We start from the raw sequence: 72,089 nt of genomic DNA, 5'->3' as shown, positions 1-72,089 counted from the left end.
AACACTTTCTGCCCAGGAACAAGAAAAAGTAAAAATTTTATTACATAGTGTTATTCAAATACTTGAGAATCAATGGCTTAAATTATGTAAAAAGTGTTAGTAGGTTAACTCCTTAATTTAGTTGGAGTACCTTCGCTACTAGTCCTACAAGTCGCTTTATGTTCTCTTCCGCTTCCAGACAATGCAATATTTGGGTAAACACATTTTCAAAATAAAAACGTTTAGAAACCAGAATATTAAGGCTTTCCTTTAAATAATTTATTATCATTGCATATTAAATACGAAGCTCATCACTGAAATCACAGTTGTATTGCTGTTTATCAATGGAATATTTTATGTTTGGTAAATGTATTTTTTCTGTAACTTGTAAATATTAACTTTGCTAAAATATAGACTTTGATAAACCAGTTCAATGTTCTCCTGAAAACGAGCTTATGTCATATGTGAACTATCATCTTAACTATTAACAAATATGAAATAAGCAAACTGTATCGTCAATGAAATCGTAACGATATAAAATACAGGACGAAAGTGAGAAATTTCGTCAGAATAGGCTTTAAGTTTATTACGCTTAGATAAACGTCATTAAGTCAAAGCTTAAATAACTTGGATCGATATCAATGATGCCTTACATTTTTCCTTCTGCTTTGAGAAAAGACAGACAGAAGACAGCTAACGTTCCATTTCGTTTGTGTACTTTATTGTAATTTCATTATACAGTTAATTCGCAACATGATGTAAATTTCGATAAATTTTGGAGTTAAACGCTTAAGCTGATGAAAAGTGTAAGCATTTCAGGTTTCAGAATTACCAAGAAATATTATACCAGGTTGTAGCTGTAAAATAACATTAACATTTTGTCGGCAACATGAGGGGAGGGGTTCTATCAATACCAGATACTACTGACAAAGTTGATACCAGATACTACTGACAAAGTTGATACCAGATACTACTGACAAAATTGATATCAGATACTACTGACAAAGTAGATACAAGATACAACTGACAAAGTTGATCAGGCGTCTTATCTGAAATACACTTTTTATTTTAAGTAAAACTATTTTTATACACGTTAGATATCTCGTTTAATTGGTACTAACTCTAAAATTTACCCTTTCTTGGAATAAACAATAATAACATTATAAATACAAGGAACGCTGACTTTATTATTTTACGTTGTATTTCACAGCTGCAAATCGAAAGGTTGGAACTCTATATCATCTATTGTGTTTTGAGCCTTTCTGTATTTTAAAATTGTCTGTCTGTAACGTGAAACTCTGGATAACATAAACTGACATTCCACGAGGCTGTAAAACCATTAATATTTATTTAAGTATGTGATCAACAATCTACGGTATTTAGCTTTAAGATCAGATAAGGACAAAACGAACTTTCACTTGTTCTTGATTGGATAAAACTAGAATTAATACTAACTACACAGACTGTAATCGATTCGATGCACAATCTCAACGTTAAACAAGAGGGAATCCTTTATACTCGCAGTATATCTAATTTTTTAAAGCAGGATAGAGCAAATCAACGTGTTAGCTCTTTATTTTCTCTTTTATTAGCTGTGCTTTTGTGTACCAGTAATACCAAGTGTGAGGCGCGCGAATACCTGATTCAGTTTTATTGCTCATCAGAATACTTGTCAGTCTACCCTCAAATTGATTTTTGTTAAAGATATGATTACAGTAAATTAATCTATAAAACACACGGTGTTGTCCAATTTATGAATCTAATGCGTTTGACCTTCTTAGCCTAAAACTGTAAATATATTTCATATCAGTTAAGAGATGACGGAGCTAAAAGCCATACTATGAGCCGTTATGCTGAGCAGAATGAAAACAAAATAAGAAAAAAACGATATTTCGAAGTAAATTAAATATTAAATGTGATATAATGCTTGTTATGTTTTTTCAATAAATAAAATAGTTCATTATATGGTTTTACATCAGTGTTGTACTAGTTATGAATATCAGAAAGGTTGTACACGAAAGCTAGCTGTTGCAACACAATTATCATAAATAACTGCATTTTAATTTTTTATTAGTAAGTTCTATACCAAAGCAACGTATAATTTTCAGCGCTAATTATATCACGAATTTTAGTATTTTTTGTGCTTTACATCGGATAATAGTGTTTTTAAGAAAACATTATATAACTTCAGGGTTGAAAATCTCTTCGTGTGATCAGCGAAAAATGAAGAAAGCAGCGTTAGCTTGCTTCCGGTAAAATGAATTGTACCTACATCTGTTCGAAATTAATTCGCTCATCGTGAGCCCTCAATAGGACATAAAGGAAATTGCAGATAAGAATGAAGACTCAGTATTATTTGTAAGTTTGTAAAATCTTTTGTACATATATAATTATGTGTAATAACCGTTACTGTAAATTGTATTATTCTTCGTATATTAAAAAAAAGGAATTGTGTGTATCAGACTTGTTGACAAGTATCACAAATTTGACACATATAGACATTTATTTCACCTCCAGATCTAAATTACAATTTAAATCAGTTTTAGCCTATTTGAAACTGTAATACGTAAAATGAGTCTTCACTTTAATTTAAATATAAAGTTTCAGTTCTCTTGACAAAACAAGAATAATAATAAAGAATCAAATTTCAAGAGAGGAATTTTTTTTAAATGTAAAAAAGTCAAAAATCAGATGTTGGTGCATGTAAAGAACTAAAGGAAAGTGTGACGAAAGAAAAACACATATTAAGTAGGAAAAGAAAAATAATATGAAAATAAAAAACAATCCTGGTACTTTTACTTTGACGTAAACGTTTTTTGATATTATTCAAAATTGATTCAAATTTCATCGATGAAAGATGAAAACAGAGGGGAAAAGGTAACGGATGCTTTTTAAATATGCAAATAAACATTTCAATAACTCAAATTTCATGCATGGGTTTGCACTTTAATGTGCATATTTGTGTCATTAAAGTCACTCTCTTCCATCCATTTCAATTCCACGACTGTAACTTTTACAAAACTCTTAAATTTCTTACATTTTGAGATGCTACTAAAGTGTGCGGACTACACAGATATTTTCAGAATGACTGTTTTAACTTTCGTTTAAGGCTCGACATGGCCAGGTGCTTAAGGCGATCGACTCGTAACCCGAGGGTCGCGGGCTCGAATCTGCATCACACCAAACATGCTCGCCCTTTCAGCCGTGGGGGCTTATAATGTGACGGTCAATCCCACTTTTCGTTGGTAAAAGAGTAGCCCAAGAGTTGGCGGTGGGTGGTGATGACTAGCTGCCTTCCCTTTAGTCTTACACTGCTAAATTAGGGACGGCTAGCACAGATAGCCCTCGAGTAGCTTTGTGCGAAATGTCCAAGAAAAAAAAACAAAATCATGGATAGAAATAAGTCATTTACCAAAAAAATTATGTTTTAGTAAATCATTAAACACTGATGATGGTATATCTATTGTAGAAGGCATGCTGTAGTAACAACGGTTTTTAAATACAGTTATAAAACAGGCATGTGAATTTAAAACTTCATAAAAGTAGTTTCCTGCTACACAGATTTCAAAATAAAAAATCGTGGCAGGTATTTAGTTTTTAAATGACAGATTTTACACTTTCCTAACGATAATAACCAAGCCTTAATTCAGCAAGAAGGGCTGAAAAGAAACAAATGTTTCTAAGCGTTTCTGGTTGTTTCGCAAGCCCCTTCGACCCTTGGGAGTTATGACACTAAAATTCTGCCAAGTTAGTAAGTTAGCTTTCCTTAACTGGGACGTTCCGGCATAAGATTATCCCTCTTTGCCTCGCTTTCGCATATATTATATTTTTTAGAAAAGATCGAAGGTTAATAGTAATTTTAGAGATTGTTGGTATTTGTTGACTGAGAAAGTGCTCAACCCATGTAAGACGGCTGTCTAAGGTTATATCTAGTAAGCTGGCTGAGAAGCATTTTTTATTTCGGTATTGTTTAATTTAATTTTAACTTGTTGACATTTTTGAAATGTTTGTTGAGGTTGTGTCGAAATATAATTCTTGTCTTTTTCAGTGTGTTGAAAGTTACTTTCCAGTTATTACACCAGTGCTTAGGGATTTTTGAATTCTATTGACAGCTGTTAGGGGGTTTCGCGAGATGCTCCAAATGACAATATCGTCAGCATGTTGTAAGAAATATGTGTATGATAGGTTTGGAAAGGGAATGTTGCTAACAAAGAGTATGTAAAGGAAGGTGCCTTGAGGAACTGCTGATGTGATGTTAAATGGTTGAGAGATGGTGTTATTGACTTTGACGGCAGTTGTTCGATCACTAAGGAAGTTGTATGTCCATCTGAGGATTATATCATTTATTTTTATTTTATGTTATCAGTATCTGAGGATACTGTGCCAAACAGAGTTGAAGGCTCTCTTTACGTCTAAGAATAGAGCAGTAGTGGCCTGGTTGTTATTTAGTGCTCTGTGAATGGATTCGATTAGTTTGGTTAGATGGTCTACTGTTTCTCTACCTTTAAGAGAAGAATTTTTGGTGTGTTGTTTTTTACACAATATAAAAGAAGTCTCTTTGATATTGTAAGTTCAAGTAGTTTACACTGGCAGCTTACAGATTTAGAAAATAACTTTCATATTTTTTGTATCACGTAAAGATGTTTTACAAATTGAGAAAAAATATTTCTTGCTGAGATCAAATTCATAACATATTTGCCACAAATACTGTAGAATATATTTGGGTCATTTACAAACGTCCTTGTTGCTAAAGTGACGAAAAATAATATTGAAAAGAAAAATAATAATATCAAAATACACACACAAACAAATTATCTTTACAAATGACACGTCATGTGGACTGTTAACTATTTATATACTAGTGACGTGGTCCTTGTTGGTGCTAGAAGGATCGCTAATAGTCTCACGTCGTGATTGGTCTAGAGAAATATATAGCCGGTGAATATAAGCATTTTAAGCATAACGAAATGTGATTCGATTTTAACGAAAATGATTTACTTATGTAGTACATATAACGATTTTTGAAAAATTTGTTTTTGATGGAGTAAAACTGATATCACTTTCAAATTCAGCGTATAGTAATTATCGTAGAACATGTAAATATTTCAAGACAACAAAACCGTCGCAGGTCTGTGTAATCAAAAGTTTGACTCAAATATTTATTTCAAATCATCACAAAAACTAACACTTCATAGTCTTTGTTACATTTGTATTGATATGCTAAAAATGAAGACAGCTAGTTAACAGCAGCTACTGCCAATTATTAGATTTCTCTTCCTGGAGGAACAGTAGGAATTGACGGTTTATTTTATAAGGATCCAAAGCACCAATTCGAAGTGCGTTTATACAACAACAACCAGCGTACTGTGAATTCTTGGATTTAATGTTCACGCTAGCTAACTGCAATAGATCACACCGTTTTTCATTAAGTAAGACAAGAGAAACAGAACAAAAACAACTTATAACAAAATGGTACATCCGATGTGAAGATAATAGAACACTAAGCGTGCGCATTAATTAGGAACTACAACTCGTGCTTTTTCTAACAGATTAATTGGAAAATGCAATATGAAAAGTCCCCAGTTTTGGTGTAACATATCGTCACTCGAGTGACTGTTGTTCATCATTATTCCTGTTTGCTGTCTGTAAATGGATTTACGCGACTGTATTTCAGCAAGCTTTTAATTGTGAACGATTACGACAGTAAATTTTCCTACTCAGATAAAAGCGGTGCCTTTTCTTACTGTTACTTATACTTAATTGATATTGTGAGTTCATATTCAGTTTTTATTACCGCTACGTGGAGTACTATTTCATATAGCTTTTGTTATTTTTAAATAGCTGGTAAGTTAAGGTAGTGGTTGTAAATGTTGTTCATAATTGGCGACTTACGCTAAGTGTGTAGCTGTTTTCTATTTTGCATGCTTTATTTATATCGCCTTATTGTAGCTAATATTTGTGCAAAGTAAGCTGTTAAAGAATATACATATGTGCCATGCATACCTCACAAGGTAAGCATATTATTGTCTCGTCACATTACAATAATCTGTCCTGTATTATCTCAGAAGAAACATCATTCCGTTCTGATGAGAGTGCTTTGTTGCTCCTCGTCTTTTGATACATTACATTGTGGAGGCTGGTTATTAAATCTACGATGATTTTGTTTGTTTGTTTTAAATTTCGAGCAAAGCTATCTGCGCTAGCCGTCCCTAATTTAGCAGTGTAAGACTAGAGGGAAGGCAGCTAGTCATCACCACCCACCGCCAACTCTTGGGCTACTCCTTTAACAACGAATAGTTGGATTACGAATCGAACACCTTAACTCGCTTGGCCATGCCGGGCTTAAATCTACGATGATACAATTTTTACTTTCATAATGTGCCTTTGAGAATAACTTTACATTTTATTTGATGTAGTTGCATACTAGTTCATGTGTTTCTTCTTTGTTATAAAATTATTATTTATTATAAATAAGTTATATGTGGTGAACGTGTGAGGGGAAAAGAAAGCCAGTGCAGCAGGAAACTGTACAAAACTTGTAGCATTCAAATGAACGTACATGCACGTATGTAACTTAAAATTTATTCTTTATAGATGTACATTGAAAAAAGATTAATTTAAGAAACAAGATGTGTATTCAAAAAGTAAACAGAAAAGGCTATTTTCCACATTATTTTCTGAGACTTCCAATCCATAATTTGACTACATTAGAAATGATAAGCAGTATGGCAATGATCTCAAAATAGGATCTGCAGTTTGAGAAAATAATGTAGCTTGGTTTGTTTACTTTTTATCGAGTATCTATTTGTAAGTTTAAAAATGTAATATTTGATTCAACTTGTTTTTGTATTTTTGACGATCTCTATTTTTTCTTTAGAAAGTAACAATTTTCACTAATCTTTCTCGTAGCAAAGTGCAAACAGTCAAAATCCAATGCATATATATATATATTATTTTATTGGCTTGAATATGTCCTTATATTATAGATATGCAAAGTTTATTATAGTTTGATTATACAAACGATAACTTTATATTGTAAATAAATGCAGTTTAATGATAGTTTAAAAAATCACATTTAAATTTCCTGTCCTGTCTATTATATCTAACATTTTTAAAATAACTGAAATATATTCTTATCGATTTATGTGCTGTTAAACCGAGGAAAAAAATTAAATAGGTTTCAGGCCAATGTAGCTTTTTCATTTTTAATGGTCTAGTGACTGTCGCTTATTTAATTTTCAGAAATGAAAAATTAAAAAAAAATACAAAGCTGTTTTTCCATGAAATCTTATTGAAAAATTAATAGTATATGCTTTATTTGTAGCTTTTTACTTTCATCTTACATACTAAATTACTTGGGCAGATTACCAATAAATATTATTTTTTGATTTACTAAACGGATTTTTATAAATTAATACGTGGTGTATAATATCTATACAGTGAAAATAACAACCAGAACAAAGAGAGAAAAAGAAAGAGTTTGTTATATATATATAATAACGAGATTAATACTCAACAGCCAACTAAAATAAAACAAAATGCGTCAAAAATAGCAACTCCAAACCTCTGACTAATAATATTTTCTGTACACAAAAACGAACTCAAACAAAAATCGAAGGCTCTTTTCAAATCAAAATGATTCCCAGGATACAGGCTGTAAAGTGGGATATAAAATGTGCCCTAGGTTTTGGAGATGACTGTGGAAGTAGAACCCACATTGCTGTGGAGATACATCCTCTATCAGTATTAACCTCTGTTCGCCAGAGTCACATGAAGAAATTTCTAAATAACAGTAATCAAAATTAAATAATAAAATACATAAAAGAAACAGAACTTATGAGAGCGAGATGTAGGTACTCAAGCTTACAACGTCCCACATCTATATCACTCTGCAGACAGATGTGGAAAGGTGACAGCTCTCCAAAGTAAAGAAGTAAATAAAGGAATTTTATATACATGTGTGTGCGTGCGTGTGTGTCCTGAGAGCTTATAACACTTAAATTTGGGTTTCGGTATCAGCAGTGGACAGACACAGATAACTCACTGTGTAGATTTGTAATCAAATATACAATTATCTGTTACATTGTCAAAGACGTATGTGAATATTTCAGCCATAATGTTTCTTCTGACATTAAGTCTGTAACATTAGAAATATTGAGATCATTTTTCTCTTTTGTGAGTTAGTGTAAAGAGCTTTAAATTATGGTTTCCTAGTTTCTGTACACTAAATTACATTAAAATGTACTCCAATTTTAAGTAAACATTTCTTCATATTTCACCAGTTTCTCATTAAATACCGGAGCCAGCAGGTCGATCGAGTTACGACAGTAGAGGGAAGTAGAATGTACTGATGTCATAATATATATGAAGTTTTCCATCTTGTTCAAGAGACACAAGTCTAGTAGTAAAGCATAAAGGTAATCAATTGCTTTAGGCTTGAGCAGTAAGTGAAGTGTACGTTTCGAAACTTCAAACGATTGTATGCAATTTGAGTAACAATATTCATGTTTCAAACTTATTAATATAAAGTATTGTTAAAGACAACAATATTTAAATCACCTTTTACGACCTTTTGGTCTTTAAAGAGGATGCCTTGTGTTAGAGTATAGTGCACTAAATATTCTACAGTTTTGACATTGTGTAATTGACTAATACGTTACACTAGTAATTAATAAAATTTTCTTATACGTTACGCAGCCGGTGAAAAGGTATGGTTATCTATGGCATTTTTGGTTTAAAATAAACAAAGCAGCATTTTGTGAAGAAAAAGAGTTAGATTATCTTGTTTCGAAACTGTTTATCCAACACAGATACAAACACGTGAAGCTTGTTAAATTTCAGTAGTGTATTATCTGCACAAATACAAAGTTTAACATATTTCATCAGTTACTCGCTCTCTGTCCCTTTTGTTTATGTATATGTATATATTGTTCTGTAAGAAATTCTTAGGATATTGTGGAGAGTTAGATCTATATATATTAATAAATCCTAACAAAATCGTAACATATGTTCTGCCATTTGAATGTCAAATAGATATAGGGAAATTCTTAGTTTCGCTGAATAGGCCGATGAGCAAATATTGTTTATATACATATATATACTATACACACTATTTTGTTTCGCTGACACCGCTACATAGCAGACAGAGTTAAGGTGTAACACTTTAGTAAAATTTTAAACTCCCATGTTTAAGATTTGATAGGACTAGCTTTAATTAATGTTGATACAAGTTACCACATACGCCTTTTTAAAATTATTTAAACATAATTTATTTTCTCAAAATTCGGTTCCTTTTATCTTCACACTTTCCAAAATTAGCCACGGTCCAGGCTCTTAAGTAAAGACAAATGGTCAAGATTTTATAATTAAGTTCTACACAAAATTATTATTAACTTTTTAAAGAAATATTATTTATTTTTCCAATTGTTGCAACTAAGTGTAAGACACTGATGACGATTTAATTTAGTTTATTTTACTTTTTTATCGAATCATCTTTCGTTGTTTATGTATCTCAGAACGGTTGACATGGGTATTTACTAATAAATCTGACTACAAAGTTTTAACATTTTTAGGTCATCTTCAGCCGTACTGAGATACATTTTGACTTCAAGTGCATTTCTCATTATTACGTACCACTGTTCATATTTAAAACGTTTGTATGGCCTTTGGTTTTTCCAATGTATGTAGTATTATTTCCGTGGTATGTCCTGTCTGTTAACTCCCCTATTGTATCTGTAGTTACAACATGCAAATCCACAGATGACACGTGATTTATATCAATCATTTAACAAGACGACAAGACTAAAGTGTATGAAGCCTAAGCTTGTGAAATTTGATAGTTGATCGTTAGTTGGTGCGATGCTATATACCAGTGAGACTAATAAGTTACGTCTTTCTTTCTTTACTCTATAGGAGTTTACCAAAAGAAAAATGCATAATAGCCTCTCAACTACATGTCGCACAGAGTTGCTAAAGTGACTTTTGGCTTAATACTAAAGCTCATCAGGTCATTTAGACTATAACAGAGAAATCCTCTGTTAAAATGTAGTTGAGAAGTAAACAGATCTGAAGACTTATGACGACTAAGTTGGCAAATCATGATTTGCTGGTTGCTTTTGTTTGATATTATAGCAATGTAAGATGGAAAATAATAACTTTAGTAGTAATTTCATTCTAATCACATAGATTTCCGATAGAAGGAGGGTATAAATAAATTTTCATTTGGGTATTTTACACGTTGGCGCGTTGTCAACCGAGCCGTTTGCTTAGTAATATGACTACTAAGCTAGCTGGATTACAACAAGCAAAACCACAGTTCAAAGATTTTTTTATATTGAAAAATATAGAAATGCATATGGCCAAGAATTTTTAAAAAGAAATCCTGGCCATATACTGCCGACCAAGATTTTAACTTTGAATAAATTAGAGCATAGTAGTAGCCCCACAACAATTAATAGGATGTGAAAGAAGAGGACTCATATGGCTTATAGGTCGCCATTGTACGTTTGTCTTCAGTTGCTTTATGTGCTGAATGAAAGTTAGCATAGTGTTAGAAGTGAGTTCTAATAGTTTTGTTTTTGCCACCCCTATCCTGATACATTAGTGCACCTCGAAATAGAATCTGTGAACTAATAATATTCAATAACTCATAAAGACTTTGAGAGTAATCAAAATTGAGGCAGATAAAATCTGATAGAAACTGTAGTTTTGTAAATATATTAAACTTGAGGAAAAAGTGCCTAACTTTAAGAATATACACCAAAAGTTATATTCTGTCCCTGTTGAAAAATAAGAAAATAGCAGACCAATGTAGGTGAAAAATACCTCTATACTAGATAAAAATGGTAAACTTCTGAAACACCTGATAACTATAAAGGCGTTTTAAAGTCTGTATTGTCATGTGATATTATATGCCTTTTTCCAAGTTATAAACACAAAGATCAGATACCCGTCTTTAAGGAAAGCTTTGCTATAAATATTTCAAGTATTATCTGATGGTATACTGTAAATCTTTGTCTGTGAACGGCATATTATATGGTGCAAAGAAGGTCACGTAGTTCAAAACAAAACTAGATGGGCGTTAACCACAGTGTCCTAAATCTTACAAAAGCAGCTCTGAGAGAAAATTGGTTTATAAGCGAATGGTCTTATCGATCCCTTCTGTTGGAAAACAAATAGTAATTGCTTGAAACCTCTCATGAAAATTTTGTTTCTTCTAATTCCCATTGAAAAGGATAAGTGTAGGAGAGAGTGAGTAAAAATTAAGAAAATATAACATATCATCTAGTACTGAAAATTGTTCAATCCAACAAATGTAACCTCAAATTGTTCCAATATAGCTCAGAAAAAAAACTTCTGTAAGTCCGCTATTACAGTGCTTTTTTTTTAAATCAGACATAAAACAGAAAAGAATGATTAAGGATCCTTTTATGACAGACAGATTTTCGTGGAAGTAATATAACGAGGAAAACAAACAGTTTCCAAGAGCATTGGCATTTCCGGAAAAATCAGCTACTATTGTACGTCAACTGAGCTGTAGGATTTGAAAGATAACATGATAAATATGTTCCATTCACATTTTCTCCTGCTCCTAGCAGAAAAAAATGATTCTAAAAGTAGTTGTAAAACGCCATCAACTCAAAATTATTTCATTTTCTTCAACTGGTTTTATTTGGATTCACGACTACCATGTTTATCAAGTACTGATCCAGCAAGTTTTAAAGGATTATACTGAAATACTACCATGAAAGTAAGTTCTTCGCGTGAACCATTTGTGATGTAATGGTGTTGAGCTGATCATCGAAGATTGTATCAGATTCGATGTTGTTGTTTTGAAGTTAAACACAAAGCTACAAAATGGGCTATCTGTGCTCTGCTCAGCACGGGTGTCGAAACTCGGTTTCCAGCGTTGTACGTCAGCAGACATATCACTGTGTCACTGAAGGGTGTCATGTTCTACCTGTTGGAGATACTTTACAATCTCAGCTGTGAATGTTTGTGAAAACTTACAAATGTCTTTCTTACGTGTAAGGAGCTGGACCAAGCTTCTCTAGGGGTAAATGCCATTTATTGACTGCATTTTTCTTTAATCATTAATTTAAAGTTAAGGACGACTATATCTGAATTCTAATGGTGTCTTACCAGGCTATTTAGCGCACATGCACAGCCTTAAGGTTCCGTCAAGGTTTAATATTCCAGAAATGCTCGTGTTAAATACATTGTAGTATTCAAAATGTTATATCCAAATATATCAATTTGAATTAAAAAAAACATTGCAATCTTAAAATCCTTTCAGAGGTAAAAAATAATATTGATGAAACGTCATTTATATCGGCTTTATATAACTTTCAAACAAACTATAACTTAGACATAATATTATTCTTTAGGTTAGCAAATGTTTATAAATTGCTAACACATTTTTGTTTTGGAAAAAAATGGAATAATGTAAGAAATGATATGAAACACATTTGTTATTTGGATCATATGTTTTCATCTTACATTAAGATATTTTATGAAAAATGTTTTCAGTAATAAGTTTGATAAAGCAACTTTATTTTTTATACTACGTATCATTTATTTTGTTTACATTTATCAGTTGGAGAAAAATAAATTATTTTAGTTAACTGAAAAGTTTGTTTGTTTGCTTTTGAACTTCGCGCAAAGCTACACGAGGGATATCTGTGCGGGCTAAAAAGCTTTAAAAGAAACATATTTTTAGGTGTGGGGGGGTAAGTTAACTAAATACATAGAAGAATGGCTTGCTATAAAAACAACGGATTTTTATAAATGAAGCTCAGTCAAAATGGATTCATTTTGTAGTGGTATATCTCACGGTTCAATCTTAGGACCATTGCTCTTTTTTGTTTGCAGTAATGGCAGAGATGAAGGGATGGTCAATAAATTACTTAAATTTGTTGGTGATATCAATATCTTGAATGTTGCTGGCTATAAAGAGGATGCTTCTGCTTTTCAAAAGATTTTGGATAGTTTAGTGAGTTTGATAAATAAATGGTACCTGAATTTTAATTATGAGAAATGCAAAATAACGTATGTGGGTCATCATAATTTAAATTATAAGTATAACCTGAACTTATCTTAACAATGTTATGAAAAAAGTGGATCTTGGTGTAATAGTTGATCAATCCTTAAAGTTATCCAAGAATTGTGCTGTTGCTAGTGGTAGGATAAGTAGGAATTTAAGTTATATCTACGGAAATATTCAATACACGTCTAAAGAGGTTATAAGTTCATTGTAAAGGTCATTGGTTAGGCCACATTTAAAGTATTGTGTTCAGTTTTGGGCTCCTTACCTTACGAAAGACATTAAAATATTGGAAAAGGTTCAGAAGAAGGTTACTCAAATGGTACCTAGGATTAAGATTCTTAAAATTATCTTCTCTTGAAGAAGAGAAGTATAGAATAAGGTAACACAAATATAGATTTAGACAAGGCAGAAGCCGTCTTCAGCTAAGATAATTTTGTTTCTCAAATAGTGTGGTTGGCCTATGAATGGGTTGCTTTCGGATGTTGTGGAGGCATTAAATTTGAGTGAATTTAAACGAAAGCTTGATAGATATATGAATGATAAGGGGTGACTTTAAATTTTTCAAATACTTTTAGTGTGGCTTTGATGATGGGACAACCGATATGATCCAACAGGTACCATGTTGTCTCTAAGCATTATGCTGTGTAAAAACATTAAAACAAGCTTGTATGAGCTAGAACTACCTGTGTAGGTTTTTGAATAACATCATGGCATTCAGAAACAGGAAACCTGTCTATAGATATCTCATATGGATATAAATCTTCTTAAAATGTTTACACTACCTGAGCCTTTCACCAAAACAAGTAAAATTCAGTTTATTATGAAGATGAAAATGTAAACTCATGACTTTGAAATAGTTACAGTGAGTTAAGATTAAGAAATAGATATAATTTTAACATTGTTGGAAAGAATGATTGCTTTGTGTTAGGGTGCAAGGCTATACAATGGGTCACTGGTAATTTGTTCAACTCAACTTATAACTTAGTCGCTGGGTGGCGCAGAAAATAGAAATATCGATGGTCAGGGGTATCGATTTTCTCACGTACGTTGTACCTTTTCTATTTGTAGCGCAGTGGTTCCTGAAAAGTCTGTGAAACGATTATTTATAATTTCGTTTATTTTAGAGTGTTGTTGTTTGTTGAAAAATGTGTGTGATTATATTTTTAATTATCTTATATATATACCTTTGTGAATATCCAGGATACATTTTAATTCTTATGTCGTATAAACCAATGTACACTAAACATTTATTATTTTCGTACGATTATGCCAATCAAGCAAAAATAATTAAGGCTAAACTTATAACGTTAGTTGTTTTTCTTAAGTTTAACTTACAATAATTTAGTTGTAAAGTATGATAGTCAAATACCTAATTTCAAACTTGAATTAACTAATGGAAGGAAACAGGTTATATAATATAACAATATAACTGTTATAAAACAGGTTATATAATATAACAACATAAGTGTTACAACGCAACCTCAGCAAAAGTAGCCAGGCATGGCCAGGTGGTCAAGACGTTCGACTCCCTGTTACCCCAAACATATTCGCCGTTTCAGCTGTGGGGGCGTTATTATGTTTCAGTCAATTCCCACTATTTGTTCTTTATAATTTCATTTATTTTAGAGTGGTGTTGTTTGTTGAAAAATGTTTGTAATTAAATTTTTAATTATCTTATATATATATATATATATATATATATATACCTTTATGAATATTCAGAATACATTTTAATTTTTATGTCGAACTACAATAAACATTCATTCACAGTTGGCTGTGGGTGGTGATGACTAGCTGCCTTCTCTCTAGTCTTACACTGCTAAATTAGAGACGGCTAGCGCAGATATCCCTCGTGTAGCTTTGCGCGAATTCAACAAATAAACAAGCATTCAAACTATATATAACACTATGTAACACAAATTTTGTTCCTGGATAGTATGTGCTATTTCTTAATAGCTTATGTTATAAAAGTACTGAAAATGACCATTATTCCCTTCAAACTTTGCTTTTGTGACCTGGATAATGAAAATTAAAAAATCACCTATTTTATATGTAAAAACGGGCAAATTTGCCCATTTTGTATTTATATAAAGTCTGAATAAAACAACATCTGAATCAAGATTTGCATGTATTTACACTAAAGTTATACAAAATGAACAAAAATGTTTAAAAATGCGTAGTTTTTCTAGATTTGCGACTGTAATGAAAATCACTTTCACTTATCAGCCCCCAAATATAGTCTCGCATCATGTTTTTGTTATACACTTCTTGGTCACAAAAGCAAAGTTTGAAGAGACAAATAGGTCTTTTTTATTTATTTTAGGCATAAGCAATTAGGAAAAAAAACACTTTCTGTCCAGGAACAAGAAAAAGTAAAAAATGTGTTTCATAGTGTAATAGTTCCAAACAATCTCATTTCGATGGTAATCCAAATGTGAATTACGAAACTTTATGTGCTACAAATGTTCATTATTCATGAATAAACTTCATCTATGATGTTTCTTTCAAATGAAAGGCCATTATACGTATGCAATTCAAACAACTACAGGAAAGTGTTATGAACTAACAATGAATAATTGAAAGTGTCGTTAGAAATGAGACATCTTTATTTTACTGAATTTTTCTTCGTCATGGTCACTTTTTTAGTGTTTTAGTCATATATTTCATATACAATATGAAGTTCTTAAATACAGCTAAACAAACAGAACTCATTCAAAAGTGTTGTTGCCGAAACACAGTTCTAACAGATTTTGTTAAACATTTCAGTTTACAATCGTATTGATGTTGTTCTGTAGTGCTTTTACTTTCATACAGGATTGTTCTTTCTGGCGGCATAGATAGCTTATTTAAAAAAAAGTTACCGAAAAAACACACCAGAAGAACTGCATATAAAATGAATTCATGGATCTTGAAGGTTTCAAAAAAGGTTTCTTAGAAAATATAATTTTCCACAAACGAAAAGTTCTGTAACAAAATAATTCTAGAAAAAAGAGGGGTTAAAGATCTCAACGTTCACTAATTTAGACAATGATAAAGAAATTGTCAACATAAAGAAGCACAGCGGAATATCTGTGGACTTATTCTGTTAGAAACTGGGTTTCGATACCTGTGGTAAGAAGAGCACAGCTAGCCCTTTGTGTAGCTTTGTGCTTAATAATAACAGTTGCTTTGTAATAACTAACAGAATAGACATCGAAGTTTTGCTAACCAAGTTAGTGTTAAATTAGATGGCCTGCAAGTCAAAATAAACAGTTTTTAGTTAATAACTCATAAGCGGCCAAGCTTAAAAGAAACAAAAACACCTACATCTGAAGATAGCTAGCGATAAAACTATCAGTTGAAATTACTTTCTAACTATTCAAGTATATTTTCTTTAAAAATTATTGACGATTTTAAATATCATATAACCTTCTCTATCGACATTACCTGTGTGATTCTAGGCTATAGCCATAAATGATGTTAGTGTCCTTAAGGATAGGTAACATAGGAGCGATTAAATTATCAGACTATCTAATAAAAGGTGATGAATTTATGGCAGAGAAGCATGATGCACTTCTGCACGAGATCGTGAACTTCTTAATAATAACATGTGCGTATTTTAATACTACAAAAAACAACAATATACAAGACTAGTCATGTTTTATCTTTTCTGTCTTTTTAGCCCGCATATGTCAGGAAGCCGCTGATGGAGAGAATGTGTTAGAACTCTCCATTTTCCAATTTGCTTAGTAACATCAAATACAAGCTTATGCAGTGGAGACCATGGATTTTATAGTCTATCTAATACTAAGATGTTTTTAACTGTTTTAGAATTCCCAATTATAACCGTAATATAAAGCAATTTTCTCATCCTGTTTTACATCTTATTTCTTGTTTTCCAGTTAAGTATCTGTTAAACGGTTTTGAAAATGTGATGTAATTTTCAGATAAGCACAAACTACGGTTTTTATAATCAACGTACACGCAATTTTAGACTACGTCGTATTAATAAGTTTTTCAAGTTTGGTGACCAGGTTTATTACTAACTGTATCTAATAGATATGGGTGATATACAAAGTTGTAGTTTTTGAAGGGATTTTCATGTACTAAAAAGAAACTGAAACATTCTTAAAGTCACAACTCTGAACAATAAAGACCAATACTAATAGTATACAGGGTATTTAGAATTATTGTTTAAACAACCCAATTTGATATCCTATTTCGTGATACATGTAAATTGAAATACTAGTTTTACTTTGGGGAATACGTTTACCTGGTCAATGGACAAAATCTTCAAATTCAAACTTTAGTTAAAAGTCAGCTTTTATACATTTCTACCAATTAACTTGACATGACTAACCCTGACATAATTTTGAACTATAAAGGTTATCTCAAGAGAATGGTATTTATTCTATACTAGAAATAAAGATATACTACAACAACCTAAAACCGCGTTTCTCATACCATTAATTAATTTAATGTTTCGAAATATTTTTGTAGCGCAGTTACACAGTGAGGCTTACTTATGCTTGTAATACAGAAACATAATCAACACTGGAATAATAATAATTTCGTAAGATCAACAATTTTAACCTACTTAAGAGTTAAAATCGTGACGTGAGTGTCCATGAGCAAGGCATGTAAACAGATTTAGCCTGTTGCTTTAAATGCAATATTTACGTTACAAATTATTCTGTATAATTTGAGAGGTCGTCATGTTATATCATATATAGGGTATTTTATGATTATTTTAAGAAATTAAACTATCTAAATACATTATATGAATAAACGTACCTTATTGTAATCTCAATACTTCTCCATCATCAGAGAAAATACTACGGTTATATTGGCAAAAAATATATAAAGATTTACTCCTTTTTAGAATTCAACACACATTCATTAACAGAGGTAGAAGATGGTCTTTGTGAATTTTGTTTTGGTCCTGTTGTTAACTGCAGTGTAGCACAATGAGTTATCTGTACTGTGCCTACCAGGGATATCAAAACCTGATTCTTAGCATTTCAAGTCTTTAGACTTACTGCTGCGCCAGTGGGGGCGAGTGTTCTGTTCGAATGTTGGCTTTTTATTTTAAAATATATTTCAGATTACTTCTATGAATTTTGAATGTCTTCGCTTACACTGTTATTTTTAAAGGAACGTGTATTGAATAATATCTGAAAGCATATTTCATATTAATAATATAAACTTATAATTCCGGTTTTGTACGTTGTTCTTTTTCACGTTAACTTGGAATTTTAAAACTACTGTTTTTGAAATTTTAATTCTTATTTTTTTAACAATGCAAATAAATTATATTGTTCGAATCTATTATTCTATGCTATTCTGAAACAACTGTTATGAACTGCCAGCATTTATTTTCCTGTTAAAGCCACAACAAGAAACGTCGAGGTGATTAATAATTTTGGATTGAAAATATTTTTTCTGTTAAATGAACGTTTCCTTTTGCGACAAAATAAGAAGGATTTACACGTTTGGTAACTGAAGTCTAGCTCTAGGCTTTTTCTATATACAAAAATGTCAGCTGCGAAAACATTTCTAAATTTATTAACTTCTATCCATTCATAGGAAAAGTCTTAATGTCCTAGCCACACTAAACTGGTCGATAGGTTTCTATAACAAGAAGCGACTGATTTAGTGGGTTGGCTAGCACCCTCATTGAGCTTCATTAGGTTTCTACGGGATGTTTTTGAGGCGCAAGTCGCATACGGTTAGGTGGCTCCAGACATTAAAGGTGCTTTAGAAAAACTGTTTAGAGAAAGGTAGAGAAAAATTCAAACCTTAACAGTACTCAGATTTTAGACTTGCAAAGTTTGCTGTTCGTATTTATCATGCTCCTTATGAAATAAAAATATCATAATCTGAAGATAATTAATGCCATTTCTGCCAGATCCTTCTTTACAGCTGCAGACTAAACGACCAATAATTTACATTTGAGGACAACTTACAGATTGTGAAATGCACAATTTTCATAACAATAAACTTACGTACTGATTAACACTTCTTTTCAACAGTGGTACTACCTTGCTATGGCTGAAATGTCATGACTTCTAATTACTTTTTAACAGTATTGTTCAGTGTTTATTTGACTCATTCTGATGTATTCTGAAGTTAAGTTGTTTTATATATTTTTGTTGTTCAATATTTTTATTTTATCGAAAACATTTAAATGCGCTTTCTTGTAATTTAGTTTGACATTGTATATTCTACACTGCTATAAATGGATATGAGTTAATTGAATTTTTCTAATAATTATCACGTTATGTACGTAAGTAGACTAAAAAGCATTATGGTCATATTGGAATATCTTAATCATTACTGCATTTTTGTTTAAGGAAGTTCGATGTAATGCAAAAATGACTGAAGGTATGACAGTATTAAAACCCTTTCAATAAATACATTCGTACAGTGAAATTGATACATAATGTACCAAAGAACACAGCATTTCCAAGTATGAGGAAATTCATTGCTACCTAAGAAAGCAGAAGAACTTGTACATTGTAGTGTTAAGGACATAAATAATGGTCAGATCGTTTTCACATCATTTTAATGTAAATGTACTTCACTTATTTGTACTTATTCCTAACGTGCCAATTTAACACAATAAACAGGTCCGGTATGGCCAGGTGGTTAAAATATTCGACTCGTCATCTAAAGGTCGCGGGTTCGAATCCCCGTCACACCGAACGTGCTCGCCCTTTCAGCCGTTGGGGTGTTATAATATGACGGTCAATCACACTGTTCGTTGGTAAAGGAGTAGCCCAAAAATTAGAGGTGGGTGGTGATGACTAGCTGTCTTCCCTCTAGTCTTACACTGCTAAATTAGGGACTGCTAGCACAGATAGCCCTCGTGTAGCTTTGCATTGATTTAGAAATAGGTTATTTTTAACTTCATTTGCCTCTCTCGATTAATTTGCTTTCTCTCACATTTCCCCGTCTTTTACTTTTAATAAATAAACTGCTGTTTTTTTACCCTTCTCTCTCAAACAAACGCCGAGCAGGTCCCTTCCTTTTCGACCTTGCACGTGTTTCATACGTATTGGATTATAATATTTCATAATGATAGAGGTCATGTAATCTCCATATCAACTGAACCTAGAAATGCGACGCTCACTCCAACATTCTTCTTGTGACTTAGAATATTTTAACTACCTAACACCGCAGAGACTGACCAAAAGCTGGCTGTTTTTCACCTTTCTCAATCTCAGTGGATGTTCCTTACAACTAACTTTATAACAATTACTCCATCCCACTCATTTTGGGACAAAATGAAGGCTATGGTTAAGAAGTAAGTTTCTTTGATCTAATAAAATTATTATATTACGTATTAGCATTTCAAATAACCTGAAATCGGCTTAAATTGAATTTAGAAGTTAATTAAATTTAGAGATATATCAAATTTATGACGTCTGCCAATAAGATTGATACACACAGTTTTATTTCTTATTTGCTGATATATTCTAATATACAAACAATAATACAATTTATGATAATTATTATTACAAATAATGATTTATAAAAAAAACTTTACAAACTTACAAACAATATTGGGTCTTCCATCTGGTCTGGAACTGAATATTTTATCGACTGCTTACGATGAGCGAATTAGGTTCGAGTTGATATCAGTACAATTCACATAACTCTCTTTCTATTCTTGGCTGTTTACAAGCCAATCCCTCACCAACAAAAATATGGAAATACCAACGTTCAAAGGTGCTTCATTGAAGTTAAACGGTTTATAATGTTCGAAATCTATAAACGTTTCTGGTCAGATCTCTGTCGCTTTCCAATTGGAATTTATAGGTTTATAGTATGCTAACTGTAGCAAACCAACAATATAAACTGTCTCTTGGCGTGCCACGTCGATTTATTACTGTTAAGGCGAGGTTCTAGAAATTTCAGTTGGCCCAGCAATGTAATGTACGGCCTGTAATGTACAGCAATAGTGTGTACTTATGGCGTTCAGACTCATGACAAAAGAAATATTTCCAGCCTTGGAGGGCGGATATGGCCAAGTGGTTCGGACATTCGATTTGCGATCTTCGTGTCACGTGTCCAGTCCCCGTTCTACCAAACATGCTCTCCATTTTAGCCATGAAAGCGTTAGAATATGACATTAAATTCCACTGTTCGTTGATAAAAAAATAGCCTAAGAGTGGTGATGATTAGCTGTCTTTCCTTTAGTATTTCACTGCTAAATTAATGTAGCTATTTGCGAAATTAATAAATACAGCAGTAGAAAAAAAACTCCAAACCTTTAACATTGTTAATATAAAGTGTCAATCTGACTTTGTAAATATAAGCATGCGGATTTATTATAATTGTCAAAAGAAAATACTTTGTATGTATCAACATATCCGCCCTCAGCGGTATGTCTGTGGACTTACAACGCCAAAAACCGGGTTTCGATACCCTTGATGGGCAGAGCACAGATAGCCCATTGTGTAGCTTTGTGCCTAATTCAAAACAACAACAATCAACACACCCAAGATAATGTCAAAAACAGTAGTAGTTGTATAAGAAAAACTATCTTTTATCACAAGAAAGTTTAATAGACTAACACTTGACTTGTATAATTTAATCATTTTTGCTTCTATCATATATTATTCAAAATATTATATGTTAGTTAGTAAACAGTATTATAGTATATAATTAAGAGTTTATGCATTTTACAGTAATATTAAAAATATATATTTTTAAACGATAGAAATCAATGTTGTGTTACCTTAACTTTGATCCGACATTATCAAAACATTACATATTACTTTCTGAGTATCAAGTAAGATATGTATAGAGCTTTGCTGAAGTGACTCATGTAGACTTTGAGAATATTAATTTATTAACAGGAGTTATGGTAGGCGAACAGATATTGGTTAGAAAACTATTCAAAGCGTAGAATGAGATCCAATTTAAAGGAAAAAAAGGACTTCCTGAAATTAGCTATATTAAACGTAATTGTTAATAGATATGTAAATTCCACTGTTTCCATTTAATACTGATAAGTTGAAAAATTTCATAATACCACCTATGCAGCACCGCTGTTAAATCAGTGAGATATGTGCTACTGAGATCAATATATTCATGTTAAAGTGCTGAATTTAGCAACATTTAAGTAAGTGTTTCCTTATGAAATGCAACCAAGCTGAGTTTTCTAGTCTAAATAGGCTAAGTACTATTTTAAGCTGGTTACTACGACGGCTTGTTTCTGTAGTTCTTTCGCTCGGAAGTATCTTCTCAGGAAATATTAAACGGAAACTTAAAAATAATGACATACTAGACATTCTAGTTGGCTAGTCGTATACATTTTTGACATGATATCTATCCATGTAACAACCTTGATAATGTATCAAGCTAATGACGGTTAGTGAAACTTTGGGTTTAATACTCCAAGTTACAACTAACATACATTAATCTAGGATTTGTAAAATTCTCGCACACTACTTCCGCTATTTATCTTAATGTTTGTATATCTTTTGCGTTACTTCTGCTATTAATTTTAAAGTTTATATTTCGGCATGTCAGCTTTCTATCTACTTGTAAGCCTATATTTGGAAATCGGACATGTTGAGCATTTTGTTTCCAAACAACTCGGGTATTCACTGGAGTAATTTGCCTCCGAATTAAATTATACACCTATTTGCATACTACATTGGGAGATTAAAAGCCTATGTTTTGAAACAAAAGTAGAATACTAGGTTTATATCTAGCATTGTGATTAGGTTAGCAACGTTTCGGAACAATAGATTCCCTTGAGCAACATCTACGAAAAGGTTGAAGGTGCGACAAATGAAAGGTCCGTATAGTGGCAATACAATAAGACTCGATTTTTAATATTTAAATATTGTATAATAAAATTCAACTGAAATTAGGCTAACGTTATCATATACAAGTGGTTTCTTTAATTACATTTTAGAATAATAGAGTGTATGGGTATTTACAATTTCTACCAATAAATAGGCTTATTCACAAAACTGAAATATGTTTGTTGAATAAAATTCAAATGTTCATGAGGTAGCACGTACCCTCAAACGTAGCTGGACATTAAATTTTCTCTTATAATGAAGTAGGAGTTTCTTAAAGTGTAAAACCGAAGCCGAGAACATTTCGTTTTACTGTTTACCCATTATAATCAGGTGATTATATATACTACAAAATCGAAACAGATATTTCGTGATGGGTTTTCAAGGCTATATTTAAAAAAAAAAAAAGACTACCTTAGGTTCCAAACCCTATTGGTTCAATCTGGTGAATAGATATTTACTTTTAATACAAAGCATGTTTAAAGTTTGGTGAGAAGCCGAGGTATTGATCCTTCATTTATTAAGTATTGTTTCATATTTAGGTTTATTATCAGTCAAGATATTTTGAGCTTTATTTATCTCATAATTTTGATCTGTGAAATACTGTTACCAATGGCCTAAATCGAAGTCAGTTAAAGAGGGTTGCATTTTGACACTCTTCTCTCTAGGCCCGGCATGGCCAAGCGCGTTAAGGCGTGCGACTCGTAATCTGAGGGTCGCGGGTTCGCATCCCCGTCGCGTCAAACATGCTCGCCCTCCTAGACGTGGAGGCGTTATAAAGTAACGGTCAATCCCACTATTCGTTGGTAAAAGAATAGTCCAACAATCAGCGGTGGGTGGTGATGACTAGCTGCCTTCCCTCTAGTCTTACACTGCTAAATTAGGGACGGCTAGCACAGATAGCCCTCGAGTAGCTTTGTGCGAAATTCAAAAACAAACAAACAAACAAAAACAATTATTCAAATGCTGTCAAAACAACAAATTATTTAGCAAAGGGGTCCAGAAGTGGATATAAAAACCTGGATTCATTTATGATCTACAACATTAATGATGCGGTATTTGGTGATCATGAGTCGGTATTGAATTTATAAAAAAAATGGTTCACCAACTTTTCCTAATAATGGCAAGTTTGGTAAAACCAAATGCTGGATAGGCAGAGGTTGGCATGCTGGATAGAAGGGATGAACCTTCAATATTCACGTTGCCGCACACCTAGATACTTCAAGACTTTTTGCGCTAGCCATCCCTAAAATAGTAAGAAGACAGCAAGTTAATATACCATCTGCTACCAATCCAATAGGGTGGGTTCTCAGTGCATGAATTAGATGAAAGCGTTATCAATCTCTGCTGTTAAGTACTACAGCACTTAGTAATGTTGTTTGTGGGCTTTCCGAGCTGATTTTCTAATCTCTGTAAAGTTGAGTTATTACGAAATGATTTAAGGTGAAAATAAGTTGTTGTTGTTTGTTTCCAGGTAACTGGTTCTCTTTGCCACAAGTATAAGGTGAAAAGAACTTCTTACCTGGCATACGGCTTTTAATTAATTATTCATCACCCAACACCAGTTTATAGGAGGTTTCCATGCTTGGTAGATCCAGGTTAGAAGGTTGTTGAAGTTAATTTATTGTTAGACTTACAATACAAATTAATAGAAGTTGCTTGTCTTTCTCATTGTTTTGAAGTTTATTTTTTTTCCAGAATTTTACTTTAACAATTACATAACATTTGTTTGTAAAAACTATTACTATCGTATTTAGGAATGTAAAACACTTACATTAATAATTACGATAAAGACTGTTTCATGGTACTTTTATAAGTACCAAGCTTCTCATACATTACTATTACTGTATTTATGTTCTCAGGTTTATATACGGAAGTGACCTAGGTACTCAGTAGGAAAATATGCACGTTATTTCTCTACTCAAAAAGCCCTAAAACAAGAACTCATCTTTAAGATACCAAAACAGAAAGTGACCAACCCTACAAAGTGTTAATTTTTCTTGTCTCGGTCATGATATTTCTGCAACTACTTCATCACTAATGTCATCTTAATACATTCTATGTGTTATTGGGCAGTGTACGATGTCTTCGCTTGGTCGTAATAACGAATAATAATAAAAATATATAATTTTAGTATAAGCGATGATATCATTACCCCTTGAAGTTAGTTTTTACATACATTTAGTGTTTATTTAAAAAGCTAAAGTACAGGTTGAAACAGAAATTACCAGCTAATAACATATAATATATTGCTTGTACTTAAGCGCAAAGCTACACAAAGGGATATCTGTATTCTGTTAACCACTATTTAGAAATCTGGTTTCTAGCGTTGTAAGTCCATAGACATGCCGCTGTGCTCCTGGGGGAGTGAACAATATAGAAATGTGAATATAATTTGTACAGTGAGCTTTTTGTAGGGTCTGAAGGTTATGCAGATGTACTCTTCCCTTTTATATTACTCCGGATTGCTAAGTTAATAATAAGAAAATGTAAGGTTAACTTCTATAGCTGATGAAAGTGTACATACAATAAACTCCTTATGTAATTAGATTTGAAAATTTCTTAGTTAAAAAATCACGAATGACATTCATTCATATTGATCTGTTTAGATAACCCATATTTAACGGATTCTGGAATTATACCCCTGTTGAGCATCCTACGATCAGTTCTAAAAATGTTGGACTGGTCCATGTTAATATATAACTTTTATAAATCTAAATCTACTTTCAGGCTTATGTACAGTACTTAAGGTTATTAGTACGGAGTGTGAAAATACATACATTTCATCCCAATAGATAACACTTCCAAAACAGAAAGTATAATACTCCTAGACATAATAGTTAAGTGTCTCATTGACATATTTTCAGTTGTTAATTCTAATAATTTAAATATGTTTTTGTATGATGCTACAAAGCATTTTCTATTCGTCAGCGTTTCCGACTACTTTAAAAGCGAAGACATTTTATCTGTTTACAATACATGTCGTGATTGAATAATTCTGAAATATCATTATAACTGTTTGATTTATTAATCAATCAAAAACAAAATAATCTCTTTTATATTAATGAAATATTGTGTTTGAAAGCATTTTGTTAGATATATTTCAATAATTCATAAAATATTTGTAACAATTATGTGTTTCATTTCAACGAACAGAAGGAATAAATAGTAATGCGATTCTTAATTTGTAAAGTGCGTGAAGATTGACTGTGTAAGAGTTATTTTGTCGAAAGTAAATTATAATTAATTTCAGGGATAGAAACAGACTATTTTGTTATGAAAAAGAAGCAAAACTTCTAAGGCTAATAGATTCTAAGGCTAATAGATTCTAAGGCTAATAGAACCATATCGCATAAACTCTCTTATTACAATAAAAAAATTATTACAAAAAAGAAGTGCTATTACATACAAGGTTCAGGTTGCCTTATCAAAATATCCTTCTCTTAAACCCAAGTAGAAAAGTATAAAAAATTTTGAAAGAGATTAGCCTAAATGTTGCAATGTTTCTTATCATTCTCAAGAACATTTGTAGACAACAGTTTGTGCATGGCGATTAAAAAAGCACGGTTTTCCCTGGAAGTATCATTTTATATGTATCCACAAACTTACAAATAGATTAAAAAAAAGCCAGCCAAGAAAGCCCCCAGCCAACTCTTGGGCTACTCTTGTATGATCGAGTAATGAAATTAGATTCAGTCATATAGCATACACCATGCCCCAAAGTATTAAGTAAGTTTTTGCAACTACGGGTCACAAACTTCTGGTTTCACAACTCGAGCACTACAGCCACTAGATCATAACCAGCCTACACAATATGCAAAAATATGCGTAATAAAAATATTCATCTAAAATCCATAATATATGTTTGTCATTATACCCATTTCTCTTGTTAACAGTTCATTATAAAAAATGTGCAAGTGAAGGTTGTTGAGATACATACTTTGGAGTTAGTTGTGTTTTGAAGTCTTGTTCAGTATTTTTTGTGTTACTATAAAATACAACTGAAAATATACTAAGGTTATTTAACTATAGAATACTTCTTTGTGACCTACTTGCTTTAAAGATGTGCAGCACATAAAAGTTTTAAATAAAGAGAAGTAACCAATAATTATTTATTGAGAAAAAAAAGGATTAGACTCTGTTTTCTAGATCACTAAGTTTCGTTTTGTAATAACTGTAATTACATTTGTACCTTTCAGTTTTAGACTCTACGTCATCATTATATAGAGTGAATTAACGAATGATATTTCTGTACCAGTATGAGCGAAAATATTATCAGTCGCTGTATAAAGAGACGTGGCAGAGAGAAAGATAGTGGAGCCAGGTGGAGCTGGTGGAATTGTTTTTACAGAACAATTAAAGAGGATCTTGTGCTGATTGACGTTCCTGCTCTTAAAGGTGTTTTAAGACTTAAATACTTATTAAGTAAAAATGAAAAATGTCAAGATAGACAAGGAATTTTTTTATTACATTTAGAAAATTAATCGAAGGATTAGGATTTTTATTTCATTTTCTTTTGTATGTGTTGTGAAATGAAAATCCAACAAGCCGTTGTGTCAACTGTAAGGAACTAAACGCTGGTTTTTAGTGTCAAAGTCCATAAACTTGGCACTGTTACAATGGGAACATTTTTAAATACTCGAAATACAAGTTGTTTTCATAATTCTTTCAATTTTTATTACTTTTTCCAGTAGGACGACATCATAGTCTTTAGTTGTTTCTCTTACCGCCTGCGGATAACAAGAATGTGTGAAATTATTTATCATTCGTTCGATTTTTTCCCTGTGAGAAAATTTTTTTTGTCGAAAGAAACGTGACAAGTCGCTCTCAAATAGTACCCGGGGGAAAAGTACAAGCAGTCAGTCACCAGGTTATTGTTAAAAGTGAACGTTTTGAAACTGCAAGTCAACATGAAGACAATATACAGCAAAAATATTTTGTGACTAAAAATGGTATTTACATTCATTATAGTCCAGTTTTTTGAGTTAAAGCTGTATTGGGCTTATAAATACATTTATGTACTAATAAAAATTTGAAAATACTCAAATCCTTCCGTTATTTGTCGTTTTATTACTTTCTGATTGATTATTACGGACCTAGGCTAACATTCTGCCGGCTTTGATATATGAAAGGACGTAATTTTAAGGATCATTTACAAAAATGATTTAGATACAGTTTTTACAAAGAAGAATAAATAACATGAATTAACAACGTACTTGTAATAGTTTACACACATATAAATATAATATAAAGTAAACACATTAAAATATACTCCAAAAAAAATAAGTTTATGTTAACGTATTGCATCATTTTTTTGTTCTAATTAGAATAAGACTTGTTATAGTCACATATAATTCACCAGTGTGTACACATTACATATCTTTCAATGGAAAAAAAATAAATTATTAATGAAGAAAAACTCCGTTATTGTTCTTTTCTTTCTGATAGCTTAATATAACCTAAATTACTTAAAACGCAATTACATTTTCACAGCTGAAAACACCTGACTTACAAAAACATCTTTTTTTAGGTTTTCGATTCCCTTCGGTGGGCTCGGCAGATAGCCCGATGTGGCTTTGCTATACAAAAACACACACATTTTTTTAGGTTTATTAAATAGTCTGTCTAAATATTTGTATTATCATCTTGATAAAATAATGTTATCATTTTTGAAAACTGTTTTTATTTACTGATTGTTTCAATTTTATATCAACAAATGAATTATCAACACCTATAGTTGGAAAGTGATTCATTATGATAAGCATAAACTCTTTGGATTTGCCCATCTCTTATTTCAGATGTTTTTATTAAAATAAGGTCGTTCTTAGCAATTTTAAAAGCTCATAACATTTTCAAGATGGCGATACTGACTTAAAAATATTACTAATTTGCTGGTTCGTGTCTTTTTCGGAAGCTCATTTATGTAGCATACTAGCAAGGTTTATTTGGACATTTAATTTAATGTGTGACAAACAAAAACTAAACGAATATACATTCGGCTGTGAGCTTGCGCGTTTGTGAAAGATATAAAGACTCATTTTCTGGAGGAACAATTATCAAATTATTTATAAAAAGTAAGGTTTTTCAAATAAAATTATTATTGCTTGAGTATCCTTTCATATCACAGAGTGATAGTTTAGATATATATTCTAAAACTTCTTTACGTAAACTACAAAAGTAATTAGTTGATATATTTTGAATAATTCTACTTCAAAAATCACATAGTAACATTAGCGTAAGTTTGATGGCTTTTGTACGTTTTGCTGTACTAACAACATTTTTATGGATTTTTCTTCTGTAACTAAAAATAAATGTAGGACTAAATCTAGACCTTTTGAGATAAAAGCTTTAATAAACTTGAAATGAATTTATTCCTCGTTTTGATCCACAAGCTTAATGCCAGAGATACTAAATCTAAAGAAATAAATATGTGATTTTCTTCTACTTTTTCGTTTTGCAGTTTTTCATAAAATTCAAAATAATTCTTAAGAATACTCGGAATGTGAGTTAAAAAATGTTTTAAGGATGAAAAACAACACAATTTCACGTGTTTATTTTTTTGAACACGTAATACAAAATATAAAATATTATTTTACATCATAAATTATAATATCATATTATAAAAGTTTTCTTTAAATACTAAAGGGCAAAATTAATAGCAGTGTAGTAAAGTTACTTTGAACTGTGTAACGGTTATAAACATGTCTAGAAATCAGAGAAAGTACAGTAATTTAAGAAGTATTTATAATTTAGTTCTTAAACATTATAAAAATAAACCATTTTTCAATAACAACAGGAGAAAGCATTGGTAACAGAAAGCTTTAATTTAAAAACAATGACAATATAAAAAGGTTGAACTAAAATAAGTCCAAGTATATCTTACAAGTTTCAACTAATATATTTTTGAACACATTCTAACGTATTTAATTTATATAAGGATTATATTTCATGTATGAGTATTTGAAAAAAACGTGTATTCATTTTGTATTGTACATTTTTAAAATGAATAATTGTACCTAAAAGTTTTTTACAGATTCTTTTTAAAATTACATTCTGCGGAGTGATCTTTGAAGCCACAAAAAAGTAGATCGTAAGAAGTCCAAAATCAATAAACAAAAGAAAGAAAATCTCAAAAATTACTGTGTTTAAATTCTTGTATTTACCGATGAAAAAGTATATGCTGTTTATAAAATAGTACATATATACTATTTTACAAACTGCTTCGTAAGTAACCAATACATCAGTATAAGTTATTTTCGGTGCCTGTCGTTTCGCTTTTCAGTAATACTTTTATGATGATTTTTGTTTCATCCTATCACATTAATCATGGCTTCTGAAGTAGCTGACACCATTGGTTTGTATATAACATAGTCCAAAAATGTACTAGAGAAACTTTTCAGTGGTCCTGTTTTAGTTTGAAAGTAGAAGGTTGCCAGAGGATAATATTATTTACTGGAGGAGATTAAAACGGAAGGATTAAGTTATCGTTTACCCACAGCTTGTGTAGAGAGTTAACAGTAATATAAACGTGTTTCGTGAGATTTCTTCCTCAGGTAATAAAGAAACAAAAATTAGTTCAATCTTTACGAAATATTCGCTGATGAATGATTTACTGAACAGTAAAATAAAGCTGTTATAATTATACTTATTGTATCAATATGATTATAAAACATACAAAATTAATTAAATAAAGTATTAGCTCTGCCCTTTACTTGTAACAAACCAGCGTATAATGCTATAAAGGTGTGTGTTTTATATAGAAAAGGCACAGCGGCTAATTTGCTATGTCCACCGATAGTAGTCGAACCCCTGATGTTAGCGTTGTAAATTCGTAGACTTACCGCTGTACGAGCGTGGGATAATGGTGTAAGTTAGTACATTTACTCATGTTATTTAGATATGTTAATACTGTGTTGTGCCCATGAATATAACATAATAACAGTTAATTAATATATTATGCTATACACAGATAATTACACACACAATTTCATTTAATTGAATCAATATTTAATTGTGCACAAAAGATATCAATGTTGTTTTTTGAACAAAGTGTGTTCATAAATAAAATTATTTGAATTTGTGTTATGTTGTGCACAAACATATCCTAGCTAATAATAATATATATTCTCGTGTAAAATGATAAATATAATATGTTAATTGAGTGTATAAAGGTCTAAACTAACTCGTCACTACAACCAGAGTTGAACAACAGAAATAAAATAATAACAAAAACAGATTTATTCTATTTTGACAGCCACTAAAATCTAAAGTGTGACTTTTGGAACAATTGAAATACAAAGTTGATAACTTACCAAAATACGGTTTAAAATTAAAGTTAATGAACAATATAACGTAAATCAAGGCTAATAAATATTTCAATAAATAAATAAACCAATGAATCAGAAATAAATAACTAGACAAATAAAGCAAACAGTTAGAGAAAAAGACAATATTTCTTATTTCAACTACAAGATAACTAATAACATCGAATTACAATCAGCAATGACACTATACAGCTGTATATCGTGAAGTAGCTTGTATCTGTAACAGATATACTGTTTAAATTCATTTTAATTTAGACGATTGATATATATTTTAAAATGCATGTAACTTATACTGTTAAATCTGTATTGCGAAATTCCCGCCTATTTACTCAAGTTGAAGAATATTCTTGATCGTAATAATCAACAATATGTGTTTTACGAAAACACCAGCGTGTATTCAAATATTGTTGGCAACTGAACTGTCTAGGACTTCGACTTAACGCTTATAATAGATAACCAATGTAAAGCGGAGAGACAGTTTTATATAGCGTTAAATTTCTACAGTTAGTATAATATAAACCTCAGAAGCTATAACTGCGATAAATGATTACTAATCGGGAACTACAGACATCTGGCTTGGAGCGTTTATAGATTTTGAACATTACAAACCACTTAACTTCAGAGAATTAATTTCGAATGTTAGCATTTCTACGAAGACATTAAATATCCTATTCGGTAAAAAGCTTGTAAGCGGCGTGAAGCCACTTAGCATTATACGAGGGCTGTTCAAAAAATACGCGGCCTGACGTCATAAAACAAAGTGTACTTTATTTAGAAGTTACAGGTCTGAGACCCCTTCAAAGTACTCTCCTCCCCAACGCACACACTTATCCCAACAGTGTTTCCACTTGTTGAAACAGTCCTGGTACGCTTCTTTTGTAATGTCCTCCAGCTCCTTCGTCGCATTTGCCTTAATCTCGGGAATCGTCTCAAATCTTCTTCCTTTCAAGGGTCTTTTGAGTTTGGGGAACAAGAAAAAATCGCAAGGAGCAAGGTCAGGTGAGTAGGGGTGAGTGGGGAAGAACAGTGATCGAGTGTTTGGCCAAAAACTCACGAGTTCTGAGGCACACATTTCGCAGCAACGCGGTGCATCTTCAATTTTTCGGTCAAAATCTCGTAACAAGATCCAACTGATATCCCACACTCTTCAGCAAGCTTCCTGACAGTCAGACGTCGAGTTGCCCGCACCAGGGTGTTGATTTTGTCGACGTGTGGGTCGTCAGTTGACGTGGAAGGACGTCCAGGACGCTCATCATCTTCAATGGACTGTCGACCATCCTTAAAACGTTCATGCCACTTGAAACATGCCGTACGCTTCATAGCAACGTCACCGTAAGCCGTGTTAAGCATAGCAAAAGTTTCAGTCGCAGATTTTCCAAGTTTAACACAAAATTTCAGAGCAAGTCTTTGCTCCTTCAGGTCATTCATTCTGAAATCCGCCAAACGAAAAAATCGCACTTCACTTAAAACCGCGTAGCTAATACACAAATGAAGATATCTGCAATCGGGAAATGGCGTCGTAATCAGCTGATCTGTGCGAACCTAGCGACACCAAGCGGATTCCTCTGGAACCAACTGGAGCCGCGCAATTCAAACAGTCCGCGTATTTTTTGAACAGACCTCGTATAGCCAACTAGTTAAATCAAAGTGTAACTATATCAACTCAGAATTAATTTACTCATCATGGAACGTCGACAAAATTTCAGTTCCAAACCAGATGCAAGACTGAATATTGTTTATAAGTTTGTAACTTTTTTCTGTATAAACCATTATTTATAATAAATCTTTGTAATAACTGTTATCAAAAATTGCGATTGTTGTTTGCGTTAAGAAAGAAAATTGTGTTTATAAATTTAATACATCTCTACATTCAATTAACTTCTAAATCCAAGTTACAATGTGATTCAGTTTTAGGCTATTTTTGTTCGTAATGCTTAACATACTAAATATGATGCTCGTCCGAGATAGATTATAATCCAAACATATCTTTATGTAGGGTTTTTTATTCTATTGTTATATCACGAGATGACAAATCAGGTGATCGTCATTTACATAGCCTTGTACAACATTAATGACATCTGTACGTCACTTCCGCCGTGCATGTAGAATATTCTAAATAAATGTGATAATCTAGAAGGTGATTCAGCGTTTCAAATGTAACTTAAAATTAATAGATATATCAAACGATATTAGAAGTAACAAATAAACGCTGAAAAAAATCATAACCAAATAAAAACAGAATTTGTTGTCTCACAAGCGAATTTTCATATCTGTTATTTAAAGATAATATTAGATTTTCTTTCTTTTTCACAAAAATTCTTTGATCGGTCGTACTCTGTATTGCAGGCTGCAGTTACACCTATTCAAGGCTCATCAGTACTGCTTGGGATAGCAAACTAAAGAAATACGGTACGTTTTCTTATAAGGGCTCTGTGTACTTAATATTTATAGGTTTTTATAGTATTTTAATTCATCACCTGTAGGTACTTTGTATGACGCACCTCGATTGAATTAAAGCCATTATATCTCTCAAGAGTAGGAATTCATGAGTGTTTTTATCTAAAAATGTTTCGAATAATTAATTCAAATATTTAATGTTATAATTACAACTTCAATATGCAACAGATGCTCAATTTCAAAACGTTGTAAGTTCATAATATTATAATTTGTCTTTGAAATGTGAGAAGCGTTGCTGTTGATAACAAACGGTTTTGTTTGAACCTTCCAACGTAAAAAAAAAAAAAAGAGATACGGAAAAAAATGAAGTAACTTATGACTATATGCCAAAGTTATAATCGGGATTTGCTTGTATATTGAAACGTTGAATGGTGATATTTCAAACTTATACTCATTAGATAGTTCCGAACTTTATCGCAGGTGAAAAAGACGTGCGAGCTACCTTTGAATGAGAGCTTCAGAAAAAAAAATCTTTATGGTGTTCATAAAAATTCTATTACCAAGTATGAGGTAAAAGATTGCCAGTCTTCAGCTTTATATCAATGAGATTACTCTCTGAACTATAATAATAACAAAACACTAAAAATATATTATATATCGTGCCCACATTCCAATCAAAGAATGTTTTCGCCTGTGTTTCAGTAACACAGTCCATTCTGAGATCTATACTAGTTTGGTTTGTCTCAGTAGCACAGTCCATTCTGAGTTCTTTACTAGTTTGGTTTGTCTTTTATTGCCTATCTTTATTTTTCCTCATGTTTATGTGGTGTTATGTTTAAGTTGACTATACAATGAATATAAGGATAAAATAAGAAGATAAACATGTTTTAATGCAATGGTTTCGCCCTCAAGTAGTCGCTCAAGTACCTAATTTTTACGCTTTATTATGAACAGCCTAAAGAGGTGAGAACATAAGTTGTTATAGAGATAAGTACGATAATGTGATGGTAATCGGTAACTCAGATGTTCCAAGTAATTCTGTTTCTTTCTAATAAATTATTTATAAAAGGCTTGATGCTGAATAAGATTACGCCGTAAGAAAAATAAATATGTTGTATCTTAAGTCATAATTATAATAATACTTAACAACGTATACTTTCAGGTAAAACGTAAATAGTGGGGCCACCGTGATACGTAGTATCGCCCTGCGTTGTTTCGTTATTAGTGTTCACCAATGTACCAACCACGTTGCTTTGTTTTGATACTAGAGCGTTCCAAAGTCGTTGACTAGTTTTCCAGTTGTGGTACTTACCAATCACTACCAATATTTTTGAAACAATATCTATCGCTTTGTTTCCTTACTAGAATGTTAACCCTTTCTGCCAGGGCACGAGTTGCTTTCAAAATTTAATTAAACTACTTTTTGTTTATGTTATACCAATTAGTACTGTATAAAATCGTAGCTAAAAATCCATATTTTAGTGATATATAAGTCTTAAGTTCGTAATTTTATAAGACAATATTTAAAAATCCTGAATATCTTCATGTGTGAAAAATTTGACTTTTTTTCTCTCTGAACATCCCTTCCTGGATTTATTCACCACATTTCCAATACGTACAAAATATAACGTAAACTACCTACTATAATATTACCATCGCTCAGGCAGAGCATAATATTATTCGCCTTCAATCCTGTGTGGTTACAAATTTCGTTTCCATGTGAAAAGATATTTAGTGGTCGTTCGATGTGACCGAGTCCATGTCACACCTATTGACCTCATACAAGCTTTACAAACAATACAGTACTTGTAAATATTAAATATATACAATGTTTAGTCCTTAAATGTTCTTGGCCTCCAGAACATTTATAACGCTAAAAACCAGGTTTCGATACCCGTGATGGGCAGAGCACAGATAGCCCATTGTGTAGCTTTGTGCTTAATTCAAAACAACAACATTCTAAATGTTCTTACACAGATGTTTTGTATAGTAAACTGTAGTTAACAAAGCCGTATTACACCATTTAAAAAGGTTATTCAGTAGTGGACTGAAATGTTTAAGGCATGCATTCCCTCAAATATGTGTAAAAGTTTGTGTTGCTTAATGTCGTTGCAAACCTCCGTCCCACTTTCCAGGAACGCATCCTAGCATATAATGGGGATCTCCCCTTTGTATACAAATTGAAGTACCAAAGAATCGAGAGAGTAGGTTATTCGTTAATGTATTCTCCACGAACACTATTCTCAGACGTGTGGCTAGAAAAGTAAATAAATCGTTTTTAGTTGAAAGCAAATCTACCAAGATGACCACTAGTAAAAAAAAAAAAAAAAAAAAGCAAAAATCTTTGCAGGTGGCCTAAAAAAGTAAGAATTGTGTTTTGTATAACATGTTGAAGAATTGATTGGAATCATGTGACAAAATTTTCTATTCTATTTTACCACTAAAAACTAGTTTGAAAGAACTGTGAAATACTGCTGTGAAACTAAATTCATAGATTTTATAATACCTCGATGACTTCCTGTAATTTAGTAAAACGTTTTGATGGATTTATAGATGTGACGTTTAAACATTATTTTGTGTATTTTTTATAATAGCACTTAAGGTATTTTAAGTTATTTCTTGTTATTGATTTCAGATAACTTAGGATGGCTAATCAGAAGTGTCAAGATGCTTTAATGTTAGAATTCATTTTGTTTTAATGTGATATAAAAATTAACGATGTAATTTTATTCATTGAAAGTAAAAACATTCAAAGGGTTTTAATGATTTAGTAACAATATTGAATGTTTCTGCAACCGATAGAGATTTGCTATTTTAAGCCATTAGTGAATAAAGTGCCTGTATTGGTCAATAAAATATTTTCTTAAAATTTCAGTGCTGAATTTTCGATGAAGGCTAGTAAATATACCAATAGGTGTTAATTTTCTACTCTGTTAATCTTGCTATAGTTCTAGGTGGCAAAATTATGCACTAAAATATTCAAACGTATTTCAACAAAATATTATTATTTAGTTTTCTTTGTGTATACAGCTTATTCTTAAACAGATAATTCAAAATTTTATTTTTTATCTTTGGTCAATTTTATGATACGTGGTTTTGCTTGCTTTAGAGATATTTCCCCAAATTCTCACCTACTTTAAACCAAAACTCTAATTTGTTCAAGGTTGGTTATACGAATACCATACAATGGATAATGTAAATTTAGACCATCGTTAAATTAGAGATCCTGGATAAGAAATTTCATTGCCATTCTTGTAACGCAACTACGCTCTCATAGTGCTGATGGCGAAACACGAATCCTAATATTCGTAGTCCAGCATGCTAACCATAGGTCATGTCCTGACTCAAAGATAATTGATAAAGTATCCATTACATACTTTCATGTATAAATAAGTGTCTGAAGGAACTGACATAATTCCAATACGTAATGGCTGAGAGCCTCTTTTGGTCAGATTTTAACAATAAATGAATGCAGTATCGTCAGTTGAATCTGCCAAAGCTTTCTGAAACAACTCACAGCCAGAAATAAATTTTAAGAGAAAAATTTAGAATATATACTACGTATTTTTTAAAAGCGGAATTGCGATAAGATTTTGCTTTGAAGTTACTTTTAGTTTATTTTTAAGAGTTGGACTCATTTCATGACAATTCTGCTTAAATGACATGATGGTTAGCTTTTGTTACGTTATAGCATAGAAAAAAAAACAGAAGAGGGTTACGTGACTATACCATGAATCTCAATGGAACTAGTACCTACAGTCCCACTGAAACCTAAGAACAAACCATAACTAGTTAATATCTGATATTATTAATTATAATTTTTAAACGATACAAATAGCTGAGGTTCTACAAATTTGATATTCCCAAAAATATGTACGTTTAGTTAGCTAGTGAAGAAATGTAAGCACTCTCCATGTTGTGAATAAGATACCGACGATTAAGAATGATGAAAAACAACTGATGGAATAAACAGTCTCGACGAGGAAACAAACTTATTCCATGAAATATTTCAGATAAAACAGCAAGAGTTCTATAAATATGTAAGATATATGTGTATAAATAATACTAAACTGGAGTATTTATTTATTTATATTACTGGAATATTACCGTAGTAATTAAAACATTATGAGTAAGTTTTTTCTAACTTTTTACGCTCATAGATTTGACATTTTAAAGCTTTTCGTCTTAATCTTGTTGGGTACTCGCTACAGTAATTGTAAGAAATATACCCTGTGCAACGGGATTTGTTTTTGTTTTTTAATGGAAGAGTACACTATGTACAGAGTTTGTCATTGCAAGAAAATTCAGAGTCTAAAATAAAGTAATTAGTGTCCCCTTATTTCAAGGTTAACACACCTCAAACCTTAATCATGGCTAGTCACTTCTTAAACCTATATCGGAGTTGTAAATCAAACAATTTTACTATAACAACAGAAGTTGAGTTATTCGTTCAAACCACGTACGATATTTCTGTTAGAGATTATTAGATCTTAAGTGTGTGAAATAATACAAAATTAAGTTTGTAGTTAAGCATAAGGCTACATAAAGGGGTATCTTATGTTTGTTTGTTTGTTTGTTTTGGAATTTCGCACAAAGCTACTCGAGGGCTATCTGGGCTAGCCGTCCCTAATTTAGCAGTGTAAGACTAGAGGGAAGGCAGCTAGTCATCACCACCCACCGCCAACTCTTGGGCTACTCTTTTACCAGCGAATAGTGGGATTGACCGTCACATTATAACGCCCCCACGGCTGGGAGGGCGAGCATGTTTGGCGCGACTCGGGCGCGAACCTGCGACCCTCAGATTACGAAGCGCACGCCTTAACGGGCTAGGCCATGCCAGGCCCAGGTATCTTATGTTTTGCCTACCATTAGTATCGAAACTCAGTTTCTAGCATAAGTCAGTAGTATGACGAATTTACTATTGCACATTTATTTTAACATCGACGCTTGTTTCAGTTAAATATCCAATTTGAAATACTTTTAACTTATGCTATTAAATGTATATTGCCAAATTCCTACCTATTCACTGAAGTTATATAAGATTCTCTAGTGTAAGAATTAATAATAAAAGTGGGCGCTTAAACACTAGTGTATCGTCAGTATTCTTGTTCAGACTTATATTTCTAAAAACTCTTTACGTCTATAGAATTATTCAACGCGACGCGTCAAGAGACAGTATATATTACTGGTTAGCTGCAGTTGGTATACTATAAGCCTCGGAAGTTGTATCTGCGATTAATGCTAATTAATCGGGAACTTTAGATATATTGCTCAGTAACGCTTATAGATTTCAAATATTACAAACCATTTAACTTCAATGTTTTTATGAAAACAATATACAACTTCATCAGTGGAATATTGGACGAAAAATGCAGAACTGGCTAACTCCCCCGTAAGCGAATTGAACCTTATGAATTCAATATTAATTCGGTTATCGTGAACCTTCTATAAGATATATAATTCCAGACCAGATATGAGACTCAATATTGTTTGTAAGTTTGTAAAAACCTCTGTATATAAATCATTATTTGTAAAATGTATCTGTAAAGTCGTTATTATAAATTGTATTATTGCTTATATGTTGAAACATATTTGTATTAAGAAAGAAAAAACTGTATCAATCATGTTGTAAAATATCAAAAATTGGGTACATACCAACAATTAACTAACTCCTAAATCTAAATTACAATTTAATTGAGTTTTAGACTAAATTTAACTGTAATACGTAGTAAGACTGGGGGAGAGGAGAGATATTACAAAAAAAAAGGAATATGTGAAATTCCTTTACTAATGTAGTTTGCCGGGTCATAATTTTATACCAAAGTGTTAACTTCATAATATCTTGGATTTCACATTTTTCAGAATTTTCTATCAATACACTGAATAGGCGGAAAACTATTTTTTTGAATGCCAGGATATTTTCTGTTTTAAGAGTTCATTTAAGTAATGTCTTGCATTCTTTTTCTGAATGCGTAGTTACACATATTGTTTCAGACTACTTTTAAGTCAGAGAAGTTAAACTTATATAAATGATGACACAGTATGTTGCATTACTTATTGTGCTTTTATCGAGTTAGTATGAAGTATAATATTTTTTGATACCATCGAAATAATTACACTCGCTTTCTGAATTGTTTGTAAACTACTACTTAGTGAGATCTTATTTGTCTTAATGGATTTTATAGCACTAAGGAAGCCAGTATTTAATTTAAACTTTAAAATACAAAATATTTCCAGTAGCCCACCAAATTTTTATTTCAAATATAGTGTAATTGAAATTTCAAGAGAAAATCGTCTACTGTAAAGGTAATCTATAATGTAGATTTGACTTAAAAATCCGTGAACATTACCCACGCCCAATTTTATCAACCAGTTCAGGAACTGAAAATATAAAAGATGTTCTTGAATGTTATGAAACATACCTCAGTTTTTTGTTTGTTTCTTTTTTAATTTCGCGCAAAGCTACTCAAGGGCTATCTTCACTAGCCGTCCCTAATTTATCAGCGTAAGACTAGAGGGAAGGCAGCTACTAATCACCACCCACCGCCAACTCTTGGGCTAATCATTTACCAACGAATAGTGGGATTGACCGTCACATTATAACGCCCCCACAGCTGAAAGGGCGAGTATGTTTAGTGTGACGCGGATTCGAACCCGCGACCCTCGAACTGCCAGTGAAGTGCCTATCCACCTGGCCATGTCGGGCCTTCATAACGTAAGTATAACGTTAGTTTTATCTGCTGCTCGAATAGTGGTTATATTGTACAACGTCACCTCTTTTAAAGCAAATACTAATAATATCTGTCTTGACTGATAGCAAGTAGGATCCAGGATGTCGATAAGTTTAAATAGTTCTTTTATACTTCATTATTTTTGGATTTGGTTCACTATCCTAAGCTTGTATATAATATTGTCGTGATGATATCTTTAGACATTACCTAGGGAAAGGAACACTTAGCTTTCACTTCTTCTTTAGACAAGTGGTAGATGTTTGAGCTTTTTTATGCCCAAACATGTAATGAAAAAAGTTTTGTTTAACTTGTAGCCACCAGCTAAAATTGATTTTCTTTCAGGCTTACGTTTTCTGACGCCTAATTTTATTGTATGTTTGGAGTGTTAACTCTTCACTGTTTCAATATACTAACAAACCCTGAATGTAACCAACATGTATGGATATGTTTTAGTTTATTTATCGTGTGTCTGTGTTTATTTTGACTGTGGGCATTCGATTAAAGTTCCTGTAATTCCTCTAATTTATCAAAATTTTGGAGATAACTAAAGATATTTGAAGGGCTGATATTTGTTTGCTTGTTTTTAAATTTCGTGCCAAGCTACAAGAGAACTGTCTGCACCGTCCCTCCCTAATTCAGCAGTCTAAGACAACACAGACGACAGCTATTTAACACTACCTACTGCCAAGACTTGGAGTACTCTTTCACTAAAGAATAATAGGATTAACCATAACTTTCTAACGTCCCCACGGCTGAAAATGCCAACATGTTTGGAGTGACAGGGATTCGAACCCGTGAGTTTCAGACTGCGAGTTGATCACCTAACTAAAGGACTAGCATACCTTGTTTCAACAACACTTGCTTGTTTACTCTTACAGCTTATTTTTTATATTCAACAAGTCTATCATAAGTAAATATTTTTTTAAGACTCGACATTTTTTTTTTAAACAAACAGTGTTTGTATCGAGTTGGGTACATGTTTGAAGTTATCGTCGTTTTATACAGAAAATGTTATTTACCATGATCACGATATCTTAGTAACTAATATTATCAGCGAAGGTTTCTTCATTTTCAGTTATAAAATAGAACGTCTGTTTTACGAAAAATCCTAAAACGGTTATAACTACAAGGTAACACTTCAGTCAGCTTTTACGCATTATCCCGGATGAGTCTGAATTATTTTGTTACGCATGTTAACATGTTACGATTTCAAATAGCCTGAAAACAAGTTAAGTTGTAATTCAAACTTAGAAATTAACTAATTGTCGATATGTATCAAATTTATAATATTTGTCAACAAGATTGATACACACAATTTTATTTCTTAAAACAAATACTTTAATAAACAAAAAAACAATAAAATTTATAATAACGGTTATTACAAATGATAATTTATATACAAAAGTTTTACAAGCTTGCAAACAATACTGAGCTGTCTATCTGGTCTGGAACTGAATATTTTATCGACGATTAACAATGAGCGAATTAATTCTATATTGATACACAGGTACAATTCACTTGAGGGGAAGCTATTTAGCTCTATTCCTGACTGGCCTCACGCGACTGACAAACTAACACTTCACCAAGGAAAATATCTAATATCCTCGCAGAAATAATAACTTCTGAAGTTAATTCTCTGATATTGAATTGTTTGTAATGTTCGAAATCTTTAAACGTTTCTAGTCAAATATATGTAGTTTTCCGATTAATAATTGTTTATCATACTTATAGCTTCCAAAGTTTATTGTATACTAACTTTAGCAAGCCAACAATATTTCTACTGTCTTTTCGCGCGTCGGTTTTTAAACTTCAAGGCGAGGTTCTCGAAAGTTCAATAATGGCAAGCAATGATATATTATACATACACGTATTACATAACTGATTCTTACACTCGAGGATATTCTACAAATTTAGAGAATAGGCAGGACTCTTGCAATACACATTTAAAAGATACATGTATTTGCAAGTATATATATTTAACTAAAACAAACATCAATATTAAAATGAATTTTATATTTTTACGTCCGTTACAGAGCTTTTACTGTCAATGATGAAACCTAACAATAAAAAAAATCCTACATTATATTTAGATAGATAGCGAAGGGTACACTTAGCATTGAAAATAATTAAGAAATTAAATTTTTCCAAAAGTTTTCATTGCTCTAATCAGAATCTGATTACAGTGATAAATCCCGAAAATGTAAAAGATATATATTTGTTATTTTAACTCAAAAACAAACCGTAACAAAAACAAATTAAACCATAAACACTGCATCGACTGAAAATATCCCAGGGTACAAGTTACAATGTGGGATTATATAATGTAGCCAAGATTTTGGAGGTGACTGCGGAAGTGAGACTGACATTGAGATCGTATTAAATAAATATGAAGAAATAAAATTATTTTACTAGTTAACTTCATTAAAATGTAATTATTTTCACTTATATATCTAGAGAAAGAGAGATAGAAAGAGACAAAAAGAGAGAGAATGATACATCTACGAGATTTTACAATGTGTACTTTCAACTAAAGAGTTAATTCATTGTTATTATAATACACTACTATTTAAAAATACAAGAAAGTAAATAAGTTATGCCGTGTACCAGTGTTTCGTATTTGCTTTAAAGAGAGATGTACACATTGATCTGATGTTCTGGGAAATTTATCAATGAATAAATGTGAAACAAAGTTCCAAATGTACGGTCTTAGTCCTCAGCCAAGTTGTTTACTCGTTGTTTGATTGTTGTTTTTTGGTTTCCATCTAATCCCATACAGCTTTGATAATATTCATATCAGTACTTATTAATTCATGGCAGCAAATATTCCATCGGCCTCTTTTCTTTTATTTAATTATTTCAACAAATCTGCTGAGTGATTAGGATCGTTGTCTGGCTTCAAACTGAATGCCAGTCTTAAGGTTTGTTTCTAAAGGAAAAGAATGATGCACAATAATCTGCTTTTATTTGTGGATATAAAATATCATTGGCTGAGGAACAGCCTACGTTTATATTGGTCCTCTAGCATGTTTCATTGTAGATGTCCTTTGACTATAACATCGTTAATCTCTTGACCATAAAAAATATTATTACACGTTACTAAAAAACATAAATATGTATTGCACTAATTATTCTGTAAATATAACCTTCCTCAGATTTGCTTTGAAGCCTTGTGTCCATTTCACCCTTCTGGTTTGATTATCTGCCCTCCGCAGTTGTTTTGGAGTAGTTGCATTTCCACTGAGGCTACTTGTGATGATATATATCTTACTGTCGCGTGTTTTTTGTGGAGGTAAATAAGCATATGTAGTTATAGCTATGTCATCTCTAATGGATTGTCTTGTATTATAATGTGTTACTTTATATCAGTTTTGGAGAGTCTGAACTTTTATGTCGATCACTTCTGTAATCAGCAGTACTAGTTTTACGGACTATCTTTAGAGTTTAGTTTCGGTTCGTATTGTAACATGAAAGTTATCGCATCTTCTAATAGCCACCAGTGCATCTATCATACTACTGCTGGGAATGGTATGACTATCTTTGATAACTCTTGTATATCTGTGTTACGTATTTGATTAGTTGGATAAGAGTCACTCGCAATATTAAGTATGAATACGTTACTGTACACTGGTATAGTTAATCTCATAATATTAACATTTTTTATACCCATCTTGTTCATTTTTACCATAATGTCTTCATATATATATGTATTATTAAAGGTAATAATAGTAGTCTCTGATATAATTACCCACTGTAATTGCTTATAGTGCATGGTTTTTATTACATATTTTTCACACAAGTATGATTTTTTATGCTTAGAAAAATTTCTTTTCTAAGGTATACAACTGTTTAACTTTGTATGAGGACGTTAGTTTTACAAAAATAGCAGTTTAATAGTAATATTGCCAGTTTAATTATTTTTTGTGTGCTTCAACGGGAGATATCATGTAGCAGAAAATTTACTGAATCGATTAGGATTTCTATTGAATATTTTATTCAGATACGTTATTTTTCAAAAGATAATTTACTACTAATAAATAGCTTGTGCATATGGGTATATCGGAATAAATACAAGATTACTACCCCAAACACAGAATTTTCTGACCGATGCAGATGAATATTTTAAACTCGCACATCCACTGGACTCTTACGAGTTGAGACTTTCACGTTGCAATCGACTTCTCAAAACGCACCGCACTTCAAGGTAGCTCTTCCAACTACGCAGTTGTAGTTAGTCTATGGTGGAATTTCCGATCCATTGTGTTTCCTTTAGGCTCGCATGCAAGTGCACCGGTTCATGCAACTTGAAAATCGAGTCTAGTTCACTGAAACGATCTTCGCTGTTCCATTTACTCTCAGGTTTCCATTGTGATTTCTATGTGTTAAAACATCTATTAGTCAACCTAATGTGTCGATTAAGTTAAGTTATTCTGTTAGATTTTATTTTACATATAAAAATTATAGTTAAGTTAAATTCTGATTCCAAGTAAACATTTTACTATAGAACATTTCAAAAAATAAATATTTCCACTTATTTGAGTTAGATTGTTTTTAAATATGACGGCGAAGTCAAGTTTGTCCAGATTTTTTTTTAAAAAAACGATGCTATTACGAGTTTCAAATCAGCTTAAGCATTTTGTATTCACTTTTCACTTTAGTATTAGGTTGAGGATTAATTCGTGAGCGTTTTTAAATAATTTCATTCAAGCATTACATGCAAGACTATACAATACTTCAATGCATGAACACATTACACCCAAAACATTTATTATGATACTTTATTTCATGTAATACCTAGGTATATAGTATGCATTGTTTTAAACGTCGAAAATGCTCGATTTTGTCCACTTGACATTCCATTTAATGAGCTGAAAATGAAATCAAAAATTAAAGACATATGAAAATCAAACACACCATCTATTAGAGCAAAAAATTATCTACCAAATGACATGAAATATTTTGCGAAAGCGTTTCATTTATGAATATATTTTGTTAACTTGAAAAAACGCTCACGAATTATTCCTCAACCCGATAGTTTTTTGAAATATTTAGAATTTTATACATATAGATACACTTCTAAAGCAATAGTCATTGTTGTTATTGTTTTTAATTAAATATAAAGCTACACAATGAGCTATCTGTGCTCTACCCACCACAGGCATCGAAACCCGGATTTTAGCGTTGTAAGTCCGCAAACATACCGCTGAGCCACTGGGAGGGCAGCAATAGTCAAAACAGACTGCGCAAACATTACATTAATGTAGCGTTAAATAAAGTACTTAAAGACAAGCAAACTCTCAGTGGCACAGAGGTATGTCTACGGACTTATCTGTGCTCTGCCCAACAGAGTATAGCCTTTTGTGTAATTTAGTGCTTAGTATATAACAATAACGATATAGACGAGGACAATGATGTAACAAAATTTAGTGATTGTTGTGTTCTTTGCGATGCAGTTTATTTTTGATCTATACTCAGAAAATTCTCGTATTTCGTTTATTTACTAATTAATTAAATCACCAAAAAATTGAACTTGAGGGCATTTATCTAAAGTTCTAGGTTCTATCCCTACAGTGGACACAGCGCAGATAACACATTGCATAGCTTTGTGCTCAAACAAACAAAAATATTGTGATGATAAGTAGTTGTAATCATTTATATAAATCTTTATCACTTAAGTTATTATACATATTTATCTATATATTGCGAGCATTTTCCAATGTTCGGTGATGCTTTTAGTTGTAGCTGTTTAATATTAACTACTAATATCATTTGTTAATTATGATTAACAGTATAAGCCCTGAAGATATTATTAGTTTTAATAACTACTAAGTGTGAATATTATTATTATTCGTGATTTATTTGTAAATATAGTTAACAGTACTGACTGTGACGCCCCTATTGCTTAAAAGTAAGCTTACGGGGATATCATGCCTTCCCTGTAGTCTTACACTGCTAAATTAGGAATGACTAGCGCAGATAGCCCTCGTGTAGCTTTGCACGAAATTAAAAAAACAAACAAATCTACGATTAGGCTCAAAAAGCTCGTTTTCAAAATTAGTCAGTTGTACAATCGGGAGATCCTACTCTAACTAAATGCAGGCATAATTAATATCATTTTTAAGACTATCAACCAATTGTTAGGATCCTTCAAAGCTGGTGCTATAAATTACCAACTAGATTACTGATAGGACTTTTATCTGACTTTTTCATATCATTTATATATCCAACATCGGTTTCTTTTCCCTCTAAATACTTTTGAATCAGAAATTGGACCATTGCTCTGCTGATATGTAAAGCCAAAATCAAGCAACTGCCATCAAGACCTTGAAATATTGGTCTTTCTTTCTAATGTCACTAATACTGACATTATATCCTATTTCTATAGCAGAGTGAAACATCGACAATTTTGAAGTAATAGATTAGAAAAGAGACAGATGGTCAACAACCACAATCTATTTGGTTGCTGTGGTCAGACTGAAGACTGAGGATTTGGACATTATTCTTACAAAGGCTAGAAATAGCAGAGCGTGATATTTTGTTTGGGGAGGGATAAGATGACTCGGCCCAAGGAGGCTCTGCTAACTAGTGGACAGTGCTTGAACTGTGCTTGGTTTTGGGTATAACAATTTTACGTGTAATCGCTTTTGGATGACTATCGTAACTCAAAGCATATCATGTATTTCTGAAGATCTTTTAAATCGGCTCTATATTAAAATTCTTTGATTACATTAACCTCCCACCCAGGTCACTGATTTTTTAACGTTCATTCTTCTCATTTGTTTGTTTTGAATTTCGCGCAAAGCTACACAAGGGCTATCTGCACTAACCGCCCCTAATTTAGCAGTGTAACACTAGAGGAAAGGTAGCTAATCATCACCACCCAAAGCATTCTTTTAGGCTATTCTTTTACCAACGAGTAGGTGGATTGAGCGTCACAATATAACATACCCACAGCTAAAAGGACGAGCATGTTTGATGTGAAGGAAATTCGAACCCGTAATCCTGAGATTGCGAGTCGAGCGCCCTAAACACCTGGCCATGTTTGGTCTTCTTATCAAGTGACTTCGATTTTGCATGAAAACGCTTTAAACTATTTTGAGCAGGAATATTCTAAACGTCCTCCACTGTCTCAGCGTTATGTCTGCGGACTCACAACGCTAAAAACCGGCTTTTCATACTCGTGTTAGTCTATTGTGTAACTTTGTGCTTAATTCCAAACAACAGCAACATTATTCTAAACATTATAGTTTTGAAAATATACTGTTTATTTGTTATTGTTTGATTCTAAATTTTTATTTTTTCGTGTTTTAGTGAAGTTGAAAGTTTATTGGTCATTCCTTGCGATCATCCCAATTCAAACATTTTTATTTATAAAATAATTTGAACCAAATGCAAACATAAGGAGTATTGCTATAGCAATAAGTACTAAACGATCAAGTAGTAAACTTAAACTACATTTAAAGGTACTCTGCACTTGCTTTTCAATTATATCGTCATGAAGGAATCGGAGTGAACAATTATTTGAACTGGAATGACAATAGAATGTATGTATTCACAGAAAAGTATTGACAAAAGTGCTACCAATCTCGAAGTATTTTATAGGGAAATTGGTATTTATTCTTAAGACAGGTATCGTGAATGTACACATCTACCTATCTGTTAATTATGCATTATCAGGTATATATTGAATACGGAAATAATAGTTTAAGAACACTTAAATTTAAAATTTCTGTAACCTTCACTTTCATAAAAGGAATGTATTCAGAATGTATTTCCTAGACGAGTATCACATTAAATAATTAGATTTAAGTCTAGTGAGGAAATACTAATTTGGGTTAACTCGCAGTGTAATTTTATAAAGTATTTAAGGGACAAGAATTATATTTAAATAATTAAGACACATAAAGAAATATTCGATTTAATTTGAGGTGTGATTGTATAACGTGTTTCAGGTACGAGTGTTATATTAACAATGTTAAGCCTGATGAGAAAATTGTATTCAGGCTTAACTTGTGTGGTTGTATAACGTGTTTCAGGTACGAGCGTTATACTAACAATGTTAAGCCTGATGAGAAAATTTTATTCAGGCTTAACTTGTGTGATTGTATAACGTGTTTCCGGTAAGAGCGTTATACTAACAATGTTAAGCCTGATGAGAAAATTTTATTCAGGCTTAACTTGTGTGGTTGTATAACGTGTTTCAGGTACGAGCGTTATACTAACAATGTTAAGCCTGATGAGAAAATTTTATTCAGGCTTAACTTGTGTGATTGTATAACGTGTTTCCGGTAAGAGCGTTATACTAACAATGTTAAGCCTGATGAGAAAATTTTATTCAGGCTTAGCTTGTGTGATTGTATAACGTGTTTCCGGTAAGAGCGTTATACTAACAATGTTAAGCCTGATGAGAAAATTTTATTCAGGCTTAACTTGTGCGCTATATTAAGATAGAGGTTTAATTTGAAGAGTGATTGCATAAGTAAAAGAACGCTTCAAACATAACAAACTGAGGGCTAGTGATGTCGAGAAAACTCATTATTAGAGAAAAATATGTGTAAAAACGGCTTGTTTGGGTTGAGAAAATATTTTACGTAGAGGAGCGAACAACGTTTCGATCTTCTTCGGGCATCTTCAGGTTCATGGACGTTTACTGATAACGATATATAGTTTAGTAATTATAAAGAGTAAAGTATTTTTGATGAATTTTCTTATTTTTTTTTTATTTTCATATACCAGGTTGATTATAGTTCATTAATTATTAGATACTGTTGCAGTTCTTGTCGTGTGTTTTGTTTGAACCAAACTGACATGTAATTTTGTCTTCTGTCGTGTGTATGAGTGTCACTGTAATGTACATATGTTTCATGTTTATTTTTATAAAATAGAATACTATTAAAATAGTGAAAGAATTAAAGATAGAATACTTTTTTAATATTGTTTCTACACCATGCTTAGAACTGTAAATATTGTTTTTTAACATTTTTGTGTTGTAAATGGAGCGTAATGTGTTGGTCGTCGGCTGTAAATGCATCGTAATGAAGTTATCTTCTTTGCTATGTATAGAATGTTAAACATGCTTCATATAAAGATTGTCTTGCGCCTTGACTTTAAATGGCGTAGGAAATTCTCTGAAACTGTAAAATGCAGTCAGTGCGCAGTTTTCCGAGTTAAATATATCTGATGGTGAGTATAGTCTACTTTAATTTACTTTATATATATTATGTAATAGACAGTATTACATGAAGGGCAATTTTGTGTTTGAGATTATAAGTGTTAGTTACTCAATAAAAAGAAAATATTAAATACTTTGAAAAACACACGAAAATGACTATCTTTGTTACGATACGAGTATAAAGGCTGATTTAAATTTGTCGTTACCAAACAAGAATTAATTATGATTTAAACAAACCCTTTGTAGTGACTCATAGACTGGCTCTCAGGTGTGTTTTTTTTCCTTCCAAGTACAAACTCCAAAGTCGTAGCAACATCTCTTGACTGATTTGAGATCTAATGTATTATTTTATATAATAATACAATCAATATCTTTTAACAGTTGGCCTGGCATGGCCAGGTGGTTAAGGCACTCGACTCCCACTCCGCGAGTCTCGGGTTATAATCCCTGTCCCACTAAACATGCTCGCCCTTTCAGCCATGAGGAGTTATAATGTTACGGTCAATCCCAGTAAAAAGAGTAGCCCAAGAGTTGGCGGTGGGTGGTGATGACTAGCTACCTCTCCTTTAGTCTTACGCTGCTAAATTAGGAACGGCTAGCACAAATACTCTCGAGTAGCTTTGCGAGAAATTCAAAAAGAAACCAAACTTTAACACTTACAAAGGTTTTAGGTTACTAGTACATTTGGTTGTTTATTACTACTTCGTTTACGATTCAGATAGATATTGAATTCGTTTTTGAATATTACGATATTCACAACTTGCTTATTGTTGAATATTGAGATTGTTTGGTATAACTAGTGTTTGCAAATAAATGTTCAGAATTGATGTACATTGTTGAAACAGGATATACTTGATTCATTTGCATTGTTAAGGAAATTTTATGTTGTTAAATACGTAAAATACGATTCAGTTATCGAAAGTATGTAATTTAGTTCGTGGAACATAATGCCAGTAAAAAATCTGTCTTACTAAGTATTTGAAACACGATTTAGTTTAAAAGCTTGAATTACCGTACTTGGAATGAAGCTCACATTATTGATGTGCACTATTGAAAACTTGAAGTGAAGTTTACGTAACATGGGATAAGATTTAGGCATTTTATGTATATAGTGAAATACTTTAGTCCTGGAGGTTGATTTAGTTATTGGATCTTGGAATATATATTTCGTCACATTTATGTATTGTTCAAATTTCACAACACCTTTAGTCAACTATTTTTTTCTAATGGTATAGCGGTTCACAAAGTGGCAATGCCTTCTTCAAATGCAAGTTTTTAGCTCATGGCTCTATCGTCTCTTTACCTATTTGAGATCTAATTAAAATTTTCGACTCAGGAGGTTAAATTCTTTCAACTGATGTATTGAGTACGACCACAGTTTCATAGATTAATTTATTCTAATCCTGCCAAAAATAATTAAAATTTGAGGGTGGGTTAGTAAAATAAAGATCCTGATGAGTAATAAAATCGAATCTAATTTACGAGCGCCCCACAATTAATATTGCTGGCGTACAAAAGAAGTCTAATAAAAAAGAAAAAAAAAGGTATCGTAGATTAATTTATTTTTATCTTGCCTAAAGGAATTTCAAATGCTGCGACTATTTAGGATTCCATATTTTTTGTTGTTGTTGTTGAGCCTTGTCCAACTTGGATATAAATATCTGCATTATTTAAGGTTTTAGTTCCTAAGTGTATAAAAACTTTTCAGTAAAAGTTCCTATAATATTCCTATAAAAATGTGTGATTTCTTTTCCCCAAAGGTGTATCGTAAAAATATGACTTTTATTATAAACAAATGGGAATCTTTAAATAAACTCAGCACTTGAAATACTTTTAGGGAGGATTAAAGTAAATTAACAAATAAAACCTTTTTCCCTTTTTATTAGATATATTTTTTTGCGGTAGCAATACCAACCGTGGCCCCCTCCCCCGCTAGCACAGCGGTAAGTCTACGGATTTACAACGCTAAAATCAGGCGTTCGATTGCCCTCTGTGGGCTCATCAGATAACTTGATGTGGGTTTGCCATAAGAAAAACACACACATCAAATGTGGGGAGAGGGCGTATACCCGATTCGAATTTACTAATCATCAGGATCTCTACTAGGCTACCCTCAAACTGAAATTCTCTCAGGCAGAATTAGAGTAAATTAATCTACGAGACCTTGGGCGTGGTCAAATACATCAGTTGAAGGGATTTGACCTTGAGTCCAAAATTGTAAGTATATCTCAAATAGGTTAAGAGTGACGAAGCTATGAGCTAAAACTTCAAACTAACCACTATCTACCCACTTTAAAAGTCCCCTTTTTGATCAATGTAACTTTAATAAGATTGAAGTTATTATTATAAATACCACCAGTTATTTATTCCGCAAGTAATTTGAGCAATTGCTGCAAAGTAAAGTTATAGGTTCAAATGTTAGTGTCTGAAGTTCGTGCAAATCAGGAAATGTAGTAGAAATAATTCTTTTTAGAAATTAGTTTTAAAGATTACTTTAAGCGCGTACTTCTTCGTTTTCCTTTGAGTTCTAAATAAACCTCTTGGAAAGAGATTACTTACTGCCTTTATGATCTATGAAGCATTGCTAATTCTTCCAGTTATCGTTCGTGCAACTTTAGAAACAATATTACTAAACCAATTATTTTGAGCTTATTTAAAAAACAAAACAAAAATCATCACTCTTCTTAACTATCTCAAATGATAACTGTGAATAACAGACTTTTCATTGCACTGCTATTGCAGTATACCAGAAACCATTATTCTCGGCTGCATATTACTCATATTATCTACTCTCCAAAGCAAAGTATCTGTTCTTTATACGTTTCTACACGTCGTGATAAATCAGAAACAAATTTGACAAAGTGATTTAAGGTTACATATGGAAAGTCAGGAAGTGTTGGGGGTTGAAAACCTAAAGTTTGTATAAATAAACGTAATTATTCAACATCTCGTTTCAAATGGGGGTTTGTATCCTTTAACGGAATTACGATTTATACATTTATTTAAATATTTATGTTTGTTTCAATTTAACGCATGTATATTGTTAAATGTATATTGCTAAAGTATGGCCTGTTCTCTATATTTGTAGAAGATTGTCGAGCACAATAATCAATAATTTACGATATGTGTGTGTAAAACGCTACGTAAATAGCAGTATTGTTGGGACAAGTGATCTCTCTAGAGCTTCACTTTAAAGATTTTATAAATTGCAACACACAGAGAAAGATTAATATTTTTGTGTGATTGTAGGAAGTAAGTATACTGTAAACATGGGAAGCTATAATTGTAATAAACGCTCATTAATTGGAAAGCTACAGATGTTTCACGAGGAAGGTTTGTAGATTTCAAACGTTACAAACCATTAATTTTAATGAATTAATTTCGGACGTCAGTATTTCTATGAAGACGCTAGATATAGATATATAGATATATTCGGTGGTGAAAACTTCCCCGTCAAGAAAAGTGTACTCTGTTCAATCAACAGAATTAATTCGTTCTCTGTGAACATCGATAATAGATATTCAGTTCCAGACCAGATAGAATTCCAGCATTGTTTGTAAAAACTCTTGCATTATAAACCATTATTTGTAATAACTAATTTATTATAGCCGTTATTATAAATTGTATTGTTCTTTGTATACTAAAATATATTTGTGTTGAGAAAGAAAAAATCTTGTTGATAGACATCATTAATTTGATACATAATAACATTTAATTAACTTTTGGATTAAAACTAAAATTTCCGTAACGTATCTAACATAATGAATCGGAGACTTGTCCGAGATAAATTATTGTATGTAACAATAATAAATTGAGTGCTCGTTTTAGGATCTGAATGGAAGACAAAATTCGTTATAAATTAAAATTCAACCCACAATTCAGTTTATATTTATCAGTGTCAACAAGATTTGACGAAGTCCTATTACCAAGGTTTCCTAGAATCACCCTCTCTCGAACAACTATAAATATATATAACAACAGTGAAATGCTTGAAACTGCAAAGATTTTAAATTTTAAAGTTGAAACCTCAACATAAAAAAACTAACTAAACTTTAGTCCATGATGATTTGTTGTCTGAGGAATCATTAAGGGAATATTGTAGTGTCTCAACTAGCCAACCAGAGTTGAGTGATAAAGATAATCAGAAATTGAATTAAAACTCAAACTAATCGAGTTTGAACAACCACGTATCGAAGCCGAGAAAGAGAAAGTAAATGTCTCGAGACTGAACGACTTGGTTATGTATCAAAGCCAAGAAAAATAAAGATGAAAGAATTGGAAATTAGACTTCAGTTCGACAAACAAGGTAAAAAATGAAACTCAATCAATATATTAAAGTACCACCATTTAATGAAAGTGAAGTAGATAAATATTTCCAACATTTTAAGAAGGTTGTCTAAATGATGGAACTTTCCACAGAAAAATGGACATTATTATTACAGTGTTGTGATTGGTAAAGCACTAGAAGCTTATGTCGTTTTCTCTCTAGGAAATTGTACATATAATAATATGGTTAAAGCAGCTATTCTCAAATCATGCTAGTTAGTACCGAAGGGTTATTGACAAAAGTTTCGAGGTTATAATAAACAAGATAGCCAAACTTATATTGAATTAACTCACAGAAAAAGAGGTTTATTTTTGATCGATGTTGTAATTCTATGAATATTGGCAACAACTTGGGCAGACTAGGACAGTTATGCTTAAATGATGAACTTAAATGCTGTAGAAGTGACGACATCAACATTTATTTTAAAAAGAATGTTGAAACACTACAGAAAGCTGCTGCTCTTTTTGGTTAGAACTACAGATATTTCACCAAGAACGTTTATTGAGTTGAAACATAACAAACCGTTTAATTTCAGCGAATTAACTTTGGACGTTAGTGTTTATACGAGGGCATTAGATATATTCGGCAATGAAAAACTTGCATGTACTTCTGAAGCAGCTAGCTAGCTTCCCTGTCACGAAAACTGTACCAGTGTATCAACATAGAATTAATTCGATCTCCGTGAACGTCGATGAAAAATTGAGTTCCAGACCAGACAGAAGACTCAGAATTGTTTGTAAAACTTGTGTATATAAGCCATTGTATGTAATAACTATTTGTAATAGTTGTTATAAATTGTATTGTTGTTCGTAGATTAAAATATATTTGAGTTAAGAAAGAAAATTGTGTATTAATCTTGTCTATTTGTTTGAATCTCGCACAAAGCTACAGGAGGGTTACCTGCCCATGATTTCGCAGTGTAAGACTAGCTGAAGACAACTAGTCAACACCACCCACCGACAACTCTTGGACTATCCTTTTACCAGAAAATGGTGGGATTTACCGTCACATTATAACGCCTCCACGGTTGAAAGGGCGAACATGTTTGGTGTGACGGGGATTCGAACCCGCGACCCTCAGATTACGAGTTGAGTACTTTAACCACTTGGCCGTGCTGGGCCGGTTACTTCTCTCGAAAATGGTGTTATTTTGGACAGTTCCTTGATGTTACTGTTTGTTTCTGTGTTTTATAAGTGATAGTATTTGAGTCTTGCTGAACGAAAGTCAGAAAATAATATTGAAACTTTAAATGTTTATGGTGAAAGTAATTTTCTTGGGCTTTAAAAATGTTTGTCATCCGTAAACTCAACTTGTGGTAAAACAAATTAGGAAATTCAGGAATAATTGTCCTTCCTTTTTATGCCGGACGAACATTTGTTGCTTGGATATCATATCGAAAGTTACTGAAACGAGGAAAATCTTGCTTCCTTATTTGTATTGCGCTTACACAACTAGACTAAATCATAAGTTACTCGAATAATTAATGTACGCGTGAAGCTTAAACTTAAGACGAAGGATATAACATGTAAAACAAATAAAACGCTCTTTCTCTTTATACGGACGTGGACGTTATGACCCGTACTGCAACCACAATGCAACCATAAAACTACAGAAATTATACATTACAATGTAGTAAGTGTATTTACACGAGATTGGACAAGCTTTTAGTAAAAAACACATATTTATGATATAAATGTTCGAATATTTTGTGTCTGAAGTGACTGTTACGTAAGCTACACAGGCTTTCCGATTGTTTGAAATCAACTATTCAATATTTATAAAGCATTAATAATCTTGATTTTGTATGAAAAGGTTGTTGATTTAAGATATTGGTACAAATGCCATTTTTTTCACTTCTCGTTATCAAATAACTTAGTTAGCTTTTATAATGCCTTTTTGGAGAGACACGCAAGATGAAGCTGATTTCTGATATTATTCGGAAAGGTTTGTTGTTGATGGTAATATTTAGAATAGCCTTTCCTCTTTATTTCGTATGTTTTTGTTTTTTTTGTAGGTAAGCACAAAGTTACACAACAGGTCATTGCGAACTTTGAACACTAGAAACCTGCTTTCGCCATACGTAGACATGCATCTGTGCCACTGGTGGGCCTCTATTTCGTGCTATCAAATTTTTATGTACACGTTCTAGATACCTTTATTGGTAAGAAGTAAAGATCATTAATTCTAATAACTTAAAACTGAAAATAAAGAACGTATAATAGCATGTCAACTAGATTATATTTCCTAGTGCCGACGAAACCTTTTGTCGAATACCAGAGTTCATCAGGCCGTCTTTAATGTCTTCATTCTATATGCTGCTTTATAATAAATTAGCTCGATCTGTATGATAGCGATAAACCAGCAGTACACGAATATTATATATCGGAGCCCCTTTATTGTAACAGGAAAACTTATTTTTTTTTAAACTAATCATCCCTAAGGTAATTTTTCCTTTTCAAAATCGGTCATAATAACTCCATCTTTTCCTTCTTGTACGGAAAAAGTATATTATTAGTTTAATCATGCCGGCGTTTAGATACATAGAAATGAAATCCTAATCTAACCTTTCACTAGTATCTTCACTTTATAAAATACAGATACGTGGTTTAGAACCTATTAATTTAGTAGTCTTTGCTTCTCCGTAATTCAACGAGATGTGTGGATACGGTTAAAGGAAGGTAAAAACAGTAGAAATAAGTGCCACTACAAAACTCTAAGCTTGTAGAAAGCACAGATTCACCAAAATAAAGCTGAGTTAAGGAAGTTTTAGGTGTAAGTGCTTTCTTCAAGCATTCGTAGGTTAAAATAATGGCACCAGAAATCACGTTGGAAAATTTGATAAACTAGCCAACTGTTGTACTCAATAGATGAGCTACATAATAATTGTCGCTATTTTAGAGTAATAGGTATTATATGACAATACGTTATCTGCCATATAATACAGAATAGTATGTAAATCAGCTGTAATGCAATCATACTTTGATGTAATTATTATGTAATGTTACTATATTTATGCGTTACGGAGATATGAAGACTTGAAGGTCAGTAAAGCTGTAGAGTGGAACTTGAATGTTATGATTTGTATGCATAAAGATTCGAAGTTCGAATGTGTTATGTGGTTATATATATGTACAAGTCTTAGTGGGTAAACACATTAGTCACGAAATTTGTTTACAATATACATTCGGTTGTTTTTAACCATCACTATTAATATTTACCATTTTAAAACGTAATACAACAAATTCGATTTTTCTAACAATGAAAATGTTTTGATTTGTAGTTTTTACACGGCCCATATTTTACAAAATTAATTTTCTTCCTTTGTCTTGATGTAAAAACGTTGTTACACCGTTTTTATTGATGTTTTTTCCATTTCCTACAACTCCTTCGAATATCATTACTAATATAGGTTTTAATTAAACGATTATAAATTGTATAAATTTATTTTTAAAAGAGATATTGCTGGTAAACACAGTTTATTCCTTACATATATTTTTTTGTTAATAAAGTGATTTTAACCACTTGTTAAATAAATTTCACATTTTAGTGGCATATCCTTTTAAATATAATGACAAGAAGTTGATGGAGATAAGAGTCAAGCAAGACGCATAACTTGTCACTTGAACATTTGACAAAATATTTTGTTATCGTATTATATTGATATTTCATCGTCGTATCAAAATGTCGTTACAAAATCGATATACTGCTATTTAATCTCTCCAGTTTAAATCATAACCTTTCTTTTTGTCTGAAACTAGATTTTATTATATGACAGTAATACAGTGATTAACATGGTACTTCAAAATAATGCTGTTTATTATTGTGCATGTTGTCCTTAATTACAGGACTTCTTAACTTCTTGTTAATTATAATCTCTATCCTTCAAAACGTGTTTGCGTAAATAATTGAAATTTGAACACATGTTAAGTTTATTTGGTCTTGTGGAGTAATATAATTATAAATTTTCAAAATTTTAAAAAGAATGAATAATAGTAATACATTATTTTGGATAAAATAAACAAAATTAAATTTTCAAAAGTAGTAAGAGCCGGTAAGTAAAAAGAATGTAAACAATAGTGTAAGAGTTATTAACAAAAACTCGAGATTCAAAGAATATAGAACTTATTAAAATGAGATTTAATATGTACGATAAAACATCTATTGTGGAAAGAAAACATTTATGCAAGGAGTAAAACGTAAACTTGTTTGTGTAAATAACGCAAAAATATTTATGAGAAAGTGAAAAGTTTCTAAACATGGATAATAACAAGTGACTATGGCATGAAAATATTACAGAATAAAATAGAAGCTGAAATTGAAAAAGAGTCGTACAGAAAGTCCAATGTTTAGTTTACTGTGTTGCAACAAAACTGAATTTTGTTGTGTATTTATAATAAACTGAAACAAATAAATGATTACAAAAATATAAAATGTGTTGCACATATATTTAAAGAAAATGATCTATTATTGATTAATTTATAAGTAAACTAACTAGAAGCGTAAATCCACATTTTAAAGTTTAGGGCAGTAACTTATAATGAATACAAGTGGAAATATTCCAAATACAGCAGTTTTTAAAATTTCATTGATAGATAACTTTGGTTAACTAAAGGTAAGTGTAAAGTGTAACTTATGATTGTAATAGTAAGATTGTAATTTAATGTTATTAAACAGTAAATTATGAAGTTTTAGATTGTATGAGAAAAACTGCAAACACATATTGTATGCAATTTCCAAATATCCGCAAGTTGACGCATATGAAACAATATTTTATTCTATGCTTAAGAAATTAACGCATTTCCATGTATGCCACGTTTGAATGTAAGTTATTTGAAGGAGTGGCTTCTGCAGACCTTGCACTGTATCTGAACTATTTTTTTAAATGAAAAGAAAATGTTCACATATCAATATTTCAATAAAGCAATATATATGTTCAGATATTTGGTGCAAACAATTAACTCTCTAAAGTGAATCTATGTGCTGAGAACTTAAAGGAAATGTTATACAAAAGTGTTGTTTGCTACGACTTTTGCCATTGTTTATAGGTGATAAAATCTCAAATCCTTTGGAATAACAAGAGTGGAATCTATATATGTATTCTTTACATTTTATCTCATAATGTCTATAAAATAAAATATTGTTTGTTTATATATACTTTAAACTTTTAGAGACAACTCTGTAAAAAGTATGTTTATGGTTTGATTTCTTGAAGTTACGAGCAAACGCTGTTTTTCAAGCTAAAACATGTTATAATATTTATTCATAGGGCATGGTATGGCCTGGTATTTAAGTCTCTTATTTAAGCAAAATTCGGGGATTATGATGTATAGTGTCAATAGTTAAAAAGGAATATTTTTATTACGTATCTTCAGATGTAGCTATATTATATATTAAGTGTAAGAAATATCTATAACAAAGAAATCTAAAATATTTGATCATATATATATACAAATCTAAGGAAACAGCAGATTTATTTATTGTTTAATAGTATCATATATATAAACATAAAACAGTTATTTCATTTAAAATAATTACACGATTACCTTAGAGCTCAACTATATTTTATGTTTTACTTCTTTTAAAGCTACAAATTTAAACAATGTACTATTTATGCTCCGTCCATTACCGATATCGAAATTTGATTATTAGCGGGCTTTACACCTTTTAATTTACTGTTGAGCTACTAGTGACGATATCTTCTTGCGTATTATTTTTTAAACCTAATTGGCCATTCCGTTCTTTCGCTATTTATAACGCGATTTAAATAATATGGGTATGTAAAAAAATATTTCCTAAATTTAATAACATGTTGTATTCTACTGGATTTTAATTTAAGATCATTCGTGACATTTCTAAATAACAAGTAATATTCAAATTCCTAAACTTCTATTGTGATGCAACTTAAAATTTGTAACTATGATAATGTTAAGTATTTTTATTAAGAAACGTTTTGAAAAAAAAATGTTTATTCAAAGTTTATATGTTGTTATTTGTATAAAGTTATTGTATTTTCTGCACGTAAGGACTATGAATTAAGTTACAACCCGTGCTGATGCTGTCGTATTAATTACGCTGTTGATTGTTCTCTAGTGGTTCAATGATAAAAACTAAGGGTTTTGTCAAGTTAATAATCAAGTTTTGGTACCCGCAATGTTTTTATCACAGCTTTGTGCCTACTAACAAACATACAGACTTTATAAACTTGACTCAAGTATGGCTTAACAGGTACCGTGCTTGGCCCGGCATGGCCAAGCGCATTAAGGCACTCGACTCGTAATCTGAGGGTCGCGGGTTCAAATCCCCGTCATACCAAATATGCTCGCCCTTTCAACCGTGGGGGCGTTATAATGTGACGGCAATCACACTTTTCGTTGGTAAAAGAGTAGCCCAAGAGTTGGCGGTGAGTGGTGATGACAAGCTGCCTTCCCTCTAGTCTTACACTGATAAATTAGGGGCGGTAAGCGCAGATAGCCCTTGTGTAGCTTCGCGCGAAATCCAAAAGAAACAAATAATCCTCATCGCTGCAAAATCGCACTCTGGATTTTGAGGCTGTAGATGTGTTACAAAATTGAAGGTCGTTTTATTTGGTCAGATAAGATTAGCCAAAAACGTTGGCGGTCGTGATGTTGGTTAGTTACATTAATTCTAGTGTATAAGTTGAAAACGAGGAACAGCTTGCGCAAAATGTTATTGCACAGTCTTGCGGAAATACCTGACACAGATACTAACATAAAATTTGTTTCTTATTGGAAAGGAGGAAATGTATCCGTTCAGATTCAGATTTCGCTTGTTGAGGGAGAAAAAAAAATATACAGGACTATATATTATATTAACGTTAATACAGTTACAAGACTATAAACACTGCATGCTTCGCCAACATGGTGATAAGTACGAACCTATGAGAATTACACGACACTAAACTTTTTTTTGGTATATTGCTCAAAAACGTAAAAACAGCCTCTGTTTGATTATGTCGCTTCTAAAGAAAAAGTTCTGTACACAAAAATAAATACTCACGATACGTGCCCTTTTTCCACAATATGTATTTTATCCACAAGCACTTGGATTTTTTAAACGTGTAATTCATCACCAAGAAAGTGTTATTTTCTAAGCAAGATCTCCCATATTTATAGTTAAATACAAAAGTGGAAGCATATTTAGTTTTTTTATTCCTTTTTATATAATGGTTTATAGATCTCTTTCACAAGCTGAGATCGTAAATGTATAGGGAAAGGCTAATTTTGTTATTGAGAGTCTACTAAAAGATTCCTTCAGGAAATAAGTAAAGCTAACATTAGACACTAGAGATCTTCATAAATTATGTAACCCGAGAAAAGCTGTAATTTTCTTGATTATGTAATAATGTAGGATTATTTCAACTTTACTCCAAGGAAGACTAAAATATATTTACTTTTATATTGATAAAAATAAATTATACTGTTATATTGAGTATTCTAGCTAAGGAAAATAAGCTGTATCATTTCGCACAATAATCTCTTTTTTGTTTTTCAAGTCATAGTGCTACCCTTCTGAAATTTTAAATAGAATTCTTGCTTCATCAGAAGCTTACTAAGTGGTTTAAGCGTTATATTATTGTATACATTGCTTTTTTATAAAGCTCTGTCAAAGATAACTTTCTAGGTAATCAATTCTATTTTTGTCTCTCTTTATATTTTAAGTACAATATTCTGTTTTAAATAATTTAGCTTAGACAATCTATCTTCTTATTTATTTTTATTTTTCAATCTCGTAGCAATATTTTTACTTGAAGAGCTAAAGATCTCTGATAGACGTCGTGGAGGCGTTGTGTGTATGTGTCTTACAGTGTAGCTTTCCGCTACACCCTTAGAACCACTCGGTCTATTGGGAAGAGAATCCAAGAAAAAGTGATCCTGTTAGTTATGTTTGCATGGTAGAATTTATTCCTTATAAAAGTACAGTTTTCAACAGATGAAATGAATAAGAAACTTACGATTTTTGGTTTTAACAATTGCATATTTTAGCAAACAGCTTCACAGTGTCATAAACAACCACACTGCAGTACGAAATCATAAACTACTTCGTAGTTTAATTGTAACGAAAACTGTAGTTGTAAACAATAATTTAAAGTATACTCGTATTATAAAAACAGCGCTACCTAAGGTTTCTGACTTTGAAAGTAGTTCTATATAATGGATATTATGTCGAGTTGCAACTTGTATTTGATTTAAGCACAAAAATACACAATGGGCTATATGCGCTGAGCCCACCTCAGATATCAAAAACTCGATGTTTAGCATTGTAACTCGTCAAACGTACTGCTAAGCCACTGTCATGATAAATTTCTTTTCTTTTAACATCGCCTCGCTATCGACTTTCTCTTGAGTTTAGCGCTCATTCACAGCGAGAAGAAAATAATATTCAAGTTCTTCAAACTCAAACGTTTCGTTCAGTTGCTTATCCATTTAAATTCCATCTGAGTTCGTCTACCAAATGTCATCAAAATTGTTTCATGCAATTCTTCACAGCAACTCGTAAAACCAGACAGAAAACTTTGCTTTATGCATAAATATTACTTTGCATTTATTTAAGCACCCTTATTGTTAATTATACAAGTAATATTTTCATATTATACTTATAGCTATTATAATTTGTCAAGACACAATGGACCACATCACAACTACAGTGTATGTATGCTACGTAATTAAGATCATTCAAAAACAAAGAAGCAGTTCATGTTAATATAAATTTATGTTAATTGTGGAACTTTTTGGGTTAATGAAGACGTACTTATTCGTAGTTAAGTATTCGTTTTTAACCTTAACACTGTTTAGTGACGAAGTATTCGTATATTCCAAAATGCTGAAAATAATTCGAAATATGAAATGAATTATATAAAGTTATGCTTATCAAGTGCTCAAACTTTTATTTATTCAGTTGTGAAGATTACTGAGATATAAGAAGAAAACGATATTTTGGTAGGATGAATGAAAGGAGACAGAATTTTCATAGGGGAAGCAACATGTCTAGGATTACATTTCAGGAGAAAAAATACATATTTAAAAAAAGCTCAGCTGAAGGAAGCTGGTTAGGAGGATAATGAAGAGTTAGCAAGATGGTAAGGATGATATTGTGAGTTTGTAGGCAGTATGTAACATATTTGATACGAAGTTTCTAACGATTGTAATTTTTTTTTTTAAATGAGATGCAATCATACAATTCCTGGTTTGGACTGGGTAGTTTCATTCTGAAGGCCATATGGAAGGTATGTTGTCCTAGGTCCTTAAGTGTTTTGTATAAAAAAAAAAGAAGAAAATATATCCATAAGTATGACAACAGGTAATGCAATGAAGAGTAAATGCCTTATAAGAATAGTGGAGAAAAGATGGATTCAAATTTCGAGTGGTTTTAGTCAGAGAACACAGAAGGCTGAGTCGCTAAGTAACCTTGAAATTGAGTTTTGCAAGGTGAATCTTCCGTGTCATATGTTTATTGAAGGTAATGCTCAAATATTTAACAGCAACATATGTAACGCAACATAGATATACGATAACGTAGTATATTTCAATATTAAAGAGATCGGGATGTTGACATGGTGATATTACCTTTTATTTGCGCTAAACATAAAAGTTTTGGTCTTATGTATATCAAATGTAACCCAACGGTGTATGCACCAAACAAGTTAAGGAAACAAATTTAAACTGTTTTTGTACAGACATGTATAAGGTGGCCATAGTACAGAAAGTATCCACTATGGTAGTATCATTAACAAGTCTGAACATGACATGAAGGCCGTGAAATATCTGAAGTATAGAAGATATAAAGGAAAGATGAGAAAATTAAATCTTGTGAAACACATGCATGAGGGACAAAAGGTCTTGAGAAGGTGTCTTTTATAGAGATTTATTTGAGTTTACTGGCTGACGTTTCATAAGGAATGAATTAATGATTCGAGCATAAGAAAGTGGTCTAGACATAAAACACAGCTTTATAATCAATCCGCGATACCAACCAGAAGAGAGAGACTTTTCAAAATCAAAGAGCACAGTGCAAAATAATCGGTTTATGTTAAAATAATTGGTAATTGAATCGAATAAGTAACAATAGTTTTATTGTAGTGGTAAACTATATGTTATGGTGTTTTTAATTGTCTAACTCATTCAAGTGAACGTATATTGATACAGAATATTGGAGCACTGAACCAACTAGTGTATTTTTCTGAATTATCTGTCAGGTAAACTCTTTAAGATATTACAAATAGGTATAAAAGCACGTGTGGTGAGGAGTAATTATTTATACCTTGTTTACTACATGTCGTATCAACATGAATGTTTTTTTTTTTCAGATAATAGCATGGAACGCTCCACAGATACATATGTTTTAAGATTACAAGAAATTTTAAGTAAAATAATTATACGTGGATTTATTTCCAAGAGCATTAAGTTAATGTGCTAGAATTATCTATCTTTTTTAACTTGCTTAAAAAAACTGTTCATCTTATTGCAACCTATCTTTCAAACCATTTACCCAATTTAGCACTTTTTTTGAGCTATAAAACAAATCTTATATAGTGTTGTACATATATATTCCATGTTCTCTAGAGTGGTTCACATACACTGCTGCCCAAAATCTTAGGCCAATTAACATAAAAAACATGCATTTTGCGTTGTTAGACTCAACCACTTATTTGAGTAGAGCTTTGAAAGATGAAAATAAGAAAAGGGAAAATAAAAAACTATTTTAGCATTTAATAGGACAAATGTGAACACTATAAAATTAGCCTAAATACTAGCTGGTCAAAAGTTTAAGACCATACCAAAAAAAAGTCATAAACAGGGTAGGAAATGCCCAACAAGAGGTCTCAGTAGTGAGTTGCACGGCCGTCATTGCAAATAACTTTAAACATTCGCTTTGGCATGGTCGATATAAGCGTTTGCAGAAGGCTGGCTGGAATGTTATTCCAAGTGGTGAATATGGCTTCACGAAGATCATACACTGTTTGGAATTAACGTCCATTTCTATAGACTTCCATCCACTCCCAAACATTTTCAATGGGGTTTAGTTCCGCTGGATAGTCCAAAAGAATCACGTTATTCGCCAAGAAAAGGTCCTTTGTCCTGTGGGCATTGTGGATTGCAGCTGTCCTGCTGAAAGATCCAATCATATCCACACAAGCGAGGGCCTTCAGTCAATAAGGATGCTCTCTCCAACATGTTAACTTTTTAGCCTTTGCCATGTTTTTACCCAATGTAACACAGGAGATTTCAGTGGGGGATGTTGAGATGCTTGAACACAAATGACTCAATTTCGTAACATCTTTACCGATTAACGCTTCGTTTCAGTATGGTCTGAAACTTTTGACCATCTAGTATTTAGGCTAATTTCATAGTGCTCACATTTTCCCTATTAAATGCTAAAAACTTTTTTATTTTTATTTTCCCTTTTCTTATTTTCATCTTTCGAAGCTATACTCAAATAAATGGTTGAGTCTAACAACGCAAAATGCATATTTTTGTTTGTTTATTGGCCTTAAGATTTTGGCCAGCAGTGTATATGCATGATACTGAATGAGTTAAACATTTGCAACGAGTCTATAGTTTCCTCCAGCAACATTTTTTCTAACTTATTGATTGTATTTGGCTTTTTCTATCTTATAAAATAGCTAATGCTTCAAAAGTTCTAAATCGTGTTTCTTCAAGTTATTTGATATTTTTTGAACTTCCCTAGTTCTTTTACTAAAATCTTTGAATTGAAAAGTTTGATATATATTGAAAATTCATGGTTTTATTTCAAAGCAAATATATCGGAAACCAAGAAGCAAGTATCAAAATTGAGTAAAGAAGGTATTTCTAAACAGAGGACACAGAAGGATCATTAAGAACAAATTCTCCACACACACACACGCACACATATGTTTACTTTTTTATACAGGTTGTCTTTATGGCATAGTTTAACGGGTTTAAGCTACACTATACTTACGATGCATTTATTATTTATATTAATTTGCAAGGTATTATAGCTCTAGCAGATGTAAGTGTTGTTTCTTCTTATAACAAATAATACACGTATTATATAGTTACGAATAGATATCAATAAACCACTTGCAACGCGTAAAATGTATGCGTAGTGAGGTCTAAAACGCAAATATTTGAATCGCGTTGTTGTTCCAAATATTTTAAATGTTACTAAATTATTTATCATAATTTTAGCTAATAATCTAACATCTAATTTTGCTATGAAGTAATGAGATTTGTAAAGATCATTAACTCCAATGAGGCTTACGTTGTAATTAATATAACTCTTTTTTTTTTTTTTCTATCATGGAATTTAAGTTGAAATAACATTTTAGAGTAAGTTGGCTTACTTGCTAATTATCTACGTGTTTGTTAGTTTGTCCTTAAGCACTGATCTTTACAATAGGTTATCCATTGTTGTGCTCATCATAGGTATCGAAACTGTCAGACTTATCGCCAAGCCACTAGAGAATCTCATTATTTGGGCTCGGCATGACCAGGTGGTTAAGGCACTCGACTCGTAATCTTAGAGTCACGGACTCGAATTCCCGTCACACCAAACATGTACGCCCTTTCAGCGGTGGGGCGTTATAATGTTACGGTGAATCCCACTATTCGTTATTAAAAGAGTAGCCCAAGAGTTTACATTGGTTGGTGAAGACTATCTGCCTTCCCTCTAATCATACAGTGCTAAATTAGAGATGTCTAACCCAGATAGCCTTCTTGTAGCTTTGCACGAAATTGAAAACAAATTAAACCAATTTCATTATTTAATCTCCAACTGTACTTTTAGAGTACCTCGAAATTATGTACTACAAACACACCAAAATCGTTAAAATGTTAAGATAAAAAACTGTTAATTTTTTTATTACTTTAGTACACTGGTTTGTGGAAACTGAAAAGGATTATGGTCTAATTTTTAGCCTTGTAAAACCTTATTCAGATTCCTTCCAGTAAAACAGATGGATGATAAATTGTAACTTGTTTATTTTTGCTATTTAGGCAATAGTTTATTTAAAACTGCTGCTGTAAGATTCAAATCGCTTTGAATTATTCTTGTTTCATAAAACGGAGCATGCCATTGAATGTGAAAATTGCAAAGAATTAATTATATTCAGCAGATTAAATTAGGTTTGTAAACTGAAATATTTTAATTTATTTTCTTTTAGTCTCATAGTTTTATTCCACGTCGTATAAAAATTGCACAGCCACATCACACTAACTTTTCAAAATTGAGTGCACACCATATGCGGGAAAATACGGTGCATATTTTTTGTAAAATACTTGAAATATTTGAAATGATTTAAAAAACAATACTGTACAATCTTACTTCCAAATATTGTTCAGAAATCTTAAAATACATAAATTCGTAAAAACGTTTCTTAGCTTAATGAAAATCTTTTCATAATATTTGAAACATACTTTAAAACTTGCTTTAATTATCAAAGATTAATTTTCAAACAGAACAAACCATATGTGCATGAAATTTCTTATTGGTACAGCAATTTTACCATTTACAATCTCAGAGAAGCAAACAGGGATCATACAGTTAACGATAAATTGTACCCTATCCGCCCGGACGTCAATAAAGGGAAAATTTCAACTGCACTGTTTACGGTAAAAGTTAAATTCATATTAGGATTTTGAAATGTCAAAAATTACAGAGATATACTTAGAAGCGTATATATATACACGTGTGTGTGTTTTCTTTAGCAAAACCACATTGGGGTATCGGCTAAGCCCACGGACTTACCGCTGTACTAGCGGGAGGCATATTTAGAAGTAAAGATCCACAGAGTAATACTTTATGCACACTATTTCAATCACCCACTGGGACAGTGGTAAACCTACGGATTTACAACGCAAAAATCAGAGTTTCGATTCCTCTCGTTGGACTCAGCAGATAGGTCTATGTGGCTTTGCTATAAGAAGACACATACACAAAAGTTGTAGAAAATGTTATTGTTTTTTACACATCAGTTGTACAATATGTATTTAATACTTTCTTAATGATATCAATGTATTCAACATTATTAGAAATCGTTCATTGAATTTTTTTTACTTGTAAGTTTGACAAAATTTATTGAAAAGTTTATACTTGGTAATAATACATTAAGTTAGTCACTCACCTTCACATAAATCTTTATCATCGTTAGAATTGTCGTAACCATCAGATTTGCTTCCTTTTAACCTTTGCTCCATCCTATTCTGATTCACATATCATCTCATCATCCATCCATTCCTTTCCATTGGATATGAAACCTTTATGATGTTTTAATGATTTTCGATAATAACTTTTAGTAAAATTTGTAACAATATTGAATTTCGTGATGACGAGAAACCCACTTTAAGTAAAAATGTCTTCTTAAGACGGCTGGTATGGTTATTTCAACTATAATTAAAATAAAGTGCAGAACAACGTTTCGACCTTTCGAAGATAACCTAAGATAAGAAGGTCGAAACGTTGTTCTGTATTTTATTTTAATTAAAGTTTTAATACCTATCCTATGTTCGGCATGGTCAGGTAGGTTAAGGCGTTTGACTCTTAACCTGAGGATTGCGGGTTCGAATCCACGTCGCACCAAACATATTTTTCCTTTCAGCCGTGGGGCGTTTTAATGTGACGGACAGTCCCACTATTCGTTGGTAAAAGAATAGCCCAAGGACTAGCTGCCTTCCCTCTAGTCTTACACTACTAGATTGGGGACGGCTAGCGTAGATAACCCTCGTGTAGCTTTGTGCGAAATTTAAAAACAAACAAAATAATACCCGTCCAGCCGTCTTCAGAACACAATATCGAATTTGCGCGAATATAATGTGCAGTCAATTTTTCGGGAGGTATTTGGAGAAAAACGAATGCATCATTTTCGAGAAAGTACTGTAATTACCTCATTAAATCATGTTTGTTCTTAAAATTTGAATAATTTAGATCAGATTATATTCTTTTATTATAATCCTACTTATCAAAGCCACTACAAAACGAATTTGTACTACAGAAGCTACAAAATGAAATGAAAGTTTTTGATTTGAAATACTGTGTGTTGTACAAAAATGTATTGTGAAGTACAAACAATTACTTCAAGTTTTAGTAAATTTTAATTTAATTTTTACTCAGAGTAACTGTAGAAACAAAAAAAAATTCCAGCTATGTACATGTTTTTTTTTAATCGGGTCATTTCTAGTGATAATCTAATAATCTAATCATGTTATTTCTTTCATTTTATATAGGCTTATTATCATGTTAGAAGTCATCCATAAAAGTCCTGTGTTAGAAGACTTTGAAATATCGCTCGATTACACATTTCAGAATTATTCGGAACTATCTTCGAATGTCTTAGATGAGAATGCATTTAATATTTTTGATTGTGGAGTAAATGAGACGTTAGGAAACACTTCAACTTCTTTGTGCTCTGAGGACTCGGTGATAAGCATATTGTGGTTAGCTGGAGTATCATTTATTCTGTCCTTTCTAATTTTAGCAACTATTTTAGGAAATATCTTTGTTATTGCCGCTATTTTGATAGAGAAGAACTTAAGGACAGTAGGTAACTACTTGGTTTTATCGTTAGCCTTAACAGACTTGCTTGTTGCTTGTTTAGTGATGCCACTGGGCGCTGTGTACGCAATTAACCAAAAATGGACTTTAGGTCCTCTACTCTGTGACCTTTGGACTTCTTGTGATGTGTTGTGTTGTACAGCCTCCATATTACATCTTTTAGCTATTGCTACTGATCGTTATTGGGCAGTGACTAATGTAGACTACATCCACCAAAGGAGTATCCGCCATATTGCGTTTATGATATTTGCTGTCTGGACAGTAGCATTACTAATTTCAGTTGCTCCTTTCTTTGGCTGGAAAGACCCTCAGTTCGAAGAACGTGTTCTTGTTCACAAAGTATGCTTAGTTAGCCAAGATTTGTCATATCAAGTCTTTGCCACCTGTTCTTCATTTTATCTTCCTCTTATTCTTGTGTTGGCTCTTTACTGGCGAATATTTAAAGAAGCACGGAAACGAATTCGCCGAAAACCTAGAAGTTCAAGTTATTGTACCCTTCAAAGGTTACCTATTCCACGTGGAACCACATTAATGAATGAAATAACAACTACATTTACAACTGGTTCTTCAAGTAACACTAGCCCAGGAACAACAACCTTGTTGCAAAATGGCCCTATAACTCAAGCGTTGCCGTTAAGGGAACAAAACAAACTGACACTTTTTTCAATTAGAAAAAGAAGAAAAGAAAGCATCGATTCGAAACGTGAACGAAAAGCAGCTAAAATATTAGCAATAATTACTGGAGTGTTTGTTGGATGCTGGCTACCATTTTTTATCATGGCCCTAATGATGCCAATGTGTGATGATTGTGATCCTGGGTCATTTCTTCTTAGTGTGTTTTTGTGGCTAGGATACGCCAATTCCATGCTAAATCCAATAATTTACACAATATTTAGTCCAGATTTTCGAAATGCCTTCAAACGAATGGTTTGGAAATGTTTGAGATAAGTCGAACATGTTTGTGTAACTTTAAATACTAAATGCAACTGCTTAAACAGATATCAAATGATGGATAAGGTTGAAAATTGGTTAGATTATTTGTGTGTTTTAGTGTGTTCACATATTAACATACAAGTGAGCTAAAATATTTTAAAAAACTCGATATTATTTCAGTTATTGCTGGTCAGAAAAATGCTAAACTGTTATAAATTTTCAGAATAATGTTTTTCGTTTCTTAATCACAAAGAAATTAGTGTTAAAATAATTATAATAAAACAAACATGTTCACTAATGAAAAAAATAGTGAGTATTAGTATTATCATCAAATAGTTACTAACAAATTAAAACATGAGAAGTCTAAACCTGTTATGAAATGTAACAAACCTATTTATCAAAATAATCATTTTTCTAAAACGATTGGATTATGTTTATCTTGCTTTGATTTTACTAAAATTCGTAAGCATATAAATAACATACCAAAATAACGTTTTGAACACCAGTGTATGATCACCCTATATGTTTTTCTTTTATTAGATTGTCCAGAAATAAGTGCCGTTTTTGAACTGCAAAGTTTGAAAAATTATAAACCAGTGTTGTAAAACATGCTTTAATCAATCATTAATCAAGCTTCAACATACTTTTACCATGGTCGATGAACTTCCTGAAAGCTTCATCTGCAGATGCCTGATTTTGAAAGCGTTTATTGTTCAGAAATTTGTCAAAGTGTTTGAAAAAAATGGAAATATGTAAGGGAAAAGGGGAAAAAGTCTGGAAAATAAGGTGAATGAGGCAAAATTTCGATTCCCAACGCTTTCAATTTTTGGAGAGTCATCCTTGATAGATCTCATAACACCGATTTTGTTGATCTTCAGTCAGCTCATGCGGAACTGACTTGTCCAACTTTTTCGTCTTTCCAATCACACTCAGATGGTTGACAATGCTTAATTTGTTTGTGCCTAGCTTTTCTGCAAGCTCACGTACTTTTGTGCATGAGTCTGTCTCAACTGTTTTCCTTAGTGTGTTTTTATCTAAGGATGGCTTCCTTCCACGCCCTTCGTGGTCTTCAAGACTTTCATTTCCATTTCTAAACCTGTAGAAGCAACGCTGAACTGTACGTTCAGTAACAGATCCATGGCCGAATGCCTGGGTGATGTTTCGTGTAGTTTTGGTAGATTTTCGTTCAAGTTTTAAATTGTAAAGGATAATCAGACGAGGGTCCTTCTTGTCCATCTTGCCTTGGGGGTTACGGAACTTACTCTGAGTATAGTTGAAACAGCGGACAATTAAGACATTTTGCAAGCGACAAACGTTGGATTAAACCAACCAATCAACGATAAGTTACTATTCAGCTTCTAAATGTCATCTTGAGAATTCCGACATTTATTTCTGGACAACCTATTAATAGCTCTGTAGATTTAAAATACCACTATCTGCATTCCAGTTGCGATGTTACAAATTTACGCTTTCTTATGAATATTTTTCTGTATATTTTGGTTTATATGTAAGCATAAATCTTGTATAGTTGTAAAATAAGAGCTTTTGAAATTCGTTTATTATCAATATATTTCATTAAAAACGTTTCTCCATTCCAGAAAAGTGTGTTTCTTTAGTTTTTAAATCAGTAGAAAGTCATACATGAAAAGTAAGAAAGAAAAAGCACAATAACAATTTAACGTGTTAAACTAAGATCTAACATAACGAAAACTTAATTTGTAGTTTGTTAACAACATGACAAAATATCCCAAACACAATATTAATAACAAAACAAAAGATGAAATAATATACCACAAAATACTAACTAATTTTATATATATATATAACTGAAAGTTTCT

General features: G+C 32.0%; 1 pseudogene across 1 annotated transcript; it reads left to right on the top strand.

The window, feature by feature from the left end:
• The first annotated feature begins 33,355 nt into the window (after nucleotides 1-33,355).
• Nucleotides 33,356-71,831, top strand: LOC143235494 (5-hydroxytryptamine receptor pseudogene; annotated as a pseudogene). Its single transcript, XR_013019223.1, has 2 exons — nucleotides 33,356-33,554; nucleotides 68,991-71,831. The product of XR_013019223.1 is annotated as a 5-hydroxytryptamine receptor pseudogene (transcript).
• The last annotated feature ends 258 nt before the right edge of the window (nucleotides 71,832-72,089 follow it).

This window comes from Tachypleus tridentatus, chromosome 12 (assembly GCF_004210375.1).
Source record: "Tachypleus tridentatus isolate NWPU-2018 chromosome 12, ASM421037v1, whole genome shotgun sequence".
In the NCBI taxonomy this organism is placed as follows: Eukaryota; Metazoa; Arthropoda; class Merostomata; order Xiphosura; family Limulidae; genus Tachypleus; species Tachypleus tridentatus.
This window is presented reverse-complemented; position numbering and strand designations above follow the sequence as displayed.